This window comes from Spea bombifrons, chromosome 13 (genome assembly GCF_027358695.1).
Source record: "Spea bombifrons isolate aSpeBom1 chromosome 13, aSpeBom1.2.pri, whole genome shotgun sequence".
In the NCBI taxonomy this organism is placed as follows: domain Eukaryota; kingdom Metazoa; phylum Chordata; class Amphibia; order Anura; family Pelobatidae; genus Spea; species Spea bombifrons.
The window spans coordinates 12,693,395-12,764,773 of NC_071099.1; the positions used below are offsets into that span (position 1 = coordinate 12,693,395).

Here is a 71,379-nt window from a genome sequence, read left to right on the forward strand (position 1 = left end):
GAGCATGTGTTTCAGTGGCCGACATGGGAGTTGATGTCAGAGCTAGCAGCTGTCCGCTCGTCATTATAGATCACCAGGATGATCGGACACTCGCTCCAACTGTGTTCCCATTAAATCTTGGCACCGTGGCATCCCAATTAAAAAACTGCAATACATTCTCAATAATAAAACCAGTATCGCTGGCACTAAACTTTACCATGGAAGTTTTGATCTAGATCTGTTTGGCCAAATGGGTACAGACCTCCTAACATGATGAAACATGATGGGTTTGTAGCGACAGATATAGGGTATTACTGTATTAAAAGTTTACGTGGACGCAAAAAAAAACATAATCCAAATTAGAGAATATCTAATGCGTGCGGCCAAGTTTACTCCATTGGTGTGCCGGTGGCAGAGCTGTTGACCTAATGCTTGGGTCAATGTCAATGCTTCGAGAAAGAGTTACCCTAAGGAAAGGGGACAACTTGACCTTGGTCATGAAGGTTGTATTGTGTTGGTAAATGTTGTTGTTGTTTTTCTTTAAATTAAAGATTCATTTTTAATCTTTTTGTTCAAATAATGAATAATTCTGTATAAATATTGAAGTCGACCAAGGGTAACATCGCAAATTAAAAAAAACCGATCATTTCCACGGGACAATAATATTTCATTAATATAATAAATATATATTAATATATAAAAGTTCTGCTGTCTGTCCTGGAATGTTACCACATTTATACCAAGTAGTAGGAAATTTAATTTTATCATTATGGCAAGACCTTCAACACCTGACGACCGAAAAATATTCACAGTGTAATTTGTGAATATTTATGAACCTTTCAGGAAAGTGAAAATAGACTTTTTTTTCTCCCACATATTAAACATTTTATTGCTCCCGTTGGAGAAAAGATCTCAGAAGATCGTGGTCTCAATAACAGAATTAAAACTCTTTCCCCCTTTGCCCAAGTGTTCCCCACCCCCACCCCCTTCCCCGTCAGCACCTGTTTCACAGTTCGTCTTTTCATTTGTAGGCTTCAAGGCGCTAGTGGATTGGTCTTTCATGGATTAAGTTCTTTGCATAGTCAGGAAGGTTCCTTCTTGGTGGATCTCATACGCTAGGTGTCCCCAAGACCTCAGACAAAGGAGGCCGTTATTCCAGTTGGGGATACTCTCTATTATTTGAGTTCCAGTTCAGAAATAGACTTCTTAGTGTTGCGTTTCATCTTTGAGAACTTATAACCCAAGAAAATGCAGGCGATGACCAAGACCAATGACAATGCCAGCAGAATCCACTGGCCAGCAGATGCTTCACTCTTGCTCAGGGACAATCCGAGGAAGTCAACTTTGTTCTGTGGTGGAAGTTCTGTGTGCGCCGGCCCAGAAGTTGCTGGCCGAGCTGTTGTTGGATTGGATGTTGGCGGCTGGGATATAGCTGTATAAGCGGAGTAGAAAAAGACATTAAACATAAGAGAAATATCAAGATTAGCTTTTTCGGCCATTAAAAGTCTACTATTTCAAGTACTTGGTGGTCAAACTTTTAACCATGAAGACTCACAGGTCTTTGATAAGGTCTTCTACAACACTTGTGAATAGATACTAAAATATAATTATTATAGACAGTTAACATACAGCATATTGTACCTAGAGTTAAATGAATGCTCGTTTTATCTGCATGAGGCTAAATCTCAATATTTCTCTTGTTTTATTACCTGGACTCCAGTTGTACTCTGGCCACCCAAGGGTTTCTCCATTCTTTCTATTTTGTTCAATCAGCCAGTTGGTCAATGGCTCAAAGTATTTCAGGAGGGAAGATGCCGACATGTTACGCTGCCCGGTAATGAGCTCCATGGCATCGGGCCAGGGTTTGCTGTTACCCAACTTCATGGCATCTCTAATGATAAAAACAAAAACATTGGTGACTGATAACCATTCACATCACCAAACCCAACTGATGGTTCTCATGACCTCCACTGGCCTGGTGTCTATGTTGTGACATAACAAGTATTGTTGTCAATGTTTTTGGCAGTTGAACTCTTCCTGTATCACATGTGTCTTTTGATATGTTAACAAGGACATACCTCCAGTGAAAAATCTTTTCTCTGCCAACCATCCTGCATGGATGGGGCAATCGGAGGTGTGCTGGGTTACGTTTGGCCTTTTGGTTGCAGGTTAGTCTTGGAAAGTGCTGCATTGTATGTTGGGCTGCCACTCATTTATTGTATGTTACTGTGTTTTTGTCTAAATATCTGTTATAGATGAACCTTTGTGATATTTTTTATATTTGGTTTAACACCACAGTCTAGATGAATGCTTCATGAGCACATGCCAATAATGGTGCCATCTCAACAAGCTCTGTAACTCTGACTGCTATATCACATACAGATATGGTTGGATCAGAGATCGAGGTTATGTTTACTGCTTTTAAGAACTATTGGCTACGGGATGAAACCACAAATCGAAGCGACATAATCTAGAGAAAAGCCAGAACTCGCATGTCCACAAAGTGAAGTTCCCATTTATGAACAAGAGCTTAAAAGCCTGGGAACATTAACCAAAGCATTCTAGATGCTTTCAAGGATAGTAACTATATCATCTCTTTAATGACACTCACCCGAGCAGTTTTCCTGCTTCTTTAGACCTGTAGATGTCACATTTATACAGCGGCCCCTGCTGGTTAGCTGCCTTGCAAAGAGCTTCATGGAACTGGAACTGAATTACGAAACTGATGAAATATCTAAGAGGAGAGAGACGGGAGCGGAATCAGCCCAAAGCAAAGTCACAACCCGGTCACGCGCTATTAAATATCATAACACCGCCACACTTTACAACGTCAGTAGCTTCGTACTGCAGAATGCAGAACCTGGTCCTGTTTCATGGGGCAATTTAGTTACCTGATGTAAGGGACACTCGACGGGATGTGGAATTTTGCCCCAGGGTCAAAATCGCTTTCAGATCTTAATACTGGAGGACAGAGACCCTGATACTTCAATCTGAAAAAGAAAAATAGATTAGATACATTGGTCTTGTATATATATAGAAATTATCATCTTGATATATTATGAGGCAACTTATTTAAAAGCAATATAAAAACTAACTGATAGCACTTTGATATTTTTTTAACCTGTATTTTTGGTCCATTAGTGGCCAACTGTTCTTCTGTGTTCCGTAGAACTTTGAAGAACCTTCTAGCGGTTGTTCTCAGCTCTCAGAAGACCCAGTCTTTAGGAATAGCAATTGCTTCATTATTTTAATCTGGTTTTGTGGTTTTCTACAAAAAAAAACCCAAAAACCCCCACCTGAGATTCCACCACTGCTGGTTGTACTCCGAATTGGGGGTCCTGCCGTCAAACACCTTCCACCTCCATTGGTCCATCAGGTAGCCAAAAGGCAGGAAGGCGATTTTATCCAGCGCAACGCTCATAAGGTAGTTAATATCACTCTCTGAAATCAGACACAGAATTATTATTAAAAACTTCACATTCGATCACAAACACCCAATCACAATATCCTTTACTTCTATGTATTTTATTAATAAGCAACATTCCAGAGATACAAATTCCTACAATATCTATAAAACACAGATAACATTGTCGAGGTAAAAAACCTAATTGCCTCCATACAGGAATACGTATAAAATACGTCCATATACACAATCATTGTAAGCACTTTATCACTTATTAAACTGAACACATCATTTTAGTAGGATGTTTTTATTTTTTTCCTATGACGCGCCCATTATTTTGGTATTCGTTCTTTATGATCTAGAAAACTGTTTTCTAAAATTTCGCAGCTTAGGATGGATCTAGAAAGGCTCTGAAACTCCAAAGGTCCACTTCTATACTTCGTGCTAATTCCTGAAGTCTTAAATATACATAAACAGATCTGAAAAAGTAACACAAAACCCAACATTCTAGAAAAGAAACTGTTCATTTTTTCAAAATCCATTTTTTTAGCTTTCCCTATGTTTTTAGTCTTTTTATGCTCAAGTCCACCTTGATCAGTGGACCACCCGTGGTTTGAAGATCATAATGTAAGAGTCACTACTCCAATTGTTATTATTTTTTCGTCCTACACTGATGTCCTTAAAACCAACATAGGGGCTATACTACCAACAACACAGTCAGAGACAATAACCATCTTACCCATGTTGTTCTGTACTGAATCCAGAAGGCCAATACTGTGAAGATGTTGCGGTGTGGAGACAGACAGCGCCAGGACATCTCCGATAGCTTCATGGAACCCGGGGTTGGCTCCTTCGCGGAAAGAGATTGGCAGATCCTTATACTGTAAGAAGTACTGAACGTGTCCCATCTCGTGGTGGACTGTGATGAGGTCGTCCATATTGATCACTGTGCATTGCTTGATCCTGAAATAAGAAGTGATATGTTAGCGAGCACGGCAAAGAATGAAACCGAACCAGCGGTGGCCAAAGTAGGAACCTCCAGCTTCACTGACAGGTGGTGAAGGACAGCGGGAACCGTAGGTACATCCCGCTAGGTGGACTCAATGGCTCTTATCTACAGCACATTCCGAGCTTCTATGTCATTAGAATGTCACGGCTGTCACATGAGAAGCACATATTCCAAACAAACATCATTTTCGGTGTAAATGATCTTCTAACGACTCAGCAGAACATTCAAACTTTAGTTAACCCAGAATGTGCTTTGATTGCCTCAAGTATTTTATTTCAATAATCATGTTGGCCTTAATTAGGTAATACCAACGTTGCGGAGACCTTACTGTGAGTTCAGATGGGGGCTTAATCATTGTTCTTTTTTATGGTGCAGAAGTTCAGCGTGAAGCCCTTTCAGATGTTATCTCTTAAGGTTCAATTAATTATCCGCTCTGAAGACCCTGACGGGTAGACAATTTGTTCTATCGCAGCAGAGAAAGGGTATGTAGTTCATTATCTCAAGAGAGCTAATCAACCGGTGAAACCGAGCACTAAATGACAAGAGTACCAGCGGACGCTAACTGCGATAACACATATTTTGGTGTCTTTCTATCCAAGACTCAGCTTCCCTTTCCTTCCATCAGTCGTTGGTCTCAGTCGTTGCCTATCCCATGCATGTTTACATTCCCTCACTGTATTACCCTCTACCACTTCTGTTGGGAGGCTGTTCCACTCATCTACCACCTTCTCAGAATGAGATTTGATAATAAATATACATTTTTTTAAAACCGTTCCATATAATGACTATATACCGACTACGTACTGACTAAATACTGACTATATAGACCGTTATAGTCTATAATAATAAGAGATGAGGCAAAAGTACCTGAAGTCTTTTCGGTTGTAGAAGTCCCAGGCGGATGCGTGGCATACCACCTCCCGATCAGCGGGCTTCTCAATCATAGACTTGTCCCAAAATTCTTGAGGCATGGGGATCAATCCGAGGGAGACGAAAAAGTTATCAGATTCCTCGAACATTCTCTTGGCGGTCCAATTCTACAGACAATGGAGTCGGCATTAAAAGAACTATAATAAACCTTGCTCTGATTATGACATCTAGGAACCACGTGTGTCTTTTTCATCGCAACTTCCTAGCGTCGGTAAGTTATTACAAGGGTTTGTAAGTATATTTTTTCTTCCGTAACTTCCTCACCTGGGCTAACATTGCCGGAGTGGCGTCCACTTTGGAGGCATCAGGATATGGGACAACAAGGTCGAATATGTTTGACCAGGACTGAGCCCACATGTTGCCTACAAAAGAAAAGAATAGTACAAACGTCGCTCAACATATTCTCATTCTTTGACAATAAGAGTCACCTTCTGCTTAATGTTTAAAAGGAAAAACTTTAACAATGTTTCCCTTTGTGCCGGTCAATGATTATCAGTCAAAATATGTTCCTGCGCAAACGATATCTGAAAAGCCATCAATGAACTTGAAACGTTCTCATTAGAGAGAGCAGAGGTCTAGGACTTACCCAGAAGGTGTGCAGGAATGGGTCCATTCAGATTAATTTTCTGGTCTCCATACTTCTTGTGGAGCGCTCTTCGTACGTACGCATGCAGATTCAGATACAGAGGTTGGAGCTCCTGGTAAAGGTTTTCCAAGTCGCTTTCCAGTGTGGGAGTCTCGTACCAGGACCTCCAATATTCACCATTATCGGCATAACCTGGACAAAAGAGTCAGGGCATGAACAGATAATAAAACATGTCTGTCCAAAAAACTTTTATATATAACAGACATGCCATGGGCAGTGAGAGTTCTTCTCCAAAAAGAAGAAAAAAAAATCCAAATTATCTTCCGGCGACAAGAAAAACATGTCAGCCCAAGGTGTCCAATCCAATATATTTCATGGAATTCTCATTCCGGAGAAGAAGAAAAAAAAATACCCAACAAAATTTAAAAAAGCCTTTTTTTTTTACCATTAAGCTGAGCTGCCTTGTTGGTCAACTCCACGTATCTATTAAAGTCAGATCGGATTTTCTTGCCAGAAGCGTCTCTCCACCCCTTCCAGGCAAAGAGCAGCTCATCGTAGTCCCGCGACTGGGCCATGATTTCCGTTAGATCTGAAGAAAGATGGGAAGAGATACACGGAGGTGTCAAAACAAATGTTTCCCATTGCATACCATGTAATCAAACTAGGGAACAGATAAATATCTGGATGTCTTTTGCTGATGGACCGATACTAAATAACCCCTGGGCAAATAATTCAATATTTCGTATATCATGTCTTTCATAGTTGCCAACACTCCAGATTTGGTCAGGGATCTCCCGTTGGCCAACTCGCAAGCTATACGTGGACAGAGATGGAGATGACATTTTCCACTCTCTCACCTGGATCGAGCGGAAGGCATGTTGTTTCATTCTTGCACACTTTGGCCACGCTGTATGTGGTTTCCATATTGGAAAGTATTTGGTTCAGCTGTAATGAAACAGAAATAACAAATAATTGAATCAGTGAAACTTTTTTTTGCTATATTTACAGAGATCCATTCTACTGCAAAGTGTAGAGCGAAAGTGGAAACATTCCACTGGATTCCTCGTTGAGTTTTTCATATTTAGAACTTTCGTACCATAAATTTATAATCATATCTCTTCCCTTTTGGACCACTGTTGGGTTCTCTTTTTATCTCTTTTTCTCTTTTTCATGTCTCACCTCTTTCTGCTCATTTTCCGGCAGGGCAGCTTTATCAATCTCGCTGAGTTTCCTCAGTAAGCGCTGTGTCTCTGCGCTTCGGAAATCGCTGTAGTCATAGTTTCTTGCTTGCAGCCCATATTCTAGAGTGTGAGCAGACATTTCCAGATTCTTATCCAGCTACAAGGGAAAGAAGAAAGCCAGGTTGGACTACTCCGACCCAAAGGAACACTTCCATATCGTTAGGCACATCAATATGGTGTGGATATCCCATTGCATGGCTGAATCCGGATCCCTTTCCCTCTCTCGAAACCCCTTACCAATGTTAATGCATCGTTAACCAGGGATACCATCTCTTATCACGTGATGATGCAGTAACTCAAAAGTCTATGAGGTCATAGTTCAGAGAGACGTCCTCACCATGATTAGCCTGTTGTGCTCAGTGATGTTGGTATTGTATTCCCATGATGCCTCAGTGTATGCGTTCCACACGACCTCTGCCGTCTTGGTGTAATTTTCTAGGAAGTCGTCGGCTTGTATCTCATTCGCTATTTTCTCTTTAAAGAAATAGAGAGTCAAGCAATGTAAAAATTGAACCAATTTTAGAATTAATCATCCCATTCTGGGGAACTCTTGTACACAGATATTTAGCTGATATAGGAAGAATGGGAAAATCCATGTTTGGAGCTATTATTGTGACACGATTACCAGCCATTAGTGATCCCAAAGGTCTTACCGATGTCTCCAGGGTATCCATCAGGAATAGGTGGGGTCCATGCATAGTCTGGCCAGCCAAGGGTCTCATTATACTTGCTGTTCTGCTCTTTCAGCCAGTTAGTGACTGGTTCGAAATATTCCAGCAGAGGTCCAACGTCCATCTTATCAGTTCCGGTCATATTTAACAGGATCTCCTGCCAGGGCTTGGAGGATCCAACCCGGAGAACATCACTAAAAGAATGGCAGAGGGATTCACCATTAGCAAGACAGGCAACGTTCAGCATTGTGAGTTCGAGTGCCACCGACCCAACGCAATGTTCTCACCTGAGAAGCTTCCCAGCATCTGCTGAGCGGTAGATGTCACAAGTGTGCAAGGGACCTGTTTGTTTGGCTGCCGAACAGAGCGCTTTGTGGAATTGGAATTGCAACACAAAACTCACAAAGTACCTGAAACATAAGAAAAGGAGCCATGATACTCCAGTGAGTCAAGCCAGGTTATTGGTGCAGACGAGAAAGTCAAGTGACATCTATGATATTGGTCCTAATGGCATAAGAATTTGTAATGTATTTAGGTTTAAAGCCTCTGGGACAAACTTCACAATTTTTAAAGCTCAACCCAAGTTAAACCTATACAAGGCTAGGGTGGTAATGTTACCTGATGTACGGGGTGTTGCCTGGGATATGAAATTTGGCTCCTGCGTCAAATTGGGTTTCATTTCTTGCCACCGGTGGACAGATTCCTTGGTATTTGGTTCTGAGAAACAGAAAAGAGTCAGCCAACTCTTTTGAAGGTAATAAAGTGTCAGTCTTTATGGAGTCTGATTAGAGTGTTGAAGCTGGAGTCACATGGAAATTTCCATGAGATGGACAACTATCGTGTCACATTAATGAGGTTTTTAGTTCTCCTCGTCTTTGCTACTGTTGCCAAAAACATACCTGAGGTTCCACCAATCATAGTTGTATCGGTTAGGAGGTGTACGGCCGTTGAAGACGTTCCATCTCCATTGGTCAATCAGAAATCCAAAGGGCAAGAAGGCGATTTTCTCCAAAGCCATTTTCAGTAAGTAATTGATATCACTCTCTAGGAAGCAGAAAGGGACACAATTACAAAAATTACACAATGAGCTGAAAGCATGTGAAAAACTCCTAGATCTCAAAACCTCTGGCGGGTTAGAATAAGATAAAGAATGGAGGTCAAGCTACAGGGCTCCAGACGTTTAAGCTCCAGACTCACCTTGGTCATTTGTGACTTCATTGAGGAGGCCAATGGTTTTTAGATGGCCTGGGGTAGACACCGACAGAGAGAGCACGTCTCCTATGGCCTCATGGAAGCCTGGGTTTGCCCCTCGACGGAACGTGACTGGTTGGTCCTTGTATTGCAAATAATACTCCACGTGGCCCATCTCGTGGTGGACAGTGAACAGCTGTTCCATGGTAACCGTGGTACATTGTTTTATTCTATGGAAGCAGTAAAATGTATAGGAAAGAAGACAATTTAATCTGGAATTTGGGTCTCTAAGACAGTATGCTTATATGTTTGTAGCATTTGTGAAATGGAACAGTAGTAACAAACACGACAAAGCAGATAACAGTGACGGACAATTGTTTGACTTGTTTGTCGTCACTATAGCAAAGTTCATCGGTGTAGAAGGTCTTGTGATCGGGGGTGACTTTCCCCATTGACAAATGGCCAAAAAATTGAATATGTCTATGGAAAACAGTTCTTAAATCCTAAAATGGTAAGTTTCACAAGTTGTGGCTTCCACTGACTCACCTAAAGTCCTTCCTGTTGTAGAAGTCCCAGGCAGATGCGTGGCAAACCACCTCTCGTCCATCTGAAGGCTTCTCAAGCATCGACTTGTCCCAAAACTCCTGTGGCATCTCAAGTAGACCCAGAGAGGTGAAGAACTCCTCAGAGACTTTGAACATATGTGTCGCATTCCAACCCTGGACAAAATGTTTAGAGACTGAAATAAGCCACCAAAGTGCTTTTTGGGTTGGTCAAACCAAAGGACCACGTGCAGAAAAATCTCCTATCACCTAATTAATATATTTTGCCTCAATCATAGAGCAATCACAACAGCAGTCATTGTACAGGAACACCGGCATTTATTACCTGTTCCCTCATTGTATTCGTAACGTCCACGTTGGTCTTGTTGGGATAGGGGACCATCATATCATAGATGTTGTTCCACTGTTGTGACCACATATTACCTGATGGGCACAAACAACACACCTCAGGATCACTTTTAGATCTTTTAGATTATATATGGTTTTTTTTACAGAATTGTCCTAACCTTTTATACTTTTTTTTTACTAAAAAAATAAAGATCCAAAACCAACTCAATTTTTCACAGGAAAAAAGAATATCGCTTGATATTGGATCAATGATTGGTTGGAACTCATCGGCCATGGATGACATTGGTGGAGATAAAACGTTTAGTAAGATTTATTTGAAATTAAGGCCAAAAACATTGCTTTGAGGATCTGTGAAACAGAATCGTGCGCTCCTGAGTACCCACCAAGCAGATGCGCTGGGATTGGGCCCTTCAGGTTAATGTATTTGGGTCCATAACGCTCATAGAGCTTCCTGCGCACAAAGGCGTGCAGATTAAGGTAAAGAGGCTCCAGCTGGTGGTACAAGTTCTCCAGATCTTCCTCAAATGTGGAAGATGCATACCAGGAACGCCAATATTCTCCCGTGTCCTTGTATCCTGTAGGGGAAAGGAAGACACACGGTTATCTCAAGTGTCCTGCTTGACAAAAGATGGCAGAATGCAGGAGGATGTTTCAATGGAAGGGAACATACCGTAGATCCGTGTGACATTGCTACGGGTCAAAAACCTAATATTGAGAAGTCAGTATGATGTAAACACAAATCTGCTGTGATGTAACTTGAGATCTAAACCGGAGACCTGGTGGACATGTTAATCGTTCTAAGTTGAGTTAGTCTAAAATAAGGAGTGTCCATACATGTAGTGGGCAGCTAATAATGAATAGGAGACATAAGAAGTCATGCTTGGCTTTATTTATATTTAGTTTTTGGCGTGTGTTTTATTTTTTTTATTGAATGTATTACAGCAGCCTCCAAAAACATAATAAAAGACAAATGCCAATGAACACCGACCCTGCCAAACGAATACCCTCGGAATTCTGCAGTACACGTCACCACCACTAGAGGGAAGCAGGGAACCACTTATTGTTTGTGCTCCTTGTGGCTTCCAAAAAAGGAAATTAATATATTTCCAGGTTTGTAAAAAAAATCATATTAATAAAATTATAATGCTTAAAAAAAACATGAATTCAGTAGTATCACAGTGTTCAATGCTAAAGCAATCTGCCCCTTCACCCCGAGACCCTGAGACTGGGGTAAAACCCTGAGAATCTGCCCCGAGGCGGCGTGTTATTGTGGTGATAACCCCTGTCCTCGCTCTTACCGTCCTGTTTATAAGCTTTATTGCTAAGCTGTACAAATCGCTCGTATTTGCTCTTCAGGGGAATGCCTGCTGCGTCATGCCAGCCCTCCCAGGCGTAGAGCAACTTCTTGTAGCTTCGAGACGTAGCCATGATTTCGGTCAAATCTGGAAACGCAAATGATTGCATGTGACATTGTAACATATTGTAACATGTAAACAGCACACGGTCCTCAAAATCTGGATAGATAGACTGAAATACCAGGTGACTTATGATGTCATAAGCTGTAAAGTTGCCGAGCCAGCGACATCAGCTTCAAGGTTTTTCCCGCAAGTTTCCCGGGGGTACAAAGTAGCTCTTCCCACCCATTTTTCGGGCTGGGAGAACCATTCTGTTGAGCTTTACTTATCATCGACACGCACAGTTACTTTTGGTTAATTTACAACATTTTGGTTAAGTTCCCAAAATGCTTACACATATTGACAGCGTCTGCCAAGAGCTCTGTGCGTTCCTGGGTGTAAATGATAGGAATTCGGAATTCCATGATATCAGGACTCGTCGCGTCTCCTTCCGCTAATCTATTTCTATTCCAGATTTCAAGGAATACGAATGTTTGCAAAACATTGTTTTTTTAAAAAAATTCAATAAAATGGTCATAAAGGCCGAACTTGAGACGTTCCAGATCGGAAGGCTAAATCTGGAGCAGTCACTATGGAAACTGATAGATATTTATCTGTCGATTTCTCCAAACATCCAAAAAAAAAATCTATAGAAAAGTATTTGGTGGGGATTTATCCCATGTGACATCACAATATGACCTCATTTTTAATTAACCTGCTTCCATTGAGAATGGGTAAATTTGCATATTCTCCATCGTGTCGTCGCAAAGGGGAGGAGCCATAACATATACCGTATCGTATCATATAGACACGCATTTATATTTATTCAGCACATGTAATATTGGTTAGAAGAAGAATGGTCAGAACGGTACCTGGATCCAAGGACCAGCAGTTGGTGTTCTGGTTCGGAGGACAAACTTTGGCTGTCGAGTAGATGTTGTCCATCTGACTGAGAATGGTGTTATACTAAAGGAGACAAAAAACACCTCCATAAATGACATACTGTAAGCAGAGCCCTAGCCGTACTGCCCAAGTATCCCTGTTTTGGAGGACCAGTCCTTCTCTGGGTGGTATGTAGGTGGTTCAATGTCTTGAAAGGAGCCGTGTGTATTCAATGTGAATGTTACGGCATAGAATAAGGCTAATATATGGGGGGGTTAATTCCTTGTTGTTTCAATATGGCTTTCCTGGCATTACCATCCCTTTTAATTTCTTAGAAGGAAGCAGTATTACTAATTTGTGATTTAGTGTTTCTTTCTCTCTCCGAAGGACTCCCTGGTATTTTTCTCGGTCTATTGCAAACTACTTCCAGCTCATCAAGGTCACTTCTGAATTAATCCTACAGCAAGTAATAGGAACCGGATTCGAGGGTGGGGGGGAGTATCGGATATAGGGCAAAAAAAGGGGGGTGAATATATATTCTATTGCCCCTTTAAGGCACAGAAGGTCTAAGCGTCCTCTTTATGTGTTAGGTGTTGAACCCTCACCTCTTCACGCTCTCCCAGAGCCAGGTTAGACGCTCCAAGGGTCCAGATGGAAGTGATGATTTTCTTGAGTTGGCTGTCGTTGAAGCTTGCGAAGGTGTCGTTGAATAGTTCTTTGGCTTTGGAACCCCATATTTCATTAAACTCCTGTTCCTCCAAAGAGGCATTTATCTACAAAAAACGGGGGGGGGAAAGAGAAGAACATAAAAAATGTTTTTTTTTCACGACTCTATTTGTTTAATAACGCGCTACGCGCCGGACATCGGGCAAACGAGCCGGTCGAAGACGTTGATTTGGCACGACTTCCCGAGTTATACGTTTATCTGCAAACTCGGTTAGCGTTGCCGGCTTGAAAAGGTTAATGCGTGCGGACAACACCTTCCGCTCCTAGAAGAGATAACAAATTACACAGAGAGACCCCCTGGGATATTTTCCGCTCTAGTTATTGTATGTAGCAAGAGCGTCGATAATATATTATTAGATCTATCCATTCCGAAGCAGAACATTCCAAACCGTCTGTAGAGAAGACGCCGCAGCGTTTTAATGTTCTGCTCCTTCTGCATATGATGTCATTAATCTGAGTTGTGGAACGTCGATGGGATTTGAGATGTAGGACGCCGATGCTGTTTTTAAAGGGATAGAGACCATTCTTGACCCCTGAGCTTTCGATTTCCTAACAATTGGCTATTAACTGATGGCCAAAGAAATCTGTTACTGTTTGGACCTTACAAACACCCCAAAAACATGTGACATCTTGGATTTTAGAGACCTTTAAACATTTAGAAGGTTTCCATGGTTTCCATGCGTTCCTATCCCTTTAAATGGTTACTGCATGCGGTACATTTATGTAAAGGTTTTTGCCCCCCCAGCTAGGAGAAGCTTGATGCTATGATAGTCCTATCTCTACAAAACACGCTACACATAGGAGGGAGTGACGAGAGCGCCCCGGCGCCTGCTTATCCAAAACACCCATCGCAGGGCAACATATGGACACGTTCACCATTTCTAGCATAAAGCAGATCTGCCCCTTATATCCCATATATTACATTTCTATACACTGAATAAACCCTATCTCATTAGCAACAAATCTGCCTTAGAAGCCCTCCTTACGCGGATACAACGTGAGCAACCATCTTTAACTGCCTGTTCTCATGATCTGCAGGATTGTTCCTCCTCATTAAGTTATCTCTCCTATATTGTTAAGTTGCTGAACGTTGCTGATTGGTCCAGGCAGCCTTTGTAAGGGTCGGGGAGAGGAGAAGCGCGAAAACTTGAGGACAAGAACCTGTTATATGTGTCATAGAAGGATCACTCAATTTAGTAGAAGGTCGCTCAGAATGACCCTTCTTAATACATAACGAAGTCGGGGGGGGGTTGAAAAGTTGAACCCCCAGGTTTGGTGAATACATTGATAAATCCCTCAACAGCTTGACTGCTTAGCAAGGGTCATTGTTAGAAGAGCAGACTGTCCTCTCTATGGAGACATGCCGTCTCTTGCTTCCGCTCTCCGGTGGCCACTGTCACCATGTTGGCCTCCATCTCAATATTGATGGGAAAGCTGCTACCATCTGCTGGTGTCTGCCCCGAGGGCTTTCATTCGGCCCCCAGCCTGCCTTAAACATCAATAGATTTAATAGGAACTGGCTCTCTTGCATGTTACCCTCCATTACGTACAAAATAACCCTTTAAAATCCATGTGCACCCCCTGACATGTAGGCGACATGCCAAGCAAGAAAAGATTACGGACGCCAGCCTATTGAAGTCGATTGTTAGGACGGTCAGAAGTCCCCAAATCTCTGAAGCTATTCCATTTACATGTATGCAAGCAGCACGGAAACCTCTTCACGCTTTAATCCAGTCCCGGAGTCAATCATCGCTCTCTCTTCGCCCTATCTCCCTTCCGACAGGCCTGCTTGGTCCCATCCAATTAGTGTCTAATCACCGTTGCGTTCTGCTGATTATAGCTCGTTAGTTTGCTACTCAGTAAAATCAGGTTTCATTTCACATCACTGCTTAATTTTTTAATTTTTTCCTCTTTTTTTTGTTTTTTTTTTTTGGTTTGTTTTGTCCCAGTTCTGCAGCTGAATATCCTGTGAGCTTCCAGCCCTTAATTGCCTTTCTTTATCTGGATAAACTCCTCTTCGCCTGCAGCCCTTTTTCCCCAAGAAAACACAAGCTTGTAGATTTATGAGAATAATATTGTATTTGTGAATATATTGAAGGAAAGCTTGTGGACAACGTTGGGGGCGGCATTCGCTAGAACGAGTGCAGACGTCTAAAGCGAGTGCAGACTGAGAAAGGCAATGATTGTTACAGTGAAGTACTCCATCGTTCCCCTGAGCGTAACTCCCAGCGCTGTATACCGTAATAACCCCCAGTGCTGTATACAGTAATAACCCCCCCAGCGCTGTATACAGTAATATAACCCCCAGCGCTGTATACAGTAATAACCCCCCCAGCGCTGTATACAGTAATATAACCCCCAGCGCTGTATACAGTAATAACCCCAGTGCTGTATACAAAAATATAACCCCCAGCGCTGTATACAGTAATATAACCCCCAGTGCTGTATACAGTAATATAACCCCCAGCGCTGTATACAGTAATATAACCCCCAGCGCTGTATACAGTAATAACCCCCAGCGCTGTATACAGTAATATAACCCCCCCAGCGCTGTATACAGTAATATAACCCCCAGCGCTGTATACAGTAATAACCCCAGTGCTGTATACAAAAATATAACCCCCAGCGCTGTATACAGTAATATAACCCCCAGTGCTGTATACAGTAATATAACCCCCAGCGCTGTATACAGTAATAACCCCCAGCGCTGTATACAGTAATAACCCCCAGCGCTGTATACAGTAATATAACCCCCCAGCGCTGTATACAGTAATATAACCCCCAGCGCTGTATACAGTAATAACCCCAGTGCTGTATACAAAAATATAACCCCCAGCGCTGTATACAGTAATATAACCCCCAGTGCTGTATACAGTAATATAACCCCCAGCGCTGTATACAGTAATAACCCCCCCAGCGCTGTATACCATAATAACCCCCAGCGCTGTATACAGTAATAACCCCCCAGCGCTGTATACAGTAATAACCCCCCCAGCGCTGTATACAGTAATAACCCCCAGCGCTGTATACAGTAATAACCCCCAGCACTGTATACAGTAATAACCCCCCCAGCGCTGTATACCATAATAACCCCCAGCGCTGTATACAGTAATAACCCCCCAGCGCTGTATACAGTAATAACCCCCCCAGCGCTGTATACAGTAATAACCTCCCCAGCGCTGTATACAATAATAACCTCCCCAGCGCTGTATACAGTAATATAACCCCCCAGCACTGTATACAGTAATAACCCCCCCAGCGCTGTATACCATAATAACCCCCAGCGCTGTATACAGTAATAACCCCCCAGCGCTGTATACAGTAATAACCCCCCCAGCGCTGTATACAGTAATAACCCCCAGCGCTGTATACAGTAATAACCCCCAGCACTGTATACAGTAATAACCCCCCCAGCGCTGTATACCATAATAACCCCCAGCGCTGTATACAGTAATAACCCCCCAGCGCTGTATACAGTAATAACCCCCCCAGCGCTGTATACAGTAATAACCTCCCCAGCGCTGTATACAATAATAACCTCCCCAGCGCTGTATACAGTAATATAACGCCCTAGCGCTGTATACAGTAATATAACCCCCCAGCACTGTATACAGTAATAACCCCCAGCGCTGTATACAGTAATAACCCCCCAGTGCTGTATACAGTAATAACCCCCCAGTGCTGTATACAGTAATATAATGCCCTAGCGCTGTATACAGTAATGTCGGTCTGTTACTCCATAGACTTTCATTAGTCAAAGAGTCTGGCTAGGTGATTAAGACTGAGCCATTCTATTGTTCCCCACAGGCAGTATGATAAGGAGTCGGGGTGTTTAGTAGATTGGGGCTCAGACAACAGAGCTAATGGCTAATATGCAGCTGCCTGAAAACATCATATTATGCGGCATAAACTACAACTGGGTTTAAAATGAAAACCACAATATTTTTGAAAATTATCATTAATTTGATCAAGATATGAAAAACATTGTTGTAAGGACCCCAAATACAAAATGAATAATACATGGGAAATTAGATACAAGTTATCTAAAGTGAGAAGGGGCATTAGGAATTTTTCCGATTTTGGCCATACAACTAGTTTAAAATTTCTTATCCAAATAATTCCAAAAACAGTCTGTTTTGCAGAAAAAAAAACACAAGTGTATTACGGTGTTAAAATATTATATATATATGTAAATATATATATAAAGACAGAAGCAAATAGGAACTAAAGTGATAATTTAAAAATATCTATATATTTAACGTACGTTTAGTGAGTGTCCTGGGATTTCTTTACAAAAAGGAGCTCCCAAGGCAAAGAGAAGAGGGACGGCAGGGGGCAAATACACCCTGAACTGCCCTAAAGAGTTAAAGATTTTGCGCCGCTATTAGAAGCTTTCTCATGTGTCTTACATGCAGTACCATTTACAGCCACCAGGGGCTGAATGTACGTTACACCCAGTCTGGATCCTTTTTAAGCTCGTTGTATGGATTTTCAATGCAAGAGGTTTATTATAGAAAACAGATGATTTAAGAGGCAAAATCTACAATATAGTGAAATGAAAAGGCATATATTTGATCCTACTTGGAATATATCCATAAAGCGATGTTTCAACAAAATTCATGTAAGTGCAGGTATGAGACCTCAACAGTGAGGTGATCAGAAAAATGATCGCTGGATTATTTCTAACCCCATAATAGTCTGCTAAAAACTGCCCCCATAATTTCCAATGTTGAGCCACTTTGCCTATAAAGTCATTTTTTTGCATGTTTTTTTGTTGTTATAATTTTCATAGAAGAATCCAAACCTCATAGGATTAGCCTGGCACTGCTTGCTGCCCTATCATAAATGGTTGTTGGACAACAACTCACACTATCCTCAGGAATCTGCTCAGAAAAGGCTGCATTTTAAGATTGTGACCCTGCAGCTGATGCCAGATGATCCCATCTGCTCTCTGCCTGAGGGTGATGGGGGTTACAGTAAAGGGCCACAGGTAAACCAACTTTTTCCTCCTAGGATTGATCATTGGCACAAGCACTTTCTAACTGGCCGATTCCAATCATACATCTGTATATCACTACGACACCTAGCAAGCAGTGCATGTTGGGAGTTGTAGTCCACAACATCTGGAATTCATTAAGTTGCCTATCCTTGGCACCTAGAAATCCTCCCTCAGGTGATATACTGTCCTATCCTGATGAAGACCAAACAGCTGGAGATTCATATACCCCCGGGTGACATTTCCAGTTACATTGTAACCCATCACAGACACACATTCCATTCTCACAACTTTACACATAAACAACAACCTAAAAAAATTTAACCCCGTCCTGCTTAAAAAACAAAACACATTAGCCTTCTTCCCCAACCTTGCTCATCCCTGTCGGGGTATCCATGGCTCCTATCTTTTTCTGCTGGACCTTTATTTTATATCGATCTCTGTGGATCCATCTTTTGCAAGGTTCAAAAAAAAAAAATCAAGCCGGCAGCGGAAGAAATTCCGTCTGGCTTTTAAGTGGTCCTCAGACAGATAGAAGACCACGTTCCCCTTTGTGGCTTTTAAATCCCTTCCGCCCCCCCATCTTTTTTTTTTTTTATAACAGTGTCGGTCAGTCCACGGACCCCGTCTTACCTGGCGCTGTGAGTTATAGTCCGTCAGGTTAGTGTTATAGTCCCAGCTGGCTTCTGTGCTGATGTAAAATATTCTTTCCGCTGTACTGTTGTAGTCCGAGGCAAATGTCTGTGCGCCGCTCTCGTCTTTTGGGTAGACGCCAGGCAGGTATGAGTTGTCCAGGGCATCCGAAGTGGAAGCCACCAAGCAAAGCCCCAGGAGGACTAAGCTCATCATCTTGGCTGTCGCCCCACCAGGTGGTCCTGGGTTCACCTTCATTCCCCCCCTCCCTCTATTAGAGTGAGAGACTCACGACCGGGCTACAAGGTTTTTATAAAGCAAAGGAGAGACCCAGCCCTCTCATGCTACCTCCTTGCGGTGATAAGACACAGCCTGTCCCTCTCCATCCTGCTAGCAATGTCACAATTCACAGGGACAGAGAGCCGGGAGGATTTCAAAGTCCTTCAAACATCACTCCTCCCTCACCAGCACAAGAGACACATCGCCTTAACTCCTTCACTGCAAGGCACACGCTCCACCGAGAACTCTCACGCCTGTCTCGGTCTCCACGTAGCACTCTACACAGAGCTCCCCCGCGCATGCAGGGCTGTATACGGGGCTCTCTAATGCATAGGGAACGTATGTTGGGCTTTGCCCTGTTCGCGGTGGACACTATAAGCACCTCTGTACTGTATCGACATGTATGACACTCAGACAACATCACCCCATTCAGAACCGCTCAACCCCTGCGATGCATGGAACTCTCCCATTCATCACGGACCTGCTTGTTGGTTTCTATGGAGACTGCACCAAGCCCGCTCCTTAGAACTGCTTCTTGTATACATAGCTCTGCCGTGACAGTTGTTGCCTACTTAGAGTTTTCCTTTTGGCACGTAAGAATACAGAGCTCTCCCGCGTACAAATCCGTACATGCGCCCGACGACCTACAAACTTTGCCCCTGTACGTATTTCATAGTGTACTCGAAGCCCTGACATATGAATTGTCATACTCCTGCTCCCTGTATAGAGAACTCTGCCCCACAATAACACCAACCCCTGTGGAACACGCATGGCATAACTGGATAGAGAAACTTTGGGTGGAAAACGGGTCTTTTTTTTTCCAGGTGGCAAAATGTGGCATTGGTTAGTATTTGCAGAATATGTGTGAGCGTTCTTCACCCATTTCTAATGCTAACTGTGGGCAATCACCATGGAAACGTATTATCTATACCATAACATGCAGTCATGTATATCCAACCATCGACCCCACTTACATCATCAGGCGCCCACTGGCCTTAAAACGCCTCGTTATCCCCGCTCTGGCCATGCATTACTTATATATACAGATGTTCCATACACACAACTTCCACCTGGACATTATTTTTAATTTGCCCACAAAGTCGTACTGCTCCTTTATCTCGAACCCCAGAACCTTTATGGTCTATATTGTCATGTCTTGAAAGACCTTAGACTTGATTTTGAGCTCCACCGGTTCATGTGGTGCCAACTAAAATCATTGAGTTTCCTGATAATCCAGCCGGTCAAGTTTTAAAATAAAGAAAGGGCGGAGGCGCCGTTCGGAGAAACTGAAATCCTGGAGCAGAAATCACGCCTATTTTAAATGACACGGTGATAGAATAATCCAATTTGCATATTAATTCAGGTACGTGTTTGGTTTTTGAACAGGTGTGGAGGTTGTCAGAAGTTAAAAGTCGGAGACAATGTTATGTAATTAGTGAGTCTTCAGTTTTTGATACATGATGTCTCTCGGCTCTAGTCAAGACTTTCCAATCTCTGGTTTCAATTCTGGTTCAATTCTCATTGTTTTACTTTATAAAGAGGAAAAAGTGATGGAGGTGTTCTGCGATCGACGATTACTGGACAGGAAGGGTATTGTTGACCAAGCCGAGGTCTGTAAGTTGGATGTGATGTTCCTTCACCTACCTAAGAAAGGTGGCTCCTGAAAGGTCTGAAGGCCACCACATTGAAAAGCTGGACAATACCGTATCAGGATAATAAATACTTAAAGATAGTGAGGAACATGAGAAAGCGAAACGGTGGCTTTTGTGTCGCTGTCCCCAACATCTGGATTTCCATATTGGAAACAGTTCCTTTTGGTTATCTGTAGTTAATGATATTATGGATTTTAAGTTGTACTATAGGCAAGATGACGAATTACTGAAATGGTTATATATGTCTTTATTTGAAGCCAACAATGGGGAAAAAAGAAATAATTAGTATCACATGGTTTTTGAAATATTGTATCAATGATTGAACATTTAAGATGATGGCGGTGGTAGCTTCTGGAGACGTATTGTCCACTCGTGTCCTCAGAAATACCAATGTACCCCAAGGTGTACTCATAGGGTTTCTGGGTGAAAGGCTTTGATGTCGATATTCTGGAGCTGGTTTCTTGGGAAAAAATCCAAAAAAGGAAGTAAAAACCGTTAATTCTCACAGAAATCCTTTGTCTACTAAACTATTACATCATACTAATCAAAAGCACAGTTTTTTTCGACCAATGGTTATGGCCAACGGTTGCTTTACGGCTATTTTATCAGCTTCAAATCCGTTCGTGATCTGTTGAAAGAGACTTTCGGGACTTCTTACGTCCAGAAACAGACAGTATTCCAAGTTCCATTCTATAAACTTTACGCTGCCTCCCTATTGTCTTAAAAGTGAGAGTCGTTGGTTAGGTTATTGTGTCCACAGACTTCTGGCGAGAGAACCCAACGAGCTCTAGTTTAATTTCCCTTTTTTGTTTTATATATGAACAAAGCCCTTCCTTCCCTAAATAAACGAGTTCCAGTCTTTATTATTCTTTAGCTATGCTCCTGATTGCTCTTCCTGTAGGATTCCCAAATTAGTTAGTTGTTGACTGGTACATACACCGACGGCATTAAGCTGATCCAGGCTGGTGGTAGTTGGGGCAGGTAGGGCAGTACTGGTACATACACCGACGGCATTAAGCTGATCCAGGCTGGTGGTAGTTGGGGCAGGAAGGGCAGTACTGGTACATACACCGACGGCATTAAGCTGATCCAGGCGGGTGGTAGTTGGGGCAGGAAGGGCAGTACTGGTACATACACCGACGGCATTAAGCTGATCCAGGCTGGTGGTAGTTGGGGCAGGAAGGGCAGTACTGGTACATACACCGACGGCATTAAGCTGATCCAGGCTGGTGGTAGTTGGGGCAGGAAGGGCAGTACTGGTACATACACCAATGGCATTAAGCTGATCCAGGCAGGTGGTAGTTGGGGCAGGAAGGGCAGTACTGGTACATACACCGACGGCATTAAGCTGATCCAGGCTGGTGGTAGTTGGGGCAGGAAGGGCAGTACTGGTACATACACCAATGGCATTAAGCTGATCCAGGCTGGTGGTAGTTGGGGCAGGAAGGGCAGTACTGGTACATACACCAATGGCATTAAGCTGATCCAGGCTGGTGGTAGTTGGGGCAGGAAGGGCAGTACTGGTACATACACCGACGGCATTAAGCTGATCCAGGCTGGTGGCAGTTGGGGCAGGAAGGGCAGTACTGGTACATACACCGACGGCATTAAGCTGATCCAGGCTGGTGGCAGTTGGGGCAGGTGGCAAGGACAGTACTGGCAGCACATGGGGAATTCTGGTTAACCTTTGCTTCCAAAGGTCCTCCATTTATAGTCTATAATCATGCCCAGATGCTAACGTGATTATTATACGCTCAATGCAATGAAAAACATTCTGCTCTTGTTATTACGGTATGTTTCAGAGCCTCCTATAGATCAATCTATAATATATAATGGGTTGGAAGATCATAATAGTCAAGGATTCAGCTTTGCCCTGATCTCCCCCAACTGAAAGATATTTATCAGATCTCAGATCCTAGGCTCTGTCTGATAAGAGTCGTGCTCAAGGAGGGTTTCCTACGACAAAACGTACAAGGTCATCAGATTTTGGAACATTAATGCTGCATTCATCTCTAATTATGTTACAGGGAAAAACAGCAGCCTCCTTCAACTGCAACCCTTGCCGGTCTGCGCCAACGGGGAAACCTAATTGCCAGCTTGGCGCGACCCCACTGAAATAAAGCAATATTCAGACGCGTCTAGCTGTGTAAGGCATTTCGAAGCAGCAGGTCTTGATGGCAGACAATAAAAAGGAGAGACAATTTAATAAAAATGTATTTAAGACGTAAAGTCAATAAGGAATACCTAGGAAAACAGATACAAAAGTAAACAATTCAGCCATTATTAAATGTCAAAGCATTTGCTGTAATGTACTTTTATGCAATTATGGCATCGATAACGACCTGGTGTTATTAGGACCAAAAGGAATTATTGAGCAGAAAGATAAATATTATCTTCGTAAACATGGACTGTGTTTGAGGTTACATTTTTTTTAACGCGACATTTCTCACAACGTGTGGCTTCCAAATGACTTCTACTTAACACCTACAGGCATAACGGTAACATCTATCAACATGTGTCACCAGCTGGATAAAAAGAGCCAAATATCAGCCCAATTCCCTGGCATGTCACTTGTGAGGCTGTGTTCACTAGTATCCCACTTCTGCCACCATTCAAACTTTCAGATAAAAGACAAAAACAGGTACCGAGTGTTACAGATATCATTGACAGTTACAAATGCGCTCTACTCCTGCCTTTATATATTCTAGCTGGGGTTTTTGGGAGGAATTTCTATACCCTAAAGGAGGTTTTGGTCCCTTTCTTGGATTCTGCTATACACGTCCTGATTTTTTATTATTTTTTTTTAAGAATTATTTTTTTTAATTATTTTGAGTCAGTAGACATATCACTGTAGACCTAAACAGAGGATGAGAATAGATAACCACGTATCATGCTTGTTTTTAGATGGCTGGGTATTACCCAGTCGGTCCCAATAAAGCTGTGAGTAAACCATCAGTCGTTGCCCTAATGTCTGATGGCTGTTGTATCACACATGAGACAGTGGTCAGTTCTTTTGTTGGGTTAGGCCATGCAATTGATCTGTTGTGTTTTGGTATATCTGTGGCATATCTTTAATATCTTTATTATTGAGTATTATAAAATTTCCCATGTGCGTAATTCAGTGGTCATAAAAAAAACATTATTCTTAAGACGTTCAAAGCTGTGCCACTGTGCACCCGGCGGCAACCTCCTAATCTTTGACAAGAGGTCAGCCAGGATGGAATTATTTTCCTTCTAAATGACATTTAAATGTTAACTAAATAATCTCATGTAAGCACTGTACGGGATTCACAACCTGCGTAGAAAACGTTGTAACGACAAACAAAAAAGGACAAACATATTAAAAAATAAAATAGTGAAGCGTTACGATGCTAGTCATGTAGTGACCTCCATCAACAAGCACTGGGGCTTCTTTAGATCTCCCTTTCTTCTTCTTCAGGACTTGAATATTGATCTCATGATGTGTGCTAAAGAGGCATAGAGTTCATAGAAGAGAAAGATGACCTCATCGTGACATTCGGACAATTCTTCTACCCATCGTAGGACCTCTAACCTTACATGGTCCATGGTCTTGTTTTACGTTCATGGTGGCCTTGTGCCTACCCTATATAGTCCTCCTCCACCACTTCTGCTAGAAACTGGTTGCTCTTATCCACCATCCTTTTCTGTGATAAATAGTTTCTCACATCTTTCCACCAGGTCCTTTATAAGTGGGATGTATCAAGATGACATTATAGAGATTATTTTTCCATAATTCAGATAATCTGTATAAATATGAAGGCAACGAACCCCAAAGAAAGACAATATAACCCCCCTCACCGGACTCATCCTCTGTAGACGTCGTTATCAGGAATAAATGTCTTAATAAGAACACGTAAGAAGCCAATGTCATCTCCAAGGACCAAGACTAATGGCTTGGCTGCAGGTTACGAACATGATAATGGGATACCTTTTATGTATCATTTGTGTTTCCAGGAGCACAGCATACACAAGGATACCATCATTATGCGCGTCTGAAAAGGCACGGAGGAAATCCATGAAACCAAGATATGAAATGAACAAAAAACACAATTCGCAATGAGAACAGAGAAAAGAAACAGCAAGGGTGATTAAGCTCTCTGTTGCCAAAGAGACCTGTGGATCCTTCAAGAGCCTCGGAGGTTGGTGTCAAGGCGAGTGAAGCCCGAGGAAGAACAGGCGGATAAAATGGAATGGGGGGGAGAGTTCATTTCGTGGGTTACTGAAAAAAAATTGGAGAACATGCGTGAAACTCAACAAAGGGGCAGCAGAAATGCGCGTTCCGCTCAAAAATACAAGGAGGAGAGGCAGTGGAGCTGGAGAAGAAGAAAGAATCGTGGGAGAAAATAAATATGATAAAGGGATTGAAAGGCATGGATACAAAAGAGAGCTTTGGGGTTGGAAATGTTACATTGCGTAGGTAAAGAGGAGTCCATGTGGGCCAGATGGGATTTTATCTAAATTTTCTAGACACTATCAAACCCTTCCTTTTTCTCATTTTTTTCCATCTCCATTTTTCCATCTTTCCTTCAGGAATAAGTAACTATTTTGTGTGTTAATCATCAATTACCCCGTCTATCTCTTGCGTTAATTAAGTATGCTCCAGCCAGGCATTTCTGATGACTTTATGGTCGACTTGATGTAAGATTCAAGCGATCTTTGCCCTAATGCTGGAAAAACCCATTTAACCCCCACGAGACTTCATATCACGCGGACGACGGCAAGATATTTATCAAAGACCTTTGCTGTAGGCTGATGTATGAGTCTCTTTAGGATCCACATGCCTTCTTTATGTGTTACCTTCTTTAGGGGACAGCAATAAATCCCCTACACCCCAGCTTAATAGCCAAGGCAAGAGGGACTGTGCCGACGGCTGCTACTGGTGATGACTGTTAAAGACGTTATGTATCAAAGGGAACAAAAGTGGATTTTTTGGTTCATTAAACCCAAAGAAATGGCAGATAAATCTGTGTTATTAATACAGTAAATACTAACCTAATTCTGGATAAACCGGGCCAAAAAACCTGCCTGGGTCTTAATTAAATATACAAAACTCGGCCGCCCATACTTTGCGGTGGAATGTTGCTGTATTGGTCTTGGAGACCTAAATCAGTTGGTGGTTTCAGTGGCCCAATGAATGTAGAATAAAATGCAGACACATAGACCACCAAGACCACCAAGACCTCAAGGGTTCTTTTTCTCTGCATGTCTTCAGTCTTCATACCAATTGTGTTAGTCCTTCTTCCCACCATGGAGGAGACGGTAGAGATATTCACCTTCGTTGGTTGTGTGACATGGCACGGAATCTCTTGCAGGTTTTTCCGCGTTCCTGGCGTCTCGCGGAAGCAACTTCTTTTGCTCTTAATATGTAAACGTTGCTTCTGCCAAATCAAGCATCTTCCTTCCCTGTTTGTCTCATCAGAGTGAAATTTGTTTTCAGATAAGCCAGCCTAAGGCTATAAAGGGTGGAAACCTACATAATGACAGCGGAGAAGAGCCAACTGTCCCATCATACAAAGGTGTTTTTATTTAGAACATCCCACGCAATTTTTAATTTTTATTACCCCAGAGGCTCTGTAATAGCGGGGGACTACTTCCCATCCCAGTTCCACCCATTCCATTTTAATACGAGATGGTTCCTAGGTGTGTCTATTGGAAGACTGTTCCGGGAATCCACTACACTTTTAGTAAACCAGTGCTTCCACAAATCGCCTCTGAGTGTTCCACCCCGCTGAACCATTACAGAATGAAGCCAGTCTAAATTGAACCTACAAAGTGTCTTTGTTTAGTTTGGGCAGTCCCTCTCTGGATCCCAAATCCCTTGAGCACCTTTTTCTTCCCCTGATACCCCTCTTTCCTCCCCTGCTGTCCCTCTCTCCCCCCTGTTGCCCCTCTTTCCTCCCCTGTTTGCTGGGTATGAGGGTATTGCAGGGTTCTACAGCCCTAAAAGCCCCGATAATGTGTATAGAAACAGCAGGGAATTGCTTTATAAATTAAACAGTGTCAATAAACCCCATTATTCTTCTTCTAAATACCCCACTCAGTTACACAAATACCCCACAATAGGGCACAAAGTCACATACAAAGCCCCACCCCAACCACGCCTCTAACCACACCTATAACGCAATAATGTCGCTCTTCTTGTCATTTTAAATATTAAGAAGTAAGCTGAATAAGGGTACCAGGTGTCTGTTGGATTTCTTTTTTTTTGTTAAAAAATACCTTATACGTAAAAACACTAACATTTTCCAGCAGCATTATTGCAACTTAAGCCATTACCTTAATATTACGATCATGTTCAACACCATGGGAAAATGGAATATTTATTTTCCATTAAACAAAACTGTAAAACAATTGAAAATTCATAAAAAGAGGAAATAGAATGTTCCATTCTATTTGGAAAGCCAAGAATTTCCACTTTCGGAATTCTGGAAAGCATCAAAGACCCTAGTTTGATTTTTCTGCTGAAAAGCAAATATTTTTGCTGTGATCTGCAACATTTACTATTGTGTTTACCCTTGTGGAGAGTGAGAAGGGTTAAAATAATGAAGTTCACGAGGTCTTCCGAGGACATTTAACTTTAAATTTATTTTTTTTTAAATGTATCGGTAATTTATAATTTTAAAGTCAGATGCCAATCGGACTTTGCTCCAGGTAGAAAATATTTAGGGAATACAAATAATATAAGCTAAAATATATATCTTAAAAATAATATATATATATTTTAAAATAATAATAATAATAGTTACCAAAGAAGAAACATACCCAAAACCTTGAGAAAAAAATATTGTGTAAAAGATTCAAAGAAACAGGTTCCTAAATATAGCAAACAAATAAACTGTACAGGAAATACCCCAACATAAGCAGTAATTATAAAAAAAAAACTATATCATAATTACAAAAATAGGGTTGAAAGAGCAAAGGAGCAGAAACCCCAACTGAGTTGGGAGGAAGTTCTAAAGAAAAAACAATTAGAAATTACTCTATCCACAGGAGAGAACAACTCGGGAAAAAAGTGTTTTTTACACTGAGCAGAAAAGAATTCAATTGTGTAGTTTTTTTTTAAAAAAATCCATTTTACAAACGAAAACAAGTTTCATAGTGTTATTGTTTTTCTACATTTTTGTTATTTTCGGTTATGGAATTTCGGTTTTAAAAAGGCTTACCTACAAAAAAAAAAGGACCCCAAAATATAATTTCAATTCATATTCTGTGGTCCAGAAGGAGGTGAACAGACAAAAATACCAAAAAAACCGCTATTTATTACAAAAATAAAGCAATACTTTACAGAAAAAAAGTACATAAAGAAAAAACAAAGGTGACCTTTGTTTCCAGCTCCCCTAACGTAGGAGGAAAACTCAAAGTGATGCCGTCTTGCAGTCCATCATCCTTGGTGGCCGCCTTCATGGTGGAACCAGCCCTGAATTGGACTATTTAGAGGGTCCTATTTATTCATTGCAGTATTTTTTAGTATTAATAAAAATTTGGACGCGGATACCGCAGCCCATGTCTGACTCCTACAAAATGATAGCTTTGGCTGAAGTAGTCTCGATCTCCAGTAAGTGGAGTGGGTTAACATGGAATGAGTTGGCCCAGAGCTCCGGAGAGCTCAATAAGCGTGGAATGGAACTCTGATATCATCTTATTCCATTGTGTTTGGTTACCGATGAGAAAATAACTCTTGCTTGTGATTAAGTAATTACACGCACTAAAAAAAATTCTGAATGTAAATAATATGTTCTGAACGTGAGACAAAAACCCCTAGATTCATATTTTTGTTGAGTTCATAGCACTGGAAAACCAGTAAAGCCCCATGGCTTAGCCCAGTTCAACAACTGAGACAATTGAGACAAATCCTGCCATGTATTGGTGCTAATATGTTTGATTTCCATGACATAGCTGCCAACAGTCACAGATTTTGGGCTTTATGTCCCTGGCAAACTGCATTTTTATTGGGACTGCAGGAATACATCATGATGACATCATTTGGCTGACATATTGTGGCCTGAATCACCCAATACATCACGCTCGCTCTGATGGCCCGATACGGTTTTCGTTCTATCATCATCCATAAATCATGCACCAATCTCTATAATTTTCTCAGGCCACTTTTTCAATGTTGGTTTTCTGAACAAAAATGAAATCACTGATATGAAAAATGTCTGTAACGGTTAAAAAATTTGCTCAAAAGTATAAAGGCTTAAACTAAACGCTACTGCATTCCGGAACATATATAAAATAATGATTACATTTCACACATTGGCTGCTCATACGCAGACTTTGGTTGTAAATGTATACCATTCCTCAATGGCCGCAACGCCAGATGGTGCCTTTTTTTCTTTTTTTACCCTTATTTTTCACTACTACATCCGCTGAAGTTTTTTTTTGTAGTTGTAATGCAGCCTCTTCTTTCAGTTTTCATTCATTGTCTGGTAAACTATGTGTAGCTGAGTGTAATCAAATCCCAGTACGACCTGTATCTCATCTGTTCCTCTGCCCAGTGGCCGCGCACGCATGTGTTTAAAGTGGAACTCTCACTCTTCTCCAAAAAAAACCCCCATCAATTTACAGTCCTGTACGCTAAATAAAATGTTTTTTTACCGATTAGATTAAGCAATACGTGGAATCAGCCATGTTGAATTCTTGCAAGATCTGCTCGATTATTCTTCCCCATTAAGTCTTATCGCCTATCGATAAGTTGCTGATTGTTGCTGATTGGCTCAGGCAGCCTTTACAAAGGTAGAGAGAGAGGGACAAGGAATACCTGGGAACTCTCTAGGTTTGAGTCTCCGCCCAGTTCTAATCCAATAAAGGCTGCCTGGAGATAGCCCCACCCCTACATGAAGCCACTCCCTCAGCACGCTGGATAGCCAACCCTGGGAAGTTTCCCGTTATAAACACTAGTTACCAGGTCAATATCTAAAAATGCTTCAGTCTATTTCTTGTTTGCTAACAAATGCTAATTCTTATTTTTTTTTTATTAATCAAAAAATAAAGGAAAATTGAAAAACTAAATAAAAATTACATTTTTACTAGGAGACAAAATATCTATTTTTACGTATTAAATAATAAATACACTAATCCAGAACCTAGCTGCACATATTTAATTTCCACGTTTTTCAATTTTAATTTAATTTTATTATTTATATTTAAAATTTGAATATTCTTTTTTTCCCCCTTTTTGGGTAAATTGCTAACAAGGCAAAAAGTTGAGGCTAAATTATCCAGTTTAACTGTAGAGGCAACTGGTCATTCTAAATCCTCCTTATTTCAGCCCCCATTTTCACGCACCATGATTTTTTTCCCAATCTGTTCCTGTTTTGAATTCCTAAAGCCAAATCCTTTAGATATGGAAAGGAAGACGGTCATTTCCTGACATTTTTTATCAGCCTTCCATAGTTCCAAAACGTGGTCTTGTTTCATCGATAGGTCACATTAACGACATTCCGCTGGAGAAGCACCAAAATAATTGGCACCCCGTGTGTTATCATATTCAGTACTGTTTATAATTTTTTCCAGCAAAAAGACATTGGGGCGGACTAGATGGCCTGAATGGCTTTTATCTTCCTTCAAGTTCTATGTTTATAATAACATGATGAATGCTAATTGGGATCTAATTGCCCCTAAAATGTGAGGTCTGTCTTCACACCAGGTCTTCAAAGACTCCATGTTTAGAAGGTCTAGTCCTTCTGTGCAGTGCCATATTAATCTTCCATGCTGTAGTAGGCCTCACTAAGGACAGTTCCAACAGCTGCTCCCTCCGAGCCGCCATTCTTCTAAATGTCAGGATATGACGTCCATGCGGCTCCATGTGGAAGTAGACTATGGAGGCTCCACTGACGTGGCACAGTCCTCCATAGTGTTAATGGGCCAGTTTGGGAGATCAGCGATCTCCCTTTCAACCCACCCATTGAGCAGTGGCGCTATAGGGAGCCTGATCCCCGATAGGCATACCTGGGAACTCTATGGCTCTGGCTACCCGGAGCCTCCCCTTGCAGGAAGTCCCACTGATGTCAGTGGGCGGTCCCACTGATGTCGAGGGCGTTCCCTGGGGGAAATGGGCAGGGAGTGGGGCGTGTCAGAACACCACTCTCCCCTGACCCAGAGTTTTCTGATGGTGACCCGGAGACCCAGAGAAATGGGCCTTCTCCTGGAGTCTCCGAGAGAAACCCAGAGAGTTCTCAAGTATGACGATAAGGCGATTGGGACCTGCCACCCTAGTCCCAGTCTGTCTAGGCCATTTCCTCTTTGGCGCCCAAGTCCCATTCGTCTCGCAGGAGTTACATTTTCAACTCTTTCCCACAGAGAGGCCAACACCTGGCAAGTTAGTTAAGCGCCAATGTTCTCTCCAAATCACGTTGTGACATAAAAAGTCATGTGATGTAACTTCCCGCTAAGTCCAGAAACACAGTGGCCTTTCTCAACGTTTTTTTGCCCACCTTCAACCATCACCCCCCTACACCTCCACCTATCCGAAGAACAAATACAAAGAAATAAAAAATATATATATTAAGGAGGGGTAAAGAGAATGTGGCGGTTCAAAATAGAAGTCAAAACAAGAATCTCTGCTCCCAGGAACAAACGTACTTAAATTTGACATTTTAATCGGTGTACCGTTTAGTACATCATTCCTTTTTTCCCCATTCAGTAACTTCTGACACTTTACATTGACGATCTTTTTCTTCCCCTAACGCACGGCTCTCCTGCACTCATGTTCCATTACTAAAGGGATCTCTCTTTATTAATGTGAGAGTCTAAGAATGTTTCTGTTCAGACAATAAAGAATGTCTAAGTATTTTGTTATATTATTTTTCAGGCAATATAACCTTTAGGAATTTCATATTTTTTAGTGTCTCATTATTGATTTTTAAAGGGGTGTTTTGAAATGTCATGAAAGGTTGGCGTGATAATATCATATAATAAATGACTGGAGAGTGTCATTTCGAATCATTTAGATTTTTGATGGAGGGGAGTAGAATCCCCTTTGGCATTTATTACAATCATTTTAACGCTGATATAAATTAACAAGGAGCGCTTACCCCCCCCTCTCCACTTCATCGACCCCCCCCACCCCCCCTGCCTCCCCGACAGCCGTCTCGCTCTTCTTCAAAAAGGTTGCAGGAATTATTTGATGCCCCCTGGCCAAATTAGACCGTGTCTTCACATTCTTCCCCGACAATCCTCCCGTCTTCTCCATTTTTTTTCTCTGGTGCCATTGGCATAAGCCTGCGTCAGACATTCGCGTCTCTTTTATCTCGCAGGATCCAGATCAAAAATAGGATTGCTCCAGTTTCCTCTCGAATTTGTAAGATTTCCAGATCTTAAAATGTAGCCAAGGACGTAAATAAACAAACAAATAAAAAAAATGTGGTTATTGCATTTAAAAAATATAGAATAAAATAATGCCACTTTTATAGCTCTACAGAATCTTACCTGTTTGGGATGAGATGAAGCACATTATTATTATTATTTTTATTATTATTATTATTTTTATTATTATTATTGTGATTATTATCATTATTATTATCGTTATTGTTATTATTAAATTATTATTACTATTTATTGTTTTATTTAGCACCATCATGATCTGTAGCGCTGTACAATAAGTAGACAGGACATAACAAGTAGTATATAGCATAACAATTTTACTTACAGAAACATAAAAATAATAGGTAGAAGTTTAAATCTAAAATGTAACATTTAAATGTGGCATATTTATCATCCCATGAATACCGGCTCCAAATCTTTTTATGCATTTCGGAGTAAAAATCTGATTTATAATCCTTTTGGTAAAATTGTGACCTTTAGCTGATTAGTTTTCTGATCAATAAGCTTGGAAGAGAAGTGAAAAAAAAAGATTACCTTATATCTTTATTTTGAGGTTCATATTTCTAGTCGTTTTAATATTTACATTTTATTTGTGTGTATATATATATAAATATTTAAAAATCTATTTTTCATATCTTTGATTTCTAGAAAGTATTCATCTAATGTATTTTTGACAGTTTTTAATAGCATTGGAAAAAAATAGAGTTTTGTCTTTGATTACAAACCAGATTTAAAATTTATGTTAAAATATAGAATTTTAATAGAACCAATAATGAATGTTCTTTATATACGTAAATACGTATATATAAGTCGTATGATTTCAAGGTACAATGCATTGTCCCAACTCTCTTTGCTCTGCCTGACTCCTCCTTCTATGGCTACCTGGGGGACCAATCAAACGAGAATTCGATTACAATATCTCAATAATCAAATATTCTATAGGTTGCTACTTACATTACCACCCTATCACGGACTTCCAGTAACCTACTTCTCCTTTCAACGTAAATCAAGATGTACCAAACTTATTTAAAGTTAATTCATATCAGTCATTTACCAGTTATTGATCCAAATTTCCTATTTTCCTATTTTTTCATAAATAAAACCAAAAAAAGTGGTGCGTTTACAATTTTTCTGCTTAAGTGTATTTTTTTTAAAGAAAATGTCTAATAATTTGATATTTAAAGGTTCTAAGGCTCCATGGCAGGACACAAAGTGTTAAACTATTGATCTGGATATCAGTCTTGCGATGAAGCAAAGTTTAATGAACAGCATAATGTGGTTTTAAGGCCAGATTATCGGCGGCTGATTAAGGCGACCTGTTGTAAAGGGAACTGTGTGTTTATCCCACGTCATGCCCTGTACACAGAGTCCTCATTACACGGTAACAGCGTGTGCATAGGGGTAGCGTTTGGAATCTACGTGCGGAGGAAATATATATCAGGGAGATATAAGCCTTGTTCTAGAGCAGGGTGTACAAGATACGATCAGGTGTCCCGGAAGAGTCTGGACAGAGAGGTCCTGGCTCTCAGACTAGGGAGGATCTGAAGCTCTGCAGCCCATACTGGTTTTCCATAAATAATTGTGGTCTTCAAAAAATGGTTCTATCCATAGTAATGCTATAAAAAAGCATAAGGCCCTCTAGAATTTGGATTATTTTTCAGCGGTTGGTAGGCTGTTATGTGAATAATGGTTTAATGGTTATGGTAAAGCATGCTTTAATGAGTTTTATGATGGCAGCTTGGACATGGATTTTTTCCTTGAGGCATGAGATGCTAAGCAAGAACGTCACCTCTGTCGTCCAGGCTTCTTCCAGTAGGATCTGCCCCAATGAGACTTTCCTGTTGGCTTTTCAGCCTGGATACTCGAGATCTTCTCTCGCTCCACGTGAATGACAGAACTTCTCAATTAAGATGTTTGTAGTAGATTTAAGATGCTTCAGGTCATGTTGTCAGAATCAGAGACCTTATCAGCATCTCACTGCGAACCCAAACTACTGAAGACAAATCTAAAATGAGACATAAACCCCATTTTCTCCTCAGCCCAAGTGCCTAACTCCATTGCCATCTACAGATGGTTGCGTGTTACTTTCCATGCTACTAGTCTTTTTTCCAGTCCCCATCACAGATATGCCTGGTGACCAATTGGTCTGCCACCAGATGGTTGTAGGCCGAGTTTACTGCCCTGTTTGCCCCCTGGCTTTGGCCCTACCCAGTATACATCACTAAAAAAAACTCCTTTCCTCCTTTCCAAAAAGCTGTCTTTCAATCTTATGTCTGCAGACTTGTGTACTATGGTGATCACAACTCTTTTTCGTATCTTAAAGAAAGGCGTGCCTCTGGTCTCAGCCATGGTTGGCTTCCATTTGGATCTTTTTTTGTAGAAAGACGTTGAACTTCTGTCCCTCAGCAAATGACTTAACTGCATTATTACGGCACCATTTGGGTTGTTTGTCTTGGAATAAACATGCCTGTTCCTTCCCTCCACGCATACACCCTTTCCCTTCTCCATTTCTTCTGTTAACTGATCTAATACGAAGCCAAACTCCTAGTGATATTCCATCTAAAGTTGCCGTCTGAAGTTGACATGTTCATCTTACAAAATAAAACCGAGATCTTCCGAGATGTTCTTACATGATGAACAGATCTCCAGCTATTATATTATTTGAATAACTTAAATCTCCCTAATTTAGAGACTTCATAAAATAACACAAGGAGCAACCGGAGAGCATCACTCCTCTTAATGCATCTAGATTAGGATTTGGAGGAGCTGTCGCAAGAGGTTTTTTTATTATTAAAAGATAAGGACCATCCCTTAATCGGTACAGAATTAGATATGAAATATCTACTTGGTGTACGATTGTGCAGCATGATAAAAGAGACAAGGTTCAATGTTCTCATGAATGCTCTATTGGTTGCTATAGCGACTGCTCCATGATTCCCACAACAATTGACGCACGACCACAATGTTCCATATCTCCTTCCTTGTCCGGTAACGACCTTACTTCCACTCTTCTAGCGCTTTCTTTGTTACTTTGTTACCCTTGCATAGAAGATACATATTTAATCATGGAACTGTGATCCTTTAACTAAGAGAGTGCCTCTGTCACAGGGTTCCTCTCCCAAAAAAAATGTCGCGGAATGATTAACTTAATTATGCCTTGTTATCTGAAGAGTAATTCTTATTTACAGCGCTGTAAAGCAAAGTTCAATATATTTCCAAAACTGATTACTCCGGAGATTTTGCCTTTTTTTCTGTTGTCTGCACAATTGTCGACTGACGACAAAGATGAGAGGCCTGCGATATTTTCCATATCTTCAAGATTTTAATGATCCAAATACATCATTTCTCATATTTAAAGTTAAGCTTCTGTTGGGCAAAAAGTCTGGTCCAACCAGTTGGGGTAAGAACTGGAAAACCTACTCAACTATGATTAGGGTGTCATAAATGCTTGGACAATTGGTATGTAAGAACCTGGTCATCCAAGAAGGTCCCCCAAATCCTACATTTTATAGTTTTACTCTATGAATGCAAGTTATTCCTCCCCTCTCGTGAAATCTTACTGGCCTTATAGGGGGGGGGTGCACAACGGGCAAGAAGCTCTGCTGGTTTTGGCCCACAAACCACAGAACGGAAGTAAAATATTTTATTATATTATTATATTATTATATTATTATATAATATTTTCTGCCATACTAAATATCTTGAAAAAACTCTAAGCAGCGATTATATATATATTTTTTAATTTTAGCTGTTTGGTTGGTTGCTACATGTTACGTTAGATTGTCTGCCGTCTATTAGACAAATCTGTTATTGCACACACCAGCTAGCAGTAGCTCTATGTGCCCCGGGGCCTTCCGCTAGAATGTCAGAAAGAATCAGCGTGCGCGCATGGAAGAGGGCAGGAAAAAAGAAAAAAAATAATCAATGGTCTGCGCTGGTAGTATTTTATTTCGGATGCAGTCGGATGTATTTAATCAGTACAAGTTGCGGCAAATGGCAATTTAATGGTTAAAATTCTGCTTACGGCGATAGGCTGTCGGAGTCGGATGTTGGCCGATCAGATATGGTCACGCTCTGTCTTTCATGAAAACCTATGCATTTCACATTTCTGAAACACCGTGGCCCCTAGCGGACTGCGTTGCATGGTCAGGCTGGTTTAACCCCTTTGCGTAACACAACGAATGCAAAGCTCTTTGCATACCGTTGATTTCCAATAAACATGTTTTTTTATGACGCCTACAATTAAAGACACATGGAGTCTGATCTATATCAGCTTGTGAAACGTTTGGCCGCCATTTTGTCGGCATATATCAATACGTCATTGACGCAAAGGTCAAAACCCATACTGTTACTTTAAGTAAGCTGTTCACGCATTCAGAAGTCGTCACGTCCATTTCCCAGTCTCACTGTGCGAACGCATCTTCTACACATTGTACAAGCACGTTGGACAATATTTTACCCGATCATATCGTAAAAGATGGAAGAATGTTACACGGTAGGAAGCAGAAGATAGTGTTATCTGTCCTGTTTCAAAGGCTTCATAATGTGTGACTTATTTATGCTTAAAATCTGTAGGACGAAGAGTTCTTGGTTTCTGTCCTTTATTTCCACACTTGTTTTAATACCTCTTGATTAATGGTGACATTAAAACAAAAAACATGGTGCTGGGCATCCTTGGGAAGGTTGTGGACATGGAAGGGCTTGGAGTACCAGAAAAGCTTAAAAAAAGGTCCATTAGTTGAAAGGGTTCCATGCCCCATTTTGAATCATGTATGGACTTCCCCATTACTATGTGTACAGCACAGGCCAAGGGAATAACCCTCCAATGGAATCCCAATACGGCAGAGCAGATAAGTGCATTCTGGTGCATAAGCATTATCAGCCTCACGCTGGATCAGCCACATGTTCTCAAGTATTTCCTTGGTATCTCCTTAGTTCCTCTTAGCCCCACCGCTTGACCTTCTAAGATGGAACGTCAGGGTATGACATCATGTTCCAGCATTCAGCACAGTAATGCATAGCATGAGGAAGAAGTCCGACTTGTCATGGAAAGTTCTGAAAGTCAACTAGTGACACCACTCTTGATCAGGCCAAGGACAGCACGTAATAACCTCACTGTTAGGATCATTAAGTATATATTACGCAATGGTGTTTTTTTTTTTTTACTAAGATGGCGTGTTTCGTTCCATCACAACCCACCAAGAGTCACCTCTCGACAGATAAACCACTGTCTAAAACACACCATGCATTCTCACCAGTGGTCTCACCAGCTCTTGCTGAGACAACTCCCAAAATACCCAGCCAACCCCCTCACTTCTTGGACATCATGGAAGCTGTAGTTTCGCAAACCGAAATTGACATTAAGATACCTGTAATTAAAGCAGACATGTTATTGAAACCAAAATTAAATAATTAGTGAAGCATGTTATATATGTGAAGGAAACTCTTACGCATTTTCTAAGCATTCCGATACTGTGCTTAGCTTAGTGAGGGGGTATATATGTATGTGAGCTTTAATGTGTATGTATAAGTGTATGTGAGCATGAATGTCTATGTATGAATGTGTGTTACCATGAATCTGTATGTGAAACCATTTATAGGTATGAGCATTGATGTGTGTTTGTGTGTTAGCATATGTGTAAGTGGTGTGAGATGTAGCGTGTGTTACCATGAGTGTGTAAGTGTTTGTGTATGAGCATGAATGTGTATACATAAGTGGTGTGAGAGGGAATGTGTGTTAGAATGAGTCTGTAGGTGTGTGTTGGGTTTATGTGTAAGCATGTGTATGTGTGTTAGCATGTGTTTACACATGTGTGCCAGAGTTTGTGTTGCAAGGGGCAAAGAAGGAACAGACAAGGTATTTGGGGGTATTGGTGGCACAGACCAGCTGTTTGGGGGCAAAGATGGCACAGGCAGATTGTGTGGGCATTTGGATGGCACTGATTAGCTGTTTGGGGGTAGAAGTGGCACTGTGGGACATGTTGCTTTGTGAAGTTGGGGGTCCAGGGGCCCTGTGGTTTCTAGTCACACCCGTGAAAAACATAACCTACTTCCTCTTTTTACGTTCAAAGCAGCGTGCACATTATTATGAAGGAAGTCCATGTCACCCTCAGTTATCTTGTTTGTTTTCCATCTTGTTCTTAATAATTAATGAACAGCTAATGTAAACCTGGGGTTAATTAGCTAGATATCTCAGTCCGTTCCATTGTAAAAAGCAGAAATTCTCTATCAGTCGTGTGGAATTTTGCAGAGTGGTTCATATTCATCTCCCTTATCTGTGCTTTGCTGTCTTGTGCCAGTTGTTATTGCCACCGGTATAACGTAATCATGACATCAGTGCTAATTGCCTCATAAAATCTACCCATTATCTGTATGAAGCTGGCATGTCAGCCAACTCATCAAAAGATAACTTTCAGGAGCAGGGTATCCAGATGGCTTCTGAAACTGGCGCTCCTCTAGAGGACCATGCGATATCGGGTCAAAGTATTCTGGTAATGCGACGGAACATAATCGAATATTTTTCTTCGTCGGGGACATCTATCGTCCTTTCATGTGAAAGAAATCTTCTGGATTTTTATATATACCATCAACGTCCATCTCGGGACGATGGACAGTCAAGGTCCTCCGGTTTAAGCCGTCTGAAAATGGCTTCTCATTTCTACAGGAGAAAATAATTCCATGCATCTTAAATTGGAAATGTTGAAAGACTGATCTTAAGATCTTTCTTAGATCATCCAACGGGATTCAAAGAAATTGTGTAGATAACCAAAGTGTCCATCGTTGTCCATTTGGGGTTAGGACCTGGTGTTTTAACCCAGCATTACCAAGGGGACCCAAAAGGTACCATTGGAGGATACTGGCCATTCTTCTTTATCCAATCTCAACATCCATTTTTATCTAGAGAATTCCAGGGCCGTTCTAAACTTTCCTCCAACTTTCGATGACCTCCCAAGAGTGGGAGAGACAACACTGAAAGGATTACACCCGGCTAACGATAGTAAACCCCTCGTGAATATCTTTTAACGTAAGCACTGCTGGCTCTTAGGCATGTTAACGTGTGTAAATATGTCTATATAATACATAAACATATAACATACAAGGAGGCCCTAGAAATATTTTAACGGCCTGTTATCTGTAGAATTCTGTATCGTAACTACTATGCTCCATTTACAGAAACATCATGTATTTCGTCTCATTTACATTTACATTCTGAAGGCAATATATTAAAAAATAAATAAAAGTTTACCACATTTGTAAAAATCAAATAAAATCAATAATAATAATTAAAAAAGAAATTAAAATCAATAAATAGTAAAAGAAAAATCACTTATTAGGTTTTTTAATTGAGATTTACATTTGTGGAATAAATGCCAATGCTAATACATGAATTATTATCTCTTATTTAAAATAAAAATGGGAAAAAAATCAATAAAAATTAAAATAAATGTACTTTTAGATTTTTAATTGGTATTTTAATGTATGACTACAAAACAAACGAGGAATAAAATCAATAAAAATGATGCCATGAAATTCTTTTTTTATAGTTTTTTTAATTGATGGAAAACCTTTAAGTCTTTTTTTTTTTTTCCCATGGGAACTAAATCAACTTTGTCAACAACGAGCAATATCTGGGTCAAGAATTTTTTTTTTTTAAGAAAGACAATACAAAAAATAAATAAAAAAATGTAGAAAAGTATATCAAAATAGTAGCAATGAAATTTAAATTTGTGTTGATTATAAAAATATCACGTTATATATCATGTTATATATCATGTGTTTTATATATCCGAGAAAGGTCATGCTGAGGCTGTTTCTCCACCGTTTAGGAACGATATGGGAGGCCACTCAATAAGCTGAACGGTTACAAGGCTATTCAGGTCAAATCACGTCACCAGCGATAGAGATCGTTCCACAGGCCAGAAAATTCAATGGAATATTACGTTTGGGGATGGAATCCAAATTCTCCTGCCAGTAAATTAGTTTCCCGTTAGACATTTTTTGCTTAAAATATTTATTATTTCTCTATTTAGTAAGAAAAAAATAAAGGAGCCATACTCTTACTATCACTCATACTCGCCACATACTCATTATATTATTTATTATTATTATATATATCGTAATATACCGGTGATATATTATATACCCGCTCATTTATATCCAGTTCATCAATGGCCAAAACCTATGCCTGGAAAGAAAAAAAGAAAATATAATTTTATAAAAAAAGAATATTTTAAGGGGTATCATTTTTCTTTAGCAAAGGTGCAATTTAGCCATTTTAGGCTATATATATATATATTTATTTGTCGTTACCTGTTGTTAAAATAGTACTCACGCCTCAGGCCGTCTTTGCGTCTGAGTTTAATCTCACTTGTCACATGGTTAAAATAACCTTTACATTTCTAACAGTCTCTAGGCGAAGTCTCACGACCGTCCGAATCCGGCCGTTAAATTACTTATCTTGTGCAAAAAAAAAAAAAAATGAAACAAAAAATCGTAATAAAGAACATATTTTGTAAATGTTAAAAAAAAATTCTCTAATTAAAAGTAATATCTTTTTTGGACTTGATAGGAAGTTATTCTGAATCACAAATAATCTTCAATCGTGGATTGGATTAAGGAAATGTAATTATTTTTTTTATGATTTTACACTTTTATTTATTTCTGCATAGAATGTTTCCCATCATGCATCTGTTCCTCTGCCAGTTTGTTACATTTCTCTAACTTGGCTCATAACAGAGCTCTGCTTTTTTATTTTAATTCCATTTTCCAGGATTTTTTTTTTTGTAATTTCAGTGATTTTTGCGGGCGATAGGAAGAGGGTCACCAACATCACTCGGTTTAACCTGAAGCTGTGAATCCTCGTGACCGGACTTTGTGTTATCGTAATATCCAGAGATGATTCTGTAATATTACACCGTGGAAAACAGTGTAATAAAAGTTAACCATCAACCCCAAAAATATGCATTTTACAATTTTTACCAAGTAAAGTTTGTATGGATTTTCTTTGGCAAAACCTACATGAGAGGAAACTCCTTAACTTGTTTTTTGGGGGGGGAATTTGACCTGAGGACATGCTCCTCAGAACACACTTGGACCTCAACTTTTTGTTGGTTGCTCACGGGGAATCCAAGAGATTTAGTTGTAATGTAAGGAGGTTTCATTTTGCTGAGCGGGAGGTGGATATGTAGAACAGCCTCCTGCCATGAACGGTGGATAAGTGGAACAGCCTCCCAGCAGAGGTGGCTATCACAGTGAGGGATTTGAAACATGCATGGGATAGACATATGGCTCCTGAATCTGATATATGAGAAGCAGGTCATCTGTGTTGTTCCAAAAGCCAACATTGTATTATTGACGTGGAGGATATGGTCCTCAAACATGTTTCTACATACATGACATATGAAGACAAAAAGCAGAACATCATGTAAAACCAATAAAACCTTTTTATATATAAATAATAGAGATAAAATAGACTCATCATCCAAGAAATGGACTGTGGAGCTCCAATGACCTGGATAACTAAAGCAAACGTGCGGTCACATGGTCTTCTAAATAAGTACGGCGTCAGTCTTTAAATGCCAGCTGCACGCGGGAGCGAGGATCGCCTATTCACGAGTTATAAACGCCAGACTTTGTTTTCCGATTGCGTTTTGTAAATAATTGTATTTATTTCTTGTGAACGATGCCTTGAAAGGCTCCTTGAGTCCTCATTTTCCACCCGCGATGATATAAGTGAATTATATTCTAATATACGCGTTTGACGCAGCTCATTTTTTAGCCCAGAATGTTGGAAATCGTGCTGTTTTCTTGCGTGGGAAGCAATTTGAACCGAGCCGTTTACGTGAAATTATTATTACCTCCCTCCTGTTGGAAAACAGCGCATAAAATTTCAAATATCTGAAATTCTTTTTACGTCTGCGAGTGACACAAAATGCTTGTTTTTACGGGAAGAACGGCGATACGGTGTATCGGGCTCTACGCAGGGTTTATAATGGGGCTGATATGGTATTTCGGAACATTTTAATCTAAATCTTATCATATTGCATCAGGAAACCTGACCTATTGGTTCTTTATCAATTAATAGTGAAGGAGGTGAGTTACAATGCTTCATGTGATTGAGTTCCAAAAGGATCAAATCTAGAATTCCATAAGGATTTGGGGAACTTTCTAAAGATATTTATTCATGCATTACCCATGGCCAGCCCAGCCCTTCTTCCAGTAGACACTCGCCAAGGTTGGCCCTTTGTTACACTCAAACCGTGAGATGAAATAGTTAATTACTCCGAGCCACGGCTTAGTAATCTGCAGATGCCCCAATAGACCAATAGACTTCTGTACAGCTGGGTATCTTTTTTGACCAGCATGCAAGAATGCAGGTCTTTCCTGGACCATGGCAGTTTAAGGTCAATGGGCGATAAATGACAAACACGTCTACGCTCCCAGATTTGCACGTCTATCAAGCCTACAAATGTACATCAAAGGGCCGAATCTTCGACACGAGCGGCATTAATGGTAAGAGACCCACACCATGGCACCAGCCCACCAGGAATTTGCCCGTCCTGCCATCTGAACAGTCCGGGCCTGCAGAGATATCAGGACCGCTCCTTATAAACAATTTGAAAACAGAAAACTAAGCCGCACATAAAGATTCATTACATTAATTAAGAAGTCATCGCTAAACATAAATCAATAGATAAATATTCTTCCCCGTCTGGGATTATTCTAGCAAGGAAATTTATTACAGCATTTTGCGGTCAACAATCGGTTTTTTTTTGGATTTATATCGCCACCTGGTGGCCGAATCACATATTACTTATTTGTGGATCAGGGGGGTAGGTATACTGCATTCTTATTGGCCACTGCCAACCTGTTTCCTAGACAGGGAAGGGAGTTATTATTGCAGAAGACATACAGACTACGAAAGAAGAGTCATCTATAGGGAATAAAAGACATCTCTACTGGGCTTCAACCCTCACCAAGAAACACTGGGGATAACGTATAAAATCTGGTTCGAGTAGAAAGTTTGAAAAATGACAGCTGTGTGGATCATACCATCTTATTGTTAATATTATTTATTGTTTTAAATAGCGCCATCATATTCTGCAGCGCAGTACTTACTAAAGAATAAACATTGAGGAAGAATTATTTAGCTAGCTTCGTCATGTAGATACTAAGACTCTTCACTGCCTGTAAGTAGACAGGTGCCTCATTAACTACCCACTTAAAATGTACTTGTGCTGATGATACCGCCATTAGAAATTATTATTATTATTATAATGATGATGTTAGAAAACAAGAAAAATAAACACGAACCTTCAAGGATATGGAAAAAAAAATATTTACAGAACGAGGAACAAATTATGTACAGTTCGGGTAATTTTAAGGCTTGATCAAGTCTTCGTCCTCATTGTCATCGTCATTCCTCATCCTCGCCTTGCATTCTGAGCTACTAAAAAAGAAGGGCATCAATGGAGGAAAAAAGGCAAAAGGATTTGTTAAAGGGACTGTTTCCCCTGAACAGGGACACTTGGGATGTATCTACTTGCCCAGCATGAACAACATTCATGCAAATTCATCATATGTAAATACTGTGCTGCTCTAACCGCCCCAACGTGTGGTACATAACATATAAAAGCCAAAACTCACCAGTTATAACCAGTACACATTCGTTGATACTATAACCAGTGCATATGACGCGTGCAAAAGAAAAAAAATGGTGCAGTTTGTCAGATGCTTTGAGGTCATTGCATGCATTTATTATTGAAACTGGGACTTCCTGGGGGTATTTACTGTTTAAATGCCCCTTTGGCGTGCGTGAATGCAATTAACAGCTATTTGCTGTTGCCTACTACTTTGCTGCCATCTAGTGGTCAAGATGTGTACTGCAGAGAAATACATGTTACAATCATTGTTACACCGAAGTACCCTGGAATTTATTCACTAAACCGTGAGTTGGCTGTGGGTTGAAATTTATGTATTGTTATTTCTGCCATTCATGCTATAAAACTCAGGCCGGATTGCATATTTAACATTAATGGGTTCATTTGTCCAAAACATACCTCACTGTTTAGTAAATAACCCCCTTTATACTTATTGTATCTAAGTTTACAATGTTATTTAAAAATATTAAGGATGAAAAATGCTGCTACATTTGATTGAGACTGTAAAGTAACACGGGAAAGTGAAAGTCTAATTGTTAAGTCCCGTTCACTCATTGTACAGCTCTGCGGAATATGATGGCGCTATATAAAACAGTAAATAACATAATTAGTGGATTTCAGAATAATGGCTTTATTATTTTCCAAAATGAAACAAAAATAAATGTTAAAAATGTTTACAATTTCACCACTAGTTAAAAAGGCACCGGGAAGGCAATCCGACCTCATTCCCAGTAGAGCGGATTTGGGGGAAAGCTGATATATATTGAGACGGTACCACTTCTGCTGGGAGGCTGTTCCACGTATCTACCACCCTCTCTGTAAAGTAAAACCTCCTTCCGTTCCATCTCAGCCTCTGACCCTCCTGTACTGTGTTAAACCCCTTTTATGTATTTAAGTGTTTATATAGAGATGTATAAATTGATCTGGTTATTCTGTGAGTATTATTTATATGATATTAACATATAACGAATCTTTCATTCTGTTTTTTTATGTGGCCCCCATTAACCCCTTAAGGACAATGGGCGGTCCCTAAATCCATTGAAAACAATGCATTTTGAGCCAGTACTTGGGCTGTAGCCAGGTCCTCCGGCCAGCAGGGGGTGCTGTCCTGTGTTTCATTTAGTTTCCCCTTGTCCTCTCCTGCCAGAATTTCTAATCATTAGACAGCTGCCCAGAGGTCTCTCTTTTCTGCTACAAGAAACAAACCCCCTTTCCGCCTTTACTCCCCTAAACCAACCATGATGGCTGAATTCAGACTGGTTTTGGTTCTGTGAGCTAAAGATCTGTAATGAGACAGAGAGGGGTATTCTCTAAACCCCTACACATTTATTAGCCCTTAATAGGGACCTCGTGGGGTGGGCGGCAGCAATAGTAACCTGGCTGTGAAATACAAAATTGAAATACAAACACACAGAAGAAAGCCCTGCGCTCAAACTCCCATCACTCTTAGGCAGCAGCAGCAGCAGCAGCGAGGTGAATTGTTCAGTGTGGGTTTTCCGTGACGTGGCAGGCGAGCTTCCATTTTAATGGCCATTGGAGTGAAGCTAAAAACCTCCGTTTGTCTAAATAAGCACAGGTGTTTGGGAGAGTGCGCAGGTAACTTTTTTCGGTGTTTGTTCTTTGTATTGTGGGCTGATGAATACTATAGCCATTGCTGCTGCCCAAGAGTGATGGGAGTTTGAGCGCAGGGCTTTCTTCTGTGTGTTTGTTTTTGGTTCTGTCCGTATTATAAAAATGGAAACCAAGAACCCGAATAATCACCCAGCTAAAGTTTGGGCACTTTGGAACGTGTGAGCTGACAATCTATGTCATGTCAGGACCCTTGTGTGCAGACCAATCAGACCCACCTGCCCTAATTAAGGAGTAATCTGGGCATTTGTGAGGATCTCCTGAGTTGGGCTTCTGAGTGCCAGAGTTGAGTCCAAACTCAACTGAATTAATGCTGGGTGTTGCTCTACATGAGTGTGAGCCGGACCTTCTTCTTTTGGAGTTTTGGCCTTTTTTTTAAATGTTTTTATGCCTCACACCCGGCTTCCTCGCCTATCGCCCTGCGCTGGTTGCTGCTGTCTCCTGAGAGCCCCAAGCAAAGGATTTCTGACACATTCCATTCCATTCCATTCCGTTCCTCCAAGTTCCTTACTGCGGGGAAAAAGTTTTCAGGCTCGGGGAACATCTAAATTTGCATATTTTTGGTAAAATGCTTGTATTTGAGATACTTGGAGGTGCGGCTGCCTCCTGCTGAGTGCCGGGAACCTGTTATGGTCTATAATGCCGAGTCCTGACCTACGTGAAGAGGAGAGGACCCATCATCCGTAGAAGATCCTTCAGAACTATTAAGGTGAGTGCAGGCTAACGGGCAAAGAGACCGCTGAGGCGCTCATACAACCCTCTACCATCACTTACATGTGAGAAAACGCTGTACTGGCCCATTTAGGCTTTTGAGTTGCCCCTGATTTGGTTTCTGGCCACCGTCGTCTCATGCGCTGCTTCGGGGAACGCATTCTTTTACTAGCAAGGAAGAGCGTGCGGCGCGACAAAATTCTAACCATGGGGTAATCGGCAGAAACATTCCATCGGTTGCTATGGGGACGATTCAACATACTCAATTCATAGAATGCACGCACGGTGGTGGTTGAGCATAAGGATACTGCCAAGTGTCCCTGTTTAATTTATCCAGTCCCTCTATCCTCCCAGATGCCCTTATCTTCTAGGAGCTCTGAATGTTTTCTGGGTGTGAGGGTATCAGAGGGTTCTACGGCCCTAACAACCGCCATGAACTACTATATATTATACTACTTGCTTTGCTTTTAAGTCTAATGAGTAAATCCGGTATAAGCCTAATGGCCGTTTTATAAGCGTTTCCACTAAATGTTTGAGACGCGCCTTTAAATAGAAGAGTATTAAAAGCCTCCGATAAGCCCTTTAACGATACGGGGCCGACTGTGTTGTTTGGAGACGTTAATTGCGTTAATAAGCGTTATGTCGGTATAGCGCCATCCTATGCCGCGGTGCAGTACCACGGGGGCCTTCGAAGATCTATCGTTATATTCTTTCCTTTGAAGGAATAATCACCTTAAGAACTTCTTAAGAAGTTTTTCTAGTTTCTATCAGTGCTTGCTTTAGTGTCACAGCCCCCCCCCAAAAAAAAACTAAGCACAATTTTTAGATTTTAATGGCTATAAGGAGCTTCGCCCAGACTGTGGGATTTTTTACTTTGAAGAAATTTGGATAAATAGAAGTTGTTTTTCTTTTCCTTTTCTTGTTTAAGAGATAGGGGTACTTGGAAGGGTTAAACTTGATGGAGTGTTATAGACCCGAGTAACTATGTAACAACACGCGAGAAAAATCGCTCAACCAGGCGGTTATTTACAATGAAAACAATGTATTTTATTTCATTTATAAATATTGTGCGGTTTGTTTATAAACAGCATTCCTGCGATCCCCTCATACCCAGCAAGCATTCCAAGCCCCCAGGAGAGAGGGGCATCGGGGGAGGAGAGAGGGGCATCGGGGGATCTGGGTCCAGAAGAGGGACTGACCAAACTAAATAGGGACAGTTCGGAGGTACGCTGCTTTGGGTTAATATCTCAGGTCCTTGGGTGTGTGTTCCCACCTAGAGATAAAGGAGCCGCGGCTGCTCCTCTCATTGTCTGCCATTCTATTTGCCCGACCTGTTTGTCCGCCTCTGTAGAAGCCCCGGGGTAATAAAATGTCTGAAGCCGAAACAATCGCTGACTGTAAGTCTGTAGCGACACCGGAGGCTTCGCTGCCTTTCCTTCACCCGGGGTCTGTCCGATTTTTGTTTTTTTGCAATATCATATTTATTTATTTTTAAAGCATAGGGATCTCCCCCTAGAACGTTAAATACCTCCCAAGTGTCCCTGTTCAGTTTGTCTAGTCTCTCTTTCCTCCCCAATGCCCCTCTCTCCCCCCTGATACCCCTCTTTTCTAGGAGGTCAGAATGTCTGCTGGGTATGAGGGTATCGCAGGGTTCTACAGCCCTAAAAGCCCCGATAATGTGTATAGAAACAGCGGAAAATGGGTAAATGCCCCGCTCAGTTACACAAATACCCCGCAATAGGACATAAAGTCACATAAAAAGTCTGGGTAAAGCCCCTCACTCCCTAAAACAAAAGTCCCTCTTTTTGGCTTTTTTGGGAGGTTAATATTATTATTATTATTATTATTATTATTATTGTATAATAATAATATGGAATGAGTCCCGAGGGATACGTGCTCTGCGTGTGAATGTTTAAAGCCCCAAACTTCTTCGCTTATTAAATACACCGAACCAGGATTTACTGCATTACTGAATGTTTTATAGAACTTATTCCCCCCCTGGAGGATTTTGGAGCTCAGGAACACGCACACTCTATTGTAAAGAAACTCGTAAAAAAAAACACGGCTTGGAATCAGGATTAAAAATAACATTAATAGGAAGAAAAAAAAAAAGTAATTTTCAGGTCAAAACCTTAAGAGTTTGGCTTCTTGTATATTTTAATGACTTTTTTTTCCACGCTGCATCACATGACTACTAAAGAACATGATCAGCCTTTTCACACGCTGACAGGTTCGCCTGCAGGAAGATCCCGGTGTCTCCCGTGCTCCTCCGACCAGCACTGCCTGAAATATCTGAAGAACAAGGAAACGGCCCCGAAACACCTTCTGTACAGCGGTGAGTATACCGTCTGCGCTGGGGATGCCTGATTTTTGTTGCTAATATACTTGTGATCTCTGTGTGCTTATGATGTAATAGTCCCCCCCCCATTATATGCTGGATGGTAAGTTGGGAACATTCTAAATTCTAAGACTGTTCAATGATTAACCCTTTAAAGGCAACCAAACGGTTCTAATATGGAATTCTTTATGGAAACCGTGACTTGTCAGGAGATATTCTCAATGGAGTCACCTGTGTTCAAGCAGGGGGTTCCAGCTGCGATATCGCAGCCAGTGGGGATGCTCAGATATCATTAAATCATCGGAGAATGGGATGGAGGCGACTCCAGACTGCGTGACCCCCGAGAATCTGCCCCATTCACCCCCGACACCCTAAGATTGGGGTAAAATCTCTGATTTACAGGGGCAGACCCTGACAGTATGCTGACGGATGGACTCGCCCCACCGGTAGGGTTACACGTGGTCCCCCAACCCCCGCAGCCCTAAACAGTCGGGAATACGGGGTCTTTGTAATCTTCAGATGATTTCTATTATTTCTGGCAGAAGGGAGGTGGAAATAACGCAGATTCGGCCGTTGTTTTCTGTGACAGGAAATCTGCCGGCAGGCGGAGGGTGCCGAGCGCTCCCCTGTCTCGGTGTGTCGGGCATTGTGTCACCGTGTTGTTCTCACACACCCTCGTGTACAGTTACACCCATAGGCACACATAATATTGATGTCATGGCTATCAGCTGTCTTTGTCTCCACGGTAACGGAGAGGCAGGGCCTTCAGGATCCACCTACAACCAGGAAACGGGGGAAAGCACCACCCCCACCCCACCCCTCCCGGGGCTCTTCTGTGACATGGACAGGGAGGGACAGAGACGATCCCTGCCGGGTGCAGGACACACACGGGCTGGGGCAATAAAGGGCACAGGGGCTGGCACATGGCCATTACACTGACAGCAAGGGGCAGAATCCAGGGACTGACTCCCACTACACACAGCCAAACAAACAGGGAGACACGGCACCCATAGGGACTCATGCACTGACTACCCCGGTCTTGGCCAAGGACTGAAAGGGACCGAAAAAAGGGATTAAAGGGAATAAAGTAGACTCTCCGATCACCGGCAGAGCCAGCTGGGCGAGAACGAGCTACAGGTGCAGGACTCACAGCAGGTAGGAGGGTGTTTTAACCCTGCAAGTGCCAAAAGGCTTAGGGGGGTTCTGTATAGACTGTCGGTAGTTTGCAAGTCTCCTATGACCCTCAGCCAGCATGTAAGCTTTATATGGAACGCATGGATTCTGCAGAGCTGTACAAATAGGTATATGTAATAGAAGAGAGAAAGAAAGCTGCTCGCTGAGGTTGATGGGAGCAGCCTGTTGCCTACCCGGGATATGGACTGTCTCTCTAAACACGCAAGTATCTGATTAATCTGTAGAGCAAATGTAAAGAAACCGCTTGTTTTGGAGGCAGGGAATGCATACCCCGTCACGCGCATGTTCCGCATATAACCCTGTTTACATATTTTGGTTTTGTAACTGACTTGGGTCACGACATGTGACACTTGCTATGATGAGTGGATCCATAGGGTTGCCTCCTGGCGGAGTCGGTAATGTTGGCTGAGGTTGCTAATGCTTTTCTGGGATGGATTCGTAGCCCGGGGTTATATCAGACTGATGGAGTAGAGCAGCAGGTTGGATTTGATTCGATTTGCTGAAGGTCTGGCGATGCTTTTCCCCTGATATGGCCAAAAAAGGGCCATTTGTCCGTCTGTGATTTTACCTGCGGCTCATCCCTGACAGCGGCCCCCACCTCTGCACCGCTCTACGTGTTATCGATGGCCTTAATTAACGGAAACCGAATAAAGGTGGGGAACTAATTAAGTTTATCCAACGCAGACGGAGCCTGTTGTCGCCTGACAGATGCCCCATCCCCTCTCCCCGGGCTCCCTGCGTCAGCTCTGTACGCACAACCTCTCCGAGCAGATAAAAGACCCGGCGCCCTGCCTGACCTCCTCCGACATGTAAAAACCGCAAGACCTACGCGGTAACGAGCAAGCAACGCCGTTCCCTATTCTACACGCGGCTACCGCGACCCAATATATTACCCAACCACCCCCAAAAGGGCAGCCATATTGTTCTCGGAGAAGATATTCTATCAATGGAGGGACCAGTTGGGTTTCCCAGTCTATGGCGGTGAACCGGATGGGAGCAGATACCTCCTGGCACCGACCTGGTAGTCACAGTATTAACGGATCCAGGGCTGGGCAAATGTAGGTAGGATCTAGGAGACTGCGTGGCTGAACGCTAGCGGAGGGTTCTAGAATTTCCCAAAATCTGGCAACATCTGCAAGTCCCGCGAGGCAGTTTCAGTAAAAAAAAAAAAAAATAATTCTGTAAAGTTTTGTTCAATAACTTAGAGATAAATATGAAAATGGCTGCTTGTGTCAAAATATACTAATTGGTTACGTGGCTTGAGATGTCCTACTTGGGCTTTGGTGTCAGTAGAGTTTGGAGATAAGATGAACACATGCAGGTCTTCATTTTCTTTCGAGGGTGTATGATTTGTTTTAAATCACCATGGAAACCTAGAATTTGACGTCGGATAAGAACCTCGGTTCATCTAGTCTGTCCGTTTTATAACTCTTGACTCCCCACAGGTGGTGACCTCCTCTCGTCTCCTACCAATGGATGAATCCTCAAACCACCAGAGTACCGGCTCGATGCCCTACTTAATAGGAATCTCCCAGATCCTAGGGGTGGCGGCGTTGGCCGTGACCGGAACATGGATGTCTCATTACAGAGGGGGATTTTCTTGGTCGGGACCTTTGCAGTTCAATGTCCACCCTCTTTGCATGGTCCTGGGGATGGTGTTTCTATGCGGAGATTGTAAGTACCAACCTCAAATAAGATGTTTTGTGAACAGATATCTTCCAGTAATATAAGCCGGTTACTGGGGACTTGGTGTTATGATAAATATTATTGTTTCTTTTCTGGACAAACGTTCTGAGATCCCAAACTATGTATCTTGAAACTCTTAGAACGTTGGCTGTCCTTCAGGATAGCGTTAGAAGCCTGCGATGCCAACTAACAAAGCAGGCCAGCATTAATACCATAGGGTTAGGCTTTTTGGAGATATACCAGATGTCTGATATTGCTACAGGGCGGGAGAGGACATTATATGTCACTCCAGAGGTGACTAAGGTCCCAGCAGGATCATAGGAATTGTAGTTTTATCACATTATTTGCAGTGTGCAGATAATTGTTGCTCTACCCCATGGTAATAGCGCTCTAAGAATTGATTAGATACAATTCGACAATAAGATGAAGACACGCTGGTAAAGGAGACCCTGTTCTTGTGGGCTTACACTCTATTAACCCTATATAGGTCACCAACCTTCGAAGACGGTGTCGTCTTCTGAGAATCATAACCCGAAACGCTTACTTACCTGAGCTTTGATGTCGTTACATAGTAAAGTCGAAATTAAATCCTCTACCCGATTGAGAACGATTCTGTTGATTCAGTTAAAGACAAACAACCCCCCCCCCCAGCGAGAGACATCAAAGCAGCTTCGTATCCTGTTAAAAACACCCTGGTACCAAAGGGCCTGTTTATATTCTCAGCGAGCAAATAAAAGATTAACTTTCGTTTATTTTAAATTCCACGTAGAATCTTGTAAATATCTTCGGAAAAGGCTCGTCCTGGCTTTAAAATGCGATACATCGTTATAATGCGGGGAGTGCGATATCGGTGTTACGTGCAAAAAAAAACAAAAACATTGACCGTAAATGAGTGAAATACTCCATTTGTTGCTATGGTGATTTCACCGCAATTAACACTTGGCGCCAATTGTGAGACATACAGTACATGAGGTGGTCCTGGCCCCTCCAGAGCCGGGAAGTCAACCTGTGACCGAGCGGCCAACCAGCCCGCCATAGGTTCTAAATGTGGAGCAGTCACCGTGGCAACCAAATGGAATGGTCCTGATGGCTGGTTTACATGTAGAACTTTGAAATATGCCCTGGATTCTAAGCGGAACGTAGTCCACAATCGTGAACATACTTTGGACCCAATATATTTAACTTTTTTTTTTTGTTTTTTTTTATGAAGTATGGGAATTGCAGATTTGAGGTGTTTTTCTCCCCGGTGGTACATCTGATTATAATTTTTTTTGGTGTATTGTGCCAGGATTCTTGACCCGTCAGATAACTCCCTGTTTACGTGATTGTTAATGGGTTACGGTTTAGCTTTTGTTTGCAGTTAAATTGTCTGAGATTGCAGCAGCGCTCCGAGCCGCGTCAGGCGAGACGGCTGCATCTTATTAAGCAATTAAAATACAATTTTCCTGACATCTGCATCAGAAACTGGATTAGCCTCATCAATGACACGCCAGGGCGTGCGCAGGATAACAGTAACGTTTACGATGAGCTTTACTGCTTTAATGAGCAATAAATGTCCCGAAGACGGACAATTAACCAATAATAAACCAGTCTTTTTAATTTTCTGTCATTGTTAATTTTTTTTTTTTTTTACATATTCAGCAGGTAATGTAGCTTTTTAAGTGTTGTTTAAACATATTTACGGATATGGATGCCTCCATTGTATGTGGTCATGTGATTCTAGGCTCCACCCTGTTCTCCAAAACCACACTTTGCTGATTGCTTTATGGCAGCCGTGTAGTCAGACCCACACACCCAATCTGTCAAATAAAGCCTTACTAGATGGATTTTAAAGAGCAGATTCGAGGTTTTGAATGCAAATAATGGTTTTAAATCGATTAGAACAATATTTAATAAATTCTGACATTTTGATGTACGGTATTTATAGAGGGGGGGGTGATAATTATTTAACGTTCTGTGGACATCGTTGCTTTCCCTGGTAGAATTCCAGCAGGAGGCATCTGGGGGTAACATTGTGTTAAGTTCATGAAGTCGTCTGAGGCTTATTATATCTTTTTATATCAGAAGCTGATTTTTTGTGTCTTTATTAATTTTATTTCTTAGCGCTCCTGGTGTACCGGGTTTTCAGACACGAGACTAAAAGAGCAACCAAGATCCTGCATGGGGTTCTGCACATCATGGCCCTCATCATCTCGCTAATAGGTAGGTGTCCCTGGCTTGGGGAAGGCGGCGGGGAGGCAATTCTGCAGATAAACAATCCACGTTCCTTTCTTCAGGGATAATCGCCGTGTTCCAGTTCCATAAGTCGAGCAGCATCCCTGACATGTATAGCCTGCACAGCTGGGTCGGGATAACCACGTTCACCCTCTACCTCCTGCAGGTAAATTGCCAATCCCATCCCCCACCCCCCTCAACAACCAAGCAACTTTTTTATGCATTTTCCAATATTTCCATTTTTAATATAGTCCTTTTCTTGGTGTCAACAGGCTTGCACACTACTGGTGGTATCTGCAGCCTTTTCTATAGTTTTATGTTATTTTCAATATTAATAGTATTGTCTTAGAGCAGATTTTTGTCCTTTTTTTGTTCTGTCCTATTTTCCTAATTCCCATTCTTCTCCCCCCAGTGGATACTCGGATTTATCATGTTCTTCGTCCCAGGAGTGGGCTTCGCATACAGGACCAAGTTTAAACCTCTACACTCATTCTTTGGCGCGTCCCTGCTGGTGGCCGCCATAGCTTCGTGTCTCCTCGGAATAACAGAGAAGCTGCTCTTCTCGATCCCGTGAGTGCATGTAAATTATATTTGCTACCCGTAAATAATCATCTTGTCTGCCTCCGCCGTGAGCTCTGGTCGGTTCTGGTTCACGCTCATAATAATTGTGAGCCTAGATCCAGGGACGTGGTAACTTCAAACAGCCCATGAGTTACCTCCATAATTGATTTCCAGCTCAGTAAACCACGAGCCTGCCAAAAGCTCACGGTGACCTAGGTCTCCGAGATCCAAGCCTTTGTTAGTAGACTCTCATACAATGTATGTTTGGAACAGTAGACACTTAAAATGATTTGCTGATACAGTGACCATAAGTAGAATCTAGGAGTCAAGAGGAAGACTTCAGTTCATGGAGGGCTTACTCCAACAGGAACGTCCGGCTTCGGTAGCGTTTGCTCCAGGGGAGTTTGGAACCGTAAATAAACCTCATTAAAACTTATTTAATGTAAATGTGACCTAAAAATTATTTTACAGGAGTGAGGGTTGTATGGTCTGTTGGTCTTATGTTTACTTTAATATCTATTCTTTGTTGAGGATCCTACTGGTGACGCTGGAGTGTCCCTTTAAACGGTAGTTAATTTGACATTGTCTATTACAATGCTTAACTCTTCCTTACAGCAAAGACTACTCCAAAATGGTACCCGAGGGCATCCTTGCAAACTCTCTGGGTTTGCTGCTGGTGGCATTTGGAGCCGTGGTCGTATATGTCTTGACTCGGGAAGAATGGAGGCGCCCACCGCTTCCAGAAGAGCAAGCTCTCTCCATCGATTTCAAGACGCTGACGGAGGGGGAGAGCCCAACGGAGCCGTAATGAGCGCCGTCTCCGGCGGATGGCTCGTACCTTTGACCTGCTTCCTCCCGCAAACTCCGACAACGCTTGCGATTGTATCTTGAGATGCTTCCTGCGGTCGGAGGCTTTGCCATCTATGCCCAAAGACGTATGATGAGTAAGAGAAGTCTCCCACTCCAAGCAGCATCCACTCAGGAGATGTCGTCAATGTATCCACATCTGTAAATGTGACCTTAGTGCCAACCTGCCTTCACGGTCTGTAACACAAGCGCCCCATGTTCAGATTCTCCCCTCTTGTAGCTACCTACCCCAGTCTATCTAACAGTTGCCCACCTGATCACCTTGGCCTACCAGCCTCTTTAGGCAGAAACCCTTTGAAGGGATAGGTGAGTGTTGGTTAAACTGGTGGAAAAACCAGTGCTACAATATTACTTTGCATTGAATAATCACAAAGTGGCGGCTGAAAAAGCAACGCCGGTTACAACCCCATCTGAAACTACCCTCTGGGCCAGGTCTATTACCTGCGCAGACTGCGATCTAGTATAGCAGTAGCCGCAAAGCTCCAGCATGCTTTCTGTCCTCGTGTACAGCTAAGAGTGACCTATAGATGTGGCATTTAAGTACGGCTAACGGCTTAATGAGCATTATAGGAATTGTAGTGTCAGAAGCGCTATCGTTATACAGACTCCTTATTAAAAGCGGCGTGCTGCCCCCGTAGGGCATGTCACAAAAATGTCTTTACAATGTTACTTCTTTTTAACATATTCTAGTGTTTTCTCTGCTAACCTCTGTGGCCATACCCCCGCCCCCCCCCCCCCAAGACCACGTGCCAAGCATTTACACTGGATTTCTGTATTAAATGTCTTGTGATTGTACGTACCGGTTGTCCCCGTCCATTGTTTCCGAACGAAACCGACATACATACACGCAGCGAAAGGAAACACACGGCGGTGAGAAAGAGAAATTCTTCCTGCTTATTGCTAAAATCACATATTTCTTTTTATTTCCAGTCTTAAATTTTATAGAATTTTATAACGATATGAATTTCCTTTTTTTCCCCCTTTTTTGCATTAACGGCCTCCCCTGGGCGGCAGTACCACGCGTCCAACCCTCTTTAACAGTTCAGATTTACACATCCTCAAAAAAACGTAATGCACGCAGAGGTTTGATTCCAAGTGTAATTAACCATTTATAAATAAGTACATTTTTTTTCCTTCCGTCTCATACAGTTTTCTTATTCAATTTACAATTAAAAGTCTTTTTTATAGAGGGCGGATCTGAGAAGGAAGTTAAGAATTTTCACATCTATGTCACAGCTCACATGTACAGACAAGGAAAAACAGAGCAAGCAAGTACAGCGGAAATGAGAAAAAGAAAACTTTAAACGTTTTTTTTTTTTTGGGGAGGTGAAACAGGGCATTTTAAATACCCTTATTACACCCACGAGTGCGCCCCCGGCCGCCTCCGGCATACACTGCTCTGCAGCACCTCGCGGAGTGCCTTGGCGGCTAAGGCGGCATTAAGAGCAAAAAAACAAAAACAAAATAAAACTATAAATCAAGTTTTTTTTTTCTCCTTCCCTTTTTGTTTATTTACAAGATATTTCAAACCCCCCCCCCTCACCAACGAGGAGAAAGAGAGGGGGGAAAAAGTGATTGTGTGAAAAAAAAAAATGAACAAAAAAAGACCCCTGTGAACTAGACACCAATATATATATATATATAATATATATTATATATATAAAATCAATGGTGGTGTTCTGTATATTGGTAAAGAGAGCGGACCATGCATCGGATAAATACACTGTACAGAGAAATAGTCCTTCTGATTTGGGGGGTGAGGAGATGGAGGTGAGGAGATGGAGGTGAAGAACGGAGCCCCAAAAGGTATGTCCAGTCTTTCTGACGTGCAATAAAGTAGCAAAATAGAGGAAGGGGGGGGTTCTTGGGGTGGAGGTGGCTGAGAAACCACAGCAAAGAGGAGGTCGTAACGGTAAAAGAAAATAGCCATGTTAGGTCTACTTAATAGTGCACTTTAGAAGTATGGTTACCATTTCTACAAAGGCAACCTGAACTCGTATCCCTCGTTTCCACCAGACATCAACTAAATGGTAAAATGACCGGAGATGTGGTTAGTGGGAGCGTCCTGTAGATAAGGGGGGGGGTTCTTGCTACGGATATGGATATCCCTGAACTACGACCCTCAAAATCCAATAAGAAGGGCTTCGTTTTCAAAAACTCTTTTTGAAGCTACATTAAAAGTTTTTGAATGAGAATGGAGAGAAGACTTTGTCTGGTTTTTTTTTTTTTTTTTTTTTTTTTTTTGCATATTTCAGTCATGGCTTACATTTCACAGACCCCAATGTAAGAAGTCACCACCACAGGAAACATTATAACCGACAGCTATAAAGTAACTAGGAGATATCTAACAGGTACGGCTTCATCTAACAGCCCAAGCAGGTCATGTATGTGGCGCAATTTAAACCTTGGGTAAGAAGTAACCGGGTATGGACCATCAGCCCTTGGTGGCACAACACCTGTGTTTTTAGCAGTCAAAAACCTGAGAGGTCCACACTTTACCACCCATGACTCTCTCTCTTAATTAAAAGCTCTTGTACTATGAAACGATGGATGTCCCATAAAAGTAGATCCTTCACCGGTCACAGCATGAGGAACACTCCTGAATTAGGGGTTAAGGTCTTTAGAAATTCATACAATTAAGGGAATATAACGGGGTAAAAATGGGACATTAACTCAACGCTGTCAAGTTTGGACCAAATTAGTTTTTGGCCGATATGCCAACCGTACCCCCCAGCACGATGCCGATTGGAGTTTGTGAAACGTAACCTTGGCTGATAACATTGATTCCAGACAGAGACTAGCCTTTTGTTATCTATACGTTTGGGTTTTTATGTTAATGTGAATGTAAAGAGCCCTTTTTAAAAAAAATAAGAATTTCAAGATTTCCCCAATTGTGCTGAGGACGCTCTTCTCACACAAGAAGGATTGATGTGTAATTTAGACATGCGCGACGTTATATTAAGTGAGCCCTACGCGCACTGTCTGCAGGAGCTCTGTCAAAAGGAGCAAACGAAAGGTCGCTCCTCGTAAATCCCCCCCAAAAAAGGTGGGACTAGGGGCTAACTGGTTGTCCTAGCGAGGTAAGTGCAATTTATGGTTAAAATCTAGTTTCTTTTTAACAATAAAATACATTCCCAAATTAAAAATAAGACCGTGGGGGGGCGGGGGAAACAGGGTTGTCCCGTTGTGTATAACCCAAGAAATCCAATTTGTTCCAGCAGGTCAGAGATAATGTAGTTATTAGTTCAGAGCTGGCGAGTGGAGGAGAAGGAAAGGGAGAAGACCGATGCTTCAGGAAGATTTTCTCCCTCGCCAGGTTTTAAGGAGGAGGTTTACAGGGAGGTTGTGTTGGGAGGGAAAAATAGGATAGGGGCACGTCTGTTGTCCTACACATTAGACTCCACAAATGGTCTCTTTGGTTTGATGGGCGAAGTCTGGCCCTGTCGGGAGTCCCGGGATAGCTGACGATACAGGTTGTCCTGGTAAGCCTGAGCAACAGGCAATGTTCTGGCCACCTTTACGTCGGGGTAAGAAGATGCCTGTGTGACTCTCTCCAGTATGTCCCCCCGAGAGCCGTTGGCCAGCACTCCATGTGGGCCGTAGTAATCGTCTTCGAGTAGATGTCCGTTCTGTGCATTGTTGGTTTTGTTATAAAAGGCGATGTTGCTTATAGAGGATGGGGGGCTGAAGGATTCTTGCTGAGGGTGGATCCCAGGAGACGTGGGGCTGAGAACAGTGTCCACAGAAGACACGGCCCATGTCCGGCTCTGCTGATGGTGGTGAGGATACTGCTGAGTCCGTGCCGTCTTATCAATTATACCCATGAAAGGGGTGTTCCTGGAGCGAGCTGGCTCGTTTGGGTAATTCCCCTGGGGAGGGGACACAGGAGACAACTCGTCACAGAGCCTATCGTAGGCCGGCTTGAGTGGGATCTCCATCTGTTGAATGGAGGCAGAAGGACGGAAGGAGGTGGAGAGGCTGGAAGAGGACGAAATGCTGTTACTCGATGGAGAGAAGCGAAGTCCTACGCTCTGTGAGTGCAACAGCGGCCTTGGAGTCGGTGGATGAGGCTTTATTTCGTTGGGATTGATGCTCACTGGCCTCCTGATAAGATGAGAGACATCAGGAGAACCCAGCTGGCTAGAGGGGATAGAGGAACGCTCAAGATCCAGCTTGGTGTGGCATACCGGGTAGTAGGAGGCAGACTGGCTTCGCCCAATCTGTGGTGTTTGGTTGTACCTCATTCCACCCCTGTAGGCAGATGTCGGCCGCTGGGGTATGTCCTCTTTCACAATTCCTCCATGCTGGCAGATGGCCCCTGCACTCAAACTGGCCTGCACATGCTGCAAAGGGCGTCCATCAGCTATAAGACCCCCCAGGGATGCTTGGTACACTAGACGACTTTGGCTCATTTCCCCTGATGACGTCTGGTACTTACTGGCCATGCCGTGTGTCACTTGGCCATATGTTCCTCCAGGAATCACAGCACTGGAGTGTACAGCAGAGCTGGGTTGGTTGCTCCGTACAATCTGAGCCTTGGCCGGCTGCAACCTGTGCGCAGGTTGGGGAACAGCAGTTGGAAGCTGTGACATTTGGAAAGACCTCTGAGACATCTTAGACAATGGAGATTTTGGCCTTCCGGGGTGTTGACTAACACATGGCTCTTGCTGGTACCGCACTGGGGATCCTGACTGTTGTCTATACATCCCAATGCTTTCACTGGGGGGACTAGCTCTGTACTGTGGTGCTCTTCGCAGCGGTGAAGGAGGTGGGCTGGGGTAATCCATCATTTGGTTTCCCACAGGTGGCGGGCTGAATCCATACGGAGAGCTCTGATGAGCTGGAGATGTGTGTGGTGGACTCGGTCTGTAGTGGGAGTTTTGGTGTGTGGGGGAAAGCGACGGCGAAGTAGATTGGTAGCCTTGCCGTGTAGGAGATCCCACCGAGCTGTTTGACCTGAAGTCGAAGACTTGGTGTGACCCAGACATGTAGGCTGAGTCCCGATGTGCAGGAGACTGAGGTGGACTCTGCATGCCTGGAAGACCCTGGCATTGCCTCCCTTCATTCTGTAACCCCATTGGCATGTTGTCCATGTCTTGCTCAACATATTCCTCTTCGTAGATGTCTTCCTGTGTGGAGTCTATCTCGTCATGCTGGACTTCTGGCTCAGGCTCGTCATGCATCTCCTGAACCTCCTCCTCCTCCTGCTGAACTTGCCTGCACTCTTCCTCCACTCTCATCAGGAGCCTCTGGATCTCCCGGTTGTTGGGGCAAAGCTGGATGGCCTCGTTCAGATCTTCCAGAGCAGCTGTAAATTGCCTGAAAGAAGAGGATACAATGTTTAATTTTGAGCTAATCACACAAAGACCACCCAAACGCATTACTTTTTGTACAGAAGATCTACGAACAGTGAAGACAAATTCACATTCCGAGCATTTTTCTTTTAAAAATATTGTCACTCTTGAAGCGGGATTGCCAAAAACAAAAGACATAAAACAAGCGAGTACATTGGCTGGTTGGGAATGTAATAATGATAATGAAATAATATATAAATAATATATAAATTAAATGCAATGTAATTTTTTTTAAAACTAGCCAAAGAAGCGTTGAGTGGATTGGTAACGTGTTTGACAGACCGGGGTACGATGCTATGGGAAGCTGTTTGAGACACGACAGCTTTTGGTGATAAAGGACACTGGGCAAACTGGTAGAACCGAGTCTTACTAGTGGGTGGTTAAATGTCAGCCGCACTTATCTAACTGGTTGCAAGAGCAAAGTATGGCCACAAGTAGGGAAACCTCTGTGTTAAGGGCATATTTGTAGCCTCCGCAGTGTTCTAGTGTACAATTAAAGCTCAATAGGCATTGTGTCTGATTTGATATATGTTCCCGGAATGGTTCCACATGTCCTCAAAAGGACTGCTAGAGGGAAGCAACTGCTGACGTCCCATCAAACTGGACATATCTACCCACTAAGTCTCACCTGCTGCTCCGTTTGGCTCTGGCTCGTGCGTAGAATGCCTCGTAGGATTTCGGCTTGAGCTCCAGAGCTTTAGTGGCGAATTCCTCCGCCATGCCAAAGTCCTGCGACAACACGATAAGGGGTTTTAATATTTAAAGAGGCTGGTGGGGGTAAGACAAATCAGACAAGTGGTATGTTCTGGTGACATGTCATGTATGGGTCGCTGTGACTGCGGGCGGGAGGTCAACAACGGGGTGCAGACATAATAAGAGACGGACGCTGGAGGTAGAAAAAAAAAACCACAAAAAAGAAATTTCCTACCATGCAAAAGGAAACAGAAAAAAGGAAAAAAAGAATAATTTTAACCCATGGGCTTTCAATTCCTTCCTAAAACATCCTCAATGTTATAGATTAGAGGTGTTGCTGTGAACCTAGAAGGTAATGGAGCTAAATCACATGTAAGAACACACTAAGACAGGTTGTGGCACTGTATTACGCAAAAATGTAGTTGGTTGTGATGAACGCCAGTGATTAAAGGTACAGCCTTAGATATAAAAAAAAAAGGGTTAGAGCGCTACACTGTTCTCCTTGGAGGAAAACACATGCCGGAGACAATAGTCCGCCAGATGGCATCATCTAATGAACTTGTGGATTCCATTTTTGTAGAGCCCACGGAGAAGTATTTTAAAACTTTGCACTCACATTCATCTTCCGTCGGCAACGAGATAGGTTGAGTAGAAGAGACACCTTGAGCTCCCGAAAGGTCTTGAGATCCTCCCCAAATCCCTCACGGGGGAACTTCTTCATGGCGTATTGGTACCTCTGCGCAGCCTCTTTTACTTTCCCCTTCTGAGGAACGAAAGGCACCAGTCTCACAAATACTGATATCTAACCCAATATTATGCCAGCCACCCACCCGTTCTCCTATCTCAGAGTCCCTCTTTCCAAAACCTAATGCAACCTAAAACTACTTGAAACTCATCCCCTTGACTGTAGACCCAAGAAAAGCAAGCTACAAAAAACTGAATAATTCAAGAAAATCTACAACTATGGATAATACCTCCATCCCAACCGCTATCAGCGTCCTATAATCTCTCTTTCTCCATAACCACCAACCTCATTCATCTCCGTGTCCATCAGTGCCCGGCTCCTCTGTACATTACCACTGTAATTCAATCCCAATGTCTACAGGTTCCAAAGACATCTCTCTCCCTTAATCTTTCTCTCCTTGGTACGTATTTAAACCTGCATCCATCTTTCCTCACTTTCAATGTCCACTTCCCATCTCATTCGGAGATTTGTCTCCCTCTCATTAACTTCCGTTCACATTGGTTTAACTGACCACCCTCACCATCCTGTCTTTTCCTGTTTGCTGCGTCCCACAGACTCCTCACCTTGTAGAACATGTCTCCTTCCTCCATCAGTTTACTCAGCAGAATGACCATGATGTCTGGCTTGGAAGTTGCCATGGCCCAGGTGGCTGGACCTGCAGTGTACAGGATGCATGATGGGTAAAAAAACTGATACAATGCAAAGGGAGAACGAAATAGGAGGAAAGCAAGGCATATGGCGGAAGTCGAGGAGAAAAAAGGGATGAGTGAAAAGGAGGCTGAAGGGCAATAAAGACAGGGGCAGAATCTTAACAACAAAGAAAAACACAACAAGTTGGTCAGATAGGAGTATTGAGGAAAAAAGAGAAGGGTGTTAGGTGTGAAACAAAAAGGTAGAGTTGGTGGGTAAGGATTGTGTGGCTGGATGATATAGGAGACTATACATGGCGGTAGGTATGTGGCTTGCTGGTACGGCACTGGGGAGGTGGCTGTGTGCTGGTTGGTATGGCACTGGGTAGGTGGCAGTGTGTTGGTTAGTATGGCACTGGGTAGGTGGTTGTGTATTGGTTGGTATGGCACTGGGTGAGTGGCTGTGTGTTGGTTGGTATGGCACTGGGTAGGTGGTTGTGTGTTGGTTTCTATGGCACTGGGGAGGTGGCTGTGTGTTGATTGGTATGCCACTGGGTAGATGGCTGTGTGCTGGTTAGTATGGCACTGGGTAGGTGGTTGTGTGTTGGTTGCTATGGAACTGGGTAGGTGGTTGTGTATTGGTTGGTATGGCACTGGGTGAGTGGCTGTGTGTTGGTTGGTATGGCACTGGGTAGGTGGTTGTGTGTTGGTTGCTATGGCACTGGGGAGGTGGCTGTGTGCTGGTTAGTATGGCACTGGGTAGGTGGCAGTGTGTTGGTTGGTATGGCACTGGGTAGGTGGCAGTGTGTTGGTTAGTATGGCACTGGGTAGGTGGCAGTGTGTTGGTTAGTATGGCACTGGGTAGGTGGCAGCGTGTTGGTTAGTATGGCACTGGGTAGGTGGTTGTGTATTGGTTGCTATGGCACTGGGTGAGTGGCTGTGTGTTGGTTGGCATGGCACTGGGTGGGTGGCTGTGTGTTGGTTGGTATGGCACTGGGTGGGTGGCTGTGTGCTGGTGGGTATGGCACTGGGTGGGTGGCTGTGTGCTGGTTGGTATGGCACTGGGTGAGTGGCTGTGTGTTGGTTGGTATGGCACTGGGTGGGTGGCTGTGTGTTGATTGGTATGGCACTGGGTGGGTGGCTGTGTGTTGGTTGGTATGGCACTGGGTGGGTGGCTGTGTGCTGGTTGGTATGGCACTGGGTGGGTGGCTGTGTGTTGGTTGGTATAGCACTGGGTGGGTGGCTATGTGTTGGTTGGTATGGCACTGGGTGGGTGGCTGTGTGTTGATTGGTATGGCACTGGGTGGGTGGGTGGCTGTGTGTTGGTTGGTATGGCACTGGGTGAGTGGCTGTGTGTTGGTTGGTATGGCACTGGGTGGGTGGCTGTGTGCTGGTTGGTATGGCACTGGGTGAGTGCCTGTGTGTTGGTTTGTATGGCACTGGTTAGGTGGCTGTGTGTTGTTGGTATGGCACTGGGTAGGTGCCAGTGTGTTGGTTGGTATGGCACTGGGTGGGTGGCTGTGTGTTGGTTGGTATGGCACTGGGTGGGTGGCTGTGTGTTGGTTGGTATGGCACTGGGTAGGTGGCTGAGCATTGTCCGGATTGGCAGTAATTAGGTGGGTGAGCGTTGTCCGGAATGGCAGTAGGTAGGTGGCTAGACTGTTGGCTGGTCTGTCAGTAGATTGAAAAGTGAGGTGTTGGCAGACAAGGGCAGGAGGTGAGGAAGAGGTAGGTGGAGGTGATCGGGAAACATTGTGGTGTCGAAGAGAGTGATAGAGCCTTAGTAAAGAGGAGAATATTCTGAGAAGAAGGAGGTGAGGTTGAAAGACAGGGGAGAGATGACTGTCACAAAATGAGAGGGTAGCAGTTAACTGTAAAGGTAGGGAGAGTGTAGAGAACCGGAGGGGATAGGGAGAGCACAGAGAGCTAGAGGGGCCGTATAGGGAGGCAGGGAGAGCTGAAGGAGGAGGCAGCGAGTTTGCAGAGAATTTAAGGGGGAGCTGCTGAGAAGGGATAAATCGTGTTATCTGTTTAAGGCTAAGAGGAGCCGAGCAGCTGGAGGGGCAATTATCTCCTATACACCCAGCACACACATATATGAACACACACATACATGAACATGTCAAACACATACCCATCACGCTCACAGACACACCGATCTACATGTGTTTCATATTCCGTATAGAATGTTACGTTTCTGTCTGTAACCTGTAGGTGGTTAGAGTGTTGGCTGTCTATACCCGTCTGTAATCTGCGCCGTCTATACCCGTCTGTAATCTGCGCCGTCTATACCCGTCTGTAATCTGCGCCGTCTATACCCGTCTGTAATCTTCTCTGGCTCCTGGTGCTATTTGCATTCTGCTCTAATAGCCACCAGGAGGCAGTAGATCTCTGCATTAAAACATCACACGCAGTCTTGGTGCACCTGGGCGTCCCAGCAGCTGGAACTACACCATGCAGAGGCAGATCGGAGCATACGGCCCCTTTCAACACTCAGATATAAGGTAGAAAACCAAGGTGAGTTCTAAAATTATACAGGACCCTCGCAACGCATAAAAGTGGATTAGAGACTGTTACATTAAACTCCACTGTGCTTCAACTGTAATGTGGCTCAATGCGTTAACTACCACTAGACTTGTTTGTGTTTTTCGTGATTGTGTGCGGCATGCAGGGACAAATTGTGATGGACGCCATGGGGTCTAACCTTTTGGACGGCTCGGTAAAGTCTGACAGCCTTAAAGCAGCAACCAAGGTCAAGGGAGAGAAAGGAGGAAGGAGTGCAGAAAAGAAGAGTAGAAAAAAACAAGGCGGTGGGAAACCGAAGAAGAAGATGAGAGAATGGAGACAACGTGTATGGAGAAGGGAAGGATTTTTGGAGGAGTCACAGGCCAAGTTAAGAAAGCCAAGTTAAGGAGGTTGGGCAAGAAAAATTACGGAATTAGGGCAAGAAGGGCAATAATGAAGTCAAAAGTGAACCGTGGAGGGAAAGGTAACAGGTGCAAGGCAGAGGAACATAGGAGAAGTGAGAAGGGACGGTCAGGGAAGGTGGTGAGTGAGGGAGCATGAGGGTAAATAAATGGCGTGATAGAGGAGAAAAAACAAACCATGTAGCAGGAGTGAGAGAGCAGTGAGCACAGAAGCCTTAATGTCGCAGCAGCAGATCTTCATCAGGCAGCAGCGGGGACGGGCAGGGGGTGAGACGCGTTTCGTCAGTGATGGACATTTAACACGCAGCAGCCGGGTTAACAAGGGATCCTGGCACTAAACAGGAGCGTGGCCACGAGGAGGGGGGCAGTAAGACGAGACAGCAGCGGCTGTGGTCTCAGATCATAAACGGGACGGTTACCCCGGTCTCTGGATCCATTGCTAAACACAAAACGGCGCTCTAATGCCACGTATCCCTCTCATGACAGAGCCCCTGACGTATCACAATGTGGACCACAAACCGAAGAAAGCATGCATGCCTGCGTATAGTGACGTTAAACAGAATGGGAAGCGTCACATCCGAAAAACTGTAGCAGCTTTGGAGGGGAAAAGGGGGCAGTAAACTACATTTTGAGCCATTGCCGATCATCCGTCTCCTCATACCTATCTTGGCTCCCTTCTTCAACAGAGCCACCACCACGGAGGTGTTCCTGCAGCCCACGGCTCTATCCAGTGGGCGCATTCCACTGTAATCCACGTGTTCGATCATTGCGCCATGATCTACCAGGAACTGGACCTGGGGCAGACAAGAGAAAGCAGTTTGATCACAGCCTGGACTGTCCTGGCCAAAGCTGCCTTCTGAATAGTAAGGGCCGCAGCTTCTTAAAACACACCCAATAATCCCATGGTGACCCTCAAGGAACCAGGGACCTGCTCCTGACTTCTCATGCTTAGTTATTCTTGCAGAACTTTTGCAGAAGCCATTCCCTGTCTCAGCTGAAACCATGTAAATGACTTACCACCTCTGCATCTCCATAGAAAGCAGCAAGGTCCAGCGGCGTGCGCCCGTTCTTATCTGCGTGGTCAGTGGCGGCACCATTTTCCACCAGAGCACGAACCACGGGGAGATGACCTTTGAGACAAGCCCAGCTCAGAGCAGTCAGACCCTCTTTGTCCATAAGGCCTATGGAAGCACCTGTAAGATGGGAGAGAGGTTAACATTTGGTGTCAACCTTTTCGACATTTAGAAGTCCTTCAACGATTCCCGAGAACCAAAAGAATGACATGCGTGGCTATAGATAACTTTTAGCGATATTGAATGTGTTAAGACAAAAGCATAGATTTGACACAGACTTGAGATACAAAGTTGCTCCATTGAAGTCTAACCACCAACCTTGTGCAAGTAGAAATTCAACAGTAGCGATGTGCCCCTCTGACGCGGCTGTCATTAGCGGAGTGCGGCCCTGTTTATCTGCCATGTTGACATCTGCCCCGTGGTTCAGAAGAAGGTCCACGATCTAAGACAGGAACAGAGTGATGCGTCTATCCTCGTCTCCCACCTCATAATTGTCAGAAAGTATCAGCTCCATCCCTTTTAGCCATTACCTGCCAGTGCCCCTGTCTGACGGCACTGAATATTGGGACCACTCCTCGGCGGTTTGGTTGGGACACGGCTGCCTCTTGCTCCAGAAGAAGACGGCAAACGTCTAGCTTCCCTCTCCCTGCTGCGGCTGTCAGAGCTGAATCGGCAACAAAAAAGGGTTTAAGGCGAGAACATGAAGCATCAAAAGGTGAGTGAGACGAGGGTTATCTGGTGTGTACTGGGTTTGGGCAACAAAGTGGGCAGGACATAAAGAAATAAAACTGGTGGCCAAAGGGGCAATTAATTTATTCGACACCGTAAATGCCTTTGAGGAAAGTCCAAAACTATTTCCATAGTCCTGAGACCTCTAATGCTGTTATATACGAAAGCGGTCTCGGCCCACCTTGGAGAGGTCACTAACCTGTCTCTCCCCAGAGGCCATCAAAGCTGTTTATCTGAGCTCTCTGCTCTTCCTCTTCGTCCTTCTCAGGTAGATCGAGCAGGTAAGACACAATCTGAAAGAGAATCAAACCCAGGAACAGAAGGTCATTTGGGTAAAAACTCTGCTTCTCCTACCAGAAGCCTTAAAAACACATCAAATCCTAAAACTTGCGTTGAGGGTTTGATGACACCAGAGACATAGTGAAGGTGCTTTAATCAAATAATTTTTAGGCCTAATACATTAGAAACATTACTCGTTTTACAACTGGAAGCCCGGATCCTGCCCAGGAATAACTCTTTATTCATATAAAATATTGCCCAATCCATATGTTCATCACAACCGTTGCCCTATTGCCATTGCAACAAATCTTCTTTGTTGAAGATTCTTAACACCACATATTACTTAGATAACGTTTCTCTTTCCTTTTCCCATGAGTGAAGATGGGGGTACGGTGAGTTTTGTATGTAAACAGTCTACGTTTAGAAGTTCTGCTCTGATAAGAGGAGGACTCTTTTTAATAAATAAATGTATCCTTGCGTCTTGTATTGTAAATCGCTGGTCAAAGTTCTTGAAAGACCAAGCCATCGAGAAGAAGATTCTAATGGTTATTAATGGTTTCCATCAAACTTTGATTTTCTCCCTACAAGCTGAGGAAGATAATATGAAGTATTCATCGAGGAAGGAATCACCAGCCTTATTGTCGGGCACAGCGTTTGGTGAGAAGACGCCTGGGGCCCTGGCATGTGAAAACTCGACCAGCAGAAATAATAATATCTCATCTCCCACCAGCCGCAGGTGGCAAGATAAGTCTTGCTCAGACTTGATAACTATCTTAGTGCCTGGAATACAATGGTGGTACAAACAGACCAGCAGGGCCTTCTTCAGGCTTCTGGTTAACTCATTCCACCATTGTGGCTCAGGAAGGTCAACAAACTTTAAATACTGAAGACGGCTTTAAAAACATTAAGGGACGGGGCTCTCCTAACCTCGGAATAGCCCATGCTGGCGGCCGCGATCAGGGCTTGCTGGATAGCTTGGCTTTTCTTCAGAACGCCCGGCTGCTGTCCGGCAATGGTCCAGTCACACTGGATGAGGTATTTGACGACTTCCAGGTGACCTCGCAGGGCAGCATGGACCAAAGCACACTGGCCGTTCTTATCTAGCAGGTCTACCTGTTGGTCCGGAGAAGGAGAGAGAAGGAACGGGAGAGAGGTTAGCAAAGAAAAATGAAATGCTACCAAAAAATAAGAAGATGTAGTCAAGAAAAATAGCATAGAGTGTAAAAGAGATGCAGTTAATAGACTTTAAATAACACTCATGTTAATTCTTTTGGCCTGCTGAGTGAACTCCTTTTTTGAAGGATTGGGCAGGTTCCCAGACACTCTGACATACAGGGGCGAGAAGACAGCTTCGCTGTTGTGAGCAGCCTTCTCTTCAGAGACCCGAGAGCGATCCCGTCTATCTGGTATTGTTTAGGTTAACAAGGCGTTATACAGTTACATAAGTATCAGAATGATCTATCAGTAGAATAGGTGTCTAGAACAATCTAAAATAGAATACTGGTATGTAGGGGTCTGAACAATCAATGTCTGCTTTCTTTAGTCCCCAAAAATAATTTCTATTGACCTGTGACATCAGATTCGCACTATTTGGCCCTTCAGACTTGAAGGCGAATGATGACAAGGATCTCATGGTGGGGAGCACATTGTGGACGGGGCTGGATTCTCCTAACCTACCTTGGCACGTCTTTTGCAGAGAAGCATGACAATGGTGAGGTGACCAGATGCAGCTGCGTATGCCAGCGGGGTAAGACCACTCTCTGAACTGGCGTCCACGTTGGCAGAGAACTCTAGTAGGAGGGCCACCATCTCGGTGTACCCCAGGTGCGCCTGGACGCACAGGATGGGGGCGTTGTTCAGTACCTCGGTGCGATAATTCACATTGGCTCCACCCATGATCAGCAGCCGGCTCACCTGATGAAGCAACAGAACAGCAATCAATAGGGCGACATGTTCTGGGCGCCAGCAGAGGACACTTCTACAAGGCAATATACGATGGGTTTGTGATCCGTCAAAGTAGGAAAGGATCATCTAGGGAGCTATATGGGAGATCTCCAGGAGAATCAGCAAAGAGTGCATCTTTCAGGAACTTGGCTCACCTTGATGTTGGGCGTGTAGAGATTTCTAAGAGACGCCAACGCCATGGAAAGACCATCAGTGCTGTAGGAAATCCACAGGGCTTGTAAGATGGATGAGGAGACACCGACCTTTTTACTCAGACCCTGCTCAATACAAGAGAAAGTGATATTTGAGAAAGATAGAAAGACATAAGCTCTCTGTGCCATACATTTCCCTGGGAACATTCATGAATGCTCTCTTGTTACCTTGAAGATATGAGCTTTGAGTATATGGTGTCCCAGCTCAATGGTTTGCTGCCGATTCAACTTTCCTTCCTGACGAGCGAACCAGAACGCAAGGAGAATGTGTCCGTTCCTGAGGAATACACATGGTTAGTACATATATATAAATATATATATATATATATATATATATATATATACACACATATATATATACAGCATGTTCATCTGTAGAAAAAAATCTCCAGTGGGAGTGAGGCAGGTTGGCGCTCATGTGGTCACAGTGGATATATCTTGAATAGTTTGGTGCTCATGTGGCGATACAATGCAGCACCATGAAAATATACCTCGTCATAAATTTATGGTCACAGTGTATGGCCACAGGTCAATGTGGTAGGGCAACCTAGAACACATCTCACCTTGGGTCACATAAGAACTTGGTCTTCTCTCCATCCTCCCTCCAGATCAGCCACTCCCGGAAGGATGGGTGCACAAACATGCGAGTCAGGTCCCTCCTCTTGATCAAGAACATGGAAAGGTTTTCCATACGTTGCTGGAAGTCCTCCCATTCCAGACCTCCATCCACGCTGCCTGCATTGATCGCCTGGAAGATGTGTTCATCCGTCAACGGGTGGAGAGAGGCCACTGCTACATTAAGAAGAGGCAGGGCCCTCTCAAAAGAGGATTGAGTTGGGAACCTCATGTTGCACTGAAGGAGGTAAACTTCAGACAGTGACACAGGGACAACCTTGTAGCTCGAGCTCTTGAGAACTAAATAGCCCTTCTCTATTAGGTCAAATGTCAGCTTCAGGTACAGGTAGGAGCCCTGACTCAACGTCTTTAGGTGCGAACTTAGCTTTCCAAAGGTGGTGTTGTCCATTTTGCCATTGAGAGAAATATTGTTCTGAATCTCTGAGCTACTGTGGATTCGTTGTAGAATATAAGCCTGAAGGTCCTGGTCTATGGCCTCATTTTCTTCTAACCGATCAAGGAAAATACGGTGGAATGGAAGCAGCTTGGTGATTTCCTGTCCAGAGAGAGAGGGAAAGAGAATGAGAACTGGCACAATGCAGAAGAAAGGAGGTGGAAGGTTTGAGTGGAGGAAAGTTGAAAAGACAAAGGGAGAAAATGGTCCAAAGACAACAGGAAAACAGGACTTCAGGAGGGATAAGCGAAAGGAAATCAAACGTGATACGGTGTATGGATCAAACAGACCAGGTGCACTGGGGAAAACATATTGAAGAGAAGATGAGAGAGGGAAATATAGCGAGATAAAGGCTGAAATTCTCAACAATCCCTGGTTCCTCACCTGCAGGGTGGTCCTCACAGTCACGATGAGTTTTAGCCAGTGGGGGAATTTTCCTATCATCTTGTTCAGGAAGGAAACAATTGTATCTCCATAATCTGGCTTGTGGAATTCTGCCTCGTTAAGACCATCTATTAAAATAATATAATCTTCATCCGGGATCTTTCTTTCTGTTAGGGGAAAAAAAAGGAGAACCGTGGATATTGTGTGAGCTTTATTCATTTAAAGTGTTCAATATTTTAGAAGTCCAATGTTCTACAGATTATACATTATTTCCGTTATAGAATGTTAAGAACCCCCAAAATGATAAATGAGCCCAAATTATTTCACAGTAAAGTCTGACGCCCCTTTCCATGAGACAGACTGGCATTGAGAATTGCTGTTTCTTGTCAACAACCCCCCCCCCCCAGCCCTTCTTTACTTAAAGAGATTTTTAATTTGATTTTTATGAAGTGTGTCAATCTCCTCTGCCGGGAAGATTACAGTTTCATATGAAACCCTCTGCAGACCATAAACATCCTGATTTCATTAACTTCCATATCTTAATGTCGCCATCAAGAACAGAGCTATGACATTCAACCACCACCTCAAGGTCATTGACATTGATATTAAGAATTGGGACTAAACCGGATCACTTGGCGTGCAATCCGAAGAC

The 71,379-nt window shown here is 42.8% G+C and overlaps 3 protein-coding genes across 5 annotated transcripts in view; 1 reads left to right on the plus strand and 2 right to left on the minus strand.

Moving 5' to 3' along the window:
- Positions 1-838: 838 nt before the first annotated feature.
- On the minus strand, positions 839-18,856 carry ACE (angiotensin I converting enzyme). Its single transcript, XM_053454005.1, has 25 exons — positions 18,553-18,856; positions 12,803-12,970; positions 12,188-12,281; positions 11,220-11,363; positions 10,305-10,496; positions 9,899-9,996; positions 9,557-9,729; positions 9,017-9,240; positions 8,719-8,863; positions 8,438-8,536; positions 8,107-8,229; positions 7,802-8,013; positions 7,486-7,622; positions 7,087-7,245; positions 6,765-6,852; positions 6,353-6,496; positions 5,908-6,099; positions 5,586-5,683; positions 5,259-5,428; positions 4,122-4,345; positions 3,276-3,420; positions 2,871-2,969; positions 2,591-2,713; positions 1,689-1,870; positions 839-1,411 (listed from the first exon to the last, which is right to left on the minus strand). The coding sequence occupies exons 1-25, from the start codon at positions 18,808-18,810 to the stop codon at positions 1,155-1,157; spliced, it is 3,948 nt and encodes a 1,315-aa protein (XP_053309980.1). The 5' UTR covers positions 18,811-18,856; the 3' UTR covers positions 839-1,154.
- A 29,187-nt stretch (positions 18,857-48,043) lies between these two features.
- On the plus strand, positions 48,044-55,486 carry LOC128472018 (transmembrane ascorbate-dependent reductase CYB561). 2 transcript variants are annotated; one of them, XM_053454007.1, is made up of 6 exons: positions 48,044-48,164; positions 50,807-51,035; positions 53,151-53,249; positions 53,324-53,427; positions 53,674-53,831; positions 54,438-55,486. In XM_053454007.1, the coding sequence occupies exons 2-6, from the start codon at positions 50,834-50,836 to the stop codon at positions 54,628-54,630; spliced, it is 756 nt and encodes a 251-aa protein (XP_053309982.1). In that variant the 5' UTR covers positions 48,044-48,164; positions 50,807-50,833; the 3' UTR covers positions 54,631-55,486. The 2 variants fall into 2 exon arrangements, with proteins under 2 accessions (XP_053309982.1, XP_053309981.1); XM_053454006.1 differs by lacking the exon at positions 48,044-48,164 and adding an exon at positions 48,975-49,322.
- A 2,074-nt stretch (positions 55,487-57,560) lies between these two features.
- Positions 57,561-71,379, minus strand: part of TANC2 (tetratricopeptide repeat, ankyrin repeat and coiled-coil containing 2) — an 84,589-nt gene continuing 70,770 nt past the window's right edge. Inside the window, exons 12-27 of one of the 2 annotated variants that reach the window (XM_053454003.1) lie at positions 70,728-70,894; positions 69,838-70,445; positions 69,443-69,551; positions 69,218-69,340; positions 68,792-69,032; positions 68,046-68,227; positions 67,039-67,132; positions 66,641-66,774; positions 66,429-66,552; positions 66,055-66,230; positions 65,699-65,831; positions 64,815-64,844; positions 62,045-62,136; positions 61,353-61,499; positions 60,672-60,772; positions 57,561-60,008 (exon numbers count right to left, since the gene is read on the minus strand). In XM_053454003.1, coding sequence (XP_053309978.1) covers positions 58,076-60,008; positions 60,672-60,772; positions 61,353-61,499; positions 62,045-62,136; positions 64,815-64,844; positions 65,699-65,831; positions 66,055-66,230; positions 66,429-66,552; positions 66,641-66,774; positions 67,039-67,132; positions 68,046-68,227; positions 68,792-69,032; positions 69,218-69,340; positions 69,443-69,551; positions 69,838-70,445; positions 70,728-70,894 — 4,394 coding nt within the window. In that variant the 3' untranslated portion in view covers positions 57,561-58,075. The remainder of the gene's footprint in view (positions 60,009-60,671; positions 60,773-61,352; positions 61,500-62,044; positions 62,137-64,814; positions 64,845-65,698; positions 65,832-66,054; positions 66,231-66,428; positions 66,553-66,640; positions 66,775-67,038; positions 67,133-68,045; positions 68,228-68,791; positions 69,033-69,217; positions 69,341-69,442; positions 69,552-69,837; positions 70,446-70,727; positions 70,895-71,379) is intronic. The other variant, XM_053454004.1, reaches the window with a different exon arrangement.

Coding starts and splice junctions, on each gene's coding strand:
- ACE (XM_053454005.1), bottom strand. CDS start 18,810: ATGAAGGTGAACCCAGGACCACCTGGTGGGGCGACAGCCAAGATGATG. Junction 6,497..6,764: donor ATGCCTTCCGCTCGATCCAG/GTGAGAGAGTGG, acceptor ATCTTTCTTCAG/ATCTAACGGAAATCATGGCC. Junction 2,714..2,870: donor TCGAGTGTCCCTTACATCAG/GTAACTAAATTG, acceptor CTCTCCTCTTAG/ATATTTCATCAGTTTCGTAA.
- LOC128472018 (XM_053454007.1), top strand. CDS start 50,834: ATGGATGAATCCTCAAACCACCAGAGTACCGGCTCGATGCCCTACTTA. Junction 51,036..53,150: donor GGTGTTTCTATGCGGAGATT/GTAAGTACCAAC, acceptor TTTATTTCTTAG/CGCTCCTGGTGTACCGGGTT. Junction 53,428..53,673: donor TCACCCTCTACCTCCTGCAG/GTAAATTGCCAA, acceptor TTCTCCCCCCAG/TGGATACTCGGATTTATCAT.